The sequence below is a fragment of the Cyprinodon tularosa genome, unplaced genomic scaffold, assembly GCF_016077235.1.
Source record: "Cyprinodon tularosa strain WSP-4 unplaced genomic scaffold, ASM1607723v1 ctg1099, whole genome shotgun sequence".
NCBI classification, from domain to species: domain Eukaryota; kingdom Metazoa; phylum Chordata; class Actinopteri; order Cyprinodontiformes; family Cyprinodontidae; genus Cyprinodon; species Cyprinodon tularosa.
In genome coordinates this window covers 73,055-145,143 of record NW_024037892.1, presented here as the reverse complement: position 1 = coordinate 145,143, position 72,089 = coordinate 73,055, and the positions used below count along the sequence as shown (strand labels likewise).

General features: G+C 40.2%; 1 protein-coding gene across 2 annotated transcripts; it reads left to right on the top strand.

The window, feature by feature from the left end:
* The first annotated feature begins 14,624 nt into the window (after positions 1 to 14,624).
* On the top strand, positions 14,625 to 48,997 carry LOC119789464 (cyclin-dependent kinase 19-like). 2 transcript variants are annotated; one of them, XM_038294347.1, is made up of 11 exons: positions 14,625 to 14,738; positions 15,691 to 15,831; positions 33,582 to 33,639; positions 37,415 to 37,546; positions 38,192 to 38,335; positions 38,465 to 38,534; positions 38,611 to 38,683; positions 39,020 to 39,117; positions 41,430 to 41,508; positions 43,802 to 44,038; positions 47,942 to 48,997. In XM_038294347.1, exons 2-11 carry the CDS (start codon positions 15,736 to 15,738, stop codon positions 48,065 to 48,067), a joined length of 1,113 nt encoding a protein of 370 aa, XP_038150275.1. In that variant the 5' UTR covers positions 14,625 to 14,738; positions 15,691 to 15,735; the 3' UTR covers positions 48,068 to 48,997. The 2 variants fall into 2 exon arrangements, with proteins under 2 accessions (XP_038150275.1, XP_038150284.1); XM_038294356.1 differs by lacking the exons at positions 14,625 to 14,738; positions 15,691 to 15,831 and adding an exon at positions 27,491 to 27,595.
* The last annotated feature ends 23,092 nt before the right edge of the window (positions 48,998 to 72,089 follow it).

The window sequence follows — 72,089 nt, the reverse complement described above, 5'->3', positions numbered from 1 at the left end:
TTTTTCGGGATTTTATTGCAAACTATGGATTTTTAATGATTTTTTTTTGTTTTGAGTTGATGACATAATCTAAGCCCCGCCCCTTCAGGGAAGAAAGTCACTTTTTTCACTTGGGAGGGTCCCTTTCAGTCATTTTAAACACCAGCACCTTGAAACTTTGTCAGATGATAGAAAACATGTTGGTCTAACTTCGTTTAAAGCACAAAGTTTTTGAGTTAAATGGCGTTGCCATGGTGACCTGGCAAAGTCAGGCATTTCGCCGTGACCATACTTTTGGCTCTCATCTCCTCATAGATCCTTCAATCTGCACCAAAGTCACTAGGATGGAACTTGGTCCAAGCCCACATAAGAATCTAGGCCAATAATTGCTGGGCGTGGCTTACTTTCTCTACAGCGCCCCCTAGAATGTCTAAAACGAACAGCCCCAAGCCATGCAATGACTTAGGATTATAAACGTTGGGACACTTGTTAAACACACCAGGACCTACAAAAAAGCCTCTTGGAGCCATGGTCCAAACCCAACAGGAAGTCGGCCATTTTGGATTAAACATACTTTTTTCCGTTTTTAAGTCATGACGTATCTCAGTGAAGGGCTATTTGTTTTTTTTATAAGACAGAGACTTCAGATTCCCTTTGCATGGACTATACTTCATAGCAGATTAAAAGTTATCAAAATTATTATTCTACATGGAAGCATGAGGGTTTGGCTAAGCATCAAACTGTTAACTCCAGTCATACAAAGCCATCATTTTATAATCTCAATATGGAAGGTCAACTTAGTACCAATAGGAGGAGGAGAAGTAACAGAAGGAGGGGAAGGATGATCAGGATGAGAAACAGTTGAACCAGGGGGAGGATGAAGAGGATGAGGAGAAGTGGCAGCAGGGTGATGAAGAGGATTTGGAGAAGCAGCAGAAGGCCGGGGAAGAAGAGAAACAGCAGCAGCCGGGGGAGAAGGATATGCAATGAGAGCAGCACTAGGAGAAGGAACACGAGAAGCAGCATTAGCAGGAGGATGAGGAAGATGAGGAGAAGCTACGAAGAAGGAGGATGGGAAACAGTGGCAGAAGCAGAAGGAGAAAGGGGAAGAGGATGAAGAGAACAGCAGGAGGGTGATGAAGAGGATCAGGAGAAGCAGCAGCAGGCATAGGCTGAAGAGCAGGAGCATAGGCTGGGAAGGAGCGTGGAGGTGGAGGTCGCTTGGTTCCCGCGATCGCAACATACCAGGCGGTGCGAGCTGCGAGGGCCGCCCAATGCCACTTGTGGCTTTAATTATTATTATTATTATTCTTTTGGCACTTCGAACGCATTTTACGGGGACTTCGCATATTCAAAAACTCAGGAAAACGTGGCAGTAAATTGTCCCCCGCGTGAAATAGCCGTTCTATAATGGAATCCAAAATGGCCGACCCCAAATTACGCCACAGCGCCACCTAACGTGAGTTGGGGGAAACTGTAAGTCCCAGAGATCTGAACTTTGGCACACAGGTAGATCTCCTCAAATCATGAAAAAAAGTCTCTTGGAGGTATGCCCTAAAATGCACAGGAAGTCGGCCATTTTGGGTCAAAGTGCGATTTTTGGCCATTTTTCATTTTCGCTCATGTCGAACTTTAACGAACTCCTCCTAGGGATAATGAGCTATCGGCTTCAAACTCGGTCATTATGCAGTTAAGGCATTGGAGATTAAAAGTTATCAAAGGTTTTCGTTTTTGAGCATGTTTAAGGGGTCCCCAGGGGCCCCAAAGTTAGGCTACTTTTGAAGAATTTCAAAGTTGAATAACTTTTACAAAAAAAATTCAAATCAAACCAAGTTTGGCAGTAAGGAGCCCCTTTGGGTGCTTGACCATACTGGATGGTCAAATGATGACATCATCTAAGCCCCGCCCCCTAAGGGAAGAAAGTAACTTTTTTCACTTGGGAGGGTCCCTTTCACTCATTTTAAACACCAGCACCTTGAAACTTTGTCAGATGATAGAAAACATGTTGGTCTAACTTCGTTTAAAGCACAAAGATTTTGAGTTAAATGGTGTTGCCATGGTGACCTGGCAAAGTCAGGCGTTTTGCCGTGACCATACTTTTGGCTCTCATCTCCTCATAGATCCTTCAATCTGCACCAAAGTCACTAGGATGGAACTTGATCCAAGCCCACACAAGAATCTAGGCCAATAATCGATGGGCGTGGCTTACTTTCTATACAGCGCCCCCTAGAAAAACTAAAACGACCAGCCCCAAGCCATGCAATGACTTAGGATTATGAAAGTTGGCACACCTGTTAAACACCCCAGGACCTACAAAAAAGCCTCTTGGACCCATGGTCTAAACCCCACAGGAAGTCGGCCATTTTGGATTGAAGTTCAAATTTTCACCGTAATTTTGCATTTTATAGCCTCTATATTTGAACGAACTCCTCCTACAGCTTTTGAGTCACAGGCTTCAAACTAACTCCAACTTGACTTGAGGCATTGGGGATTAAAAGTTATCAAAGGAATTTTTCTACATCAAAGCATGTGGGCGTGGCCAGGCGTCAAACTTGGTCATTAGACAGGGAAACAAAGGGTAAGCCCCGTGCCATGTTATGACTGAGAGTTCTGAAACTTGGACCACTTATGTAACCCCTCAGGACCTACAAAAAAGTCTCTTGGGGCCATGGTCCAAATCACACAGGAAGTCGGCCATTTTGAATCAAAACAATCACTTTGCTTTTTTACCTTTGTGACCTATTTGAGCGAACTCCTCCTAGAGCTTTTGAGTTACAGACTTTATATTCACTGTATAATGAGTTGAGACATTGGGGATCAAAAGTTATCAAAGGAATTTTTCTACATCAAAGCATGTGGGCGTGGCCAAGCGCCAAAATTGATCATTAGGCCGTGAAACAAAGGGTAAGCCCCGTGCCATGTTATGACTGAGAGTTCTGAAACTTGGACCACTTATGTAACCCCTCAGGACCTACAAAAAAGTCTCTTGGGGCCATGGTCCAAATCACACAGGAAGTCGGCCATTTTGAATCAAAGAAATCCCTTTGCTTTTTTACCTTTGTGACCTATTTGAGCGAACTCCTCCTAGAGCTTTTGAGTTACAGACTTTATATTCACTGTATAATGACTTGAGACATTGGGGATCAAAAGTTATCAAAGGAATTTTTCTACATCAAAGCATGTGGGCGTGGCCAAGCGCCAAACTTGGTCACTAGGCAGTGAAACAAAGGGTAAGCCCCATGTTATGTTATGACTGAGAGATGTGAAACTTGGACCACCTATGTAACCCCTTAGGACCTACAAAAAAGCCTCTTGGGGCCATGGTCCAAACCCCACAGGAAGTCAGCCATTTTGAATCAAAACAATCACTTTGCTTTTTTACCTTCGTTACCTGTTTGAGCGAACTCCTCCTAGACCGTTTGAGTTACAGAGTTCAAACTTACTCCACCTTGAGCTGAGGTACGGGGGATCAAAAGTTATCAAAGGAATTTTTCTACATCAAAGCATGTGGGCGTGGCCAAGCGTCAAATGTGGTCCCTTTGCTATGAAACACAATGCAAACCCCAGGCCATTTTTTTAATGAGAGTTATGAAATTTGGTACACATATGTAACCCATCTGGACCTAAAAAAGTTATATTGGAGCCATGGTCTAAACCCCACAGGAAGTCCGCCATTTTGAATCAAAGCCATCATTAGCTTTTTCATCTTTATATTGTATGTTAGCTAACTCCTCCTTGAGCGATTGGGCTGCAAACTTCTAACTTGCTGAGCCTAGACTTAAGACATAAGGGATCAAAAGTTATCAAAAGATTTTTGCTGTGACAAACCATGTGGGCATGGCCAAGCATCAAAATTAGACTTCTCGCCATTAGAGTATGACTAAACTGCCTCAGGCCCTGCTTTTATTAAGGATTATTAAATCTGTATAACGCAACAGGATGCTCAAAAAAGTCAATTAAAGCCATGGTCCACACCCAACAAGAAGTCAGCCATTTTGGATCAAAGTTACCATTTTCTTTTTTTAAGTCATGACATATCTGAGTGAAGGGCTCTTGGTTTTTTTTTAGTTAGAGACTTCAAATTAACTTTACATGGACTATAGTCATAGCAGTTTAAAAGTTATCAAAATTATTATTCTACATGGAAGCATGTGGGCGTGGCTAAGCATCAAACTGTTAACTCCAGTCATACAAAGCCATGCTTTTAGGAGGAGGAGAAGGATGATGAGGATGAGAAACAAACAGCAGTAGGAGACACAGTGAGAGCAGCAGCAGGAAGAGGAATATGAAGAGAAGGAGCACAGGGGGAGGAGGATGATTAGGATGATAATAAGAAGAAGTAGAAGGAAGGGGAGGATTTAGAAAAGCAGCAGAAGGAGGGGAAGGATGAAGATAGGCAGGAGCAACAGGAGGATGAGGAGAATGAGCAACACAAGGAGGAGGAGGGTGGTAAGGAAGAGAAACAGCAGAAGGAGAATGGGGGAGGATGAAAAGAAGCAGGATAAGGAGGATGAAGAGGATCAGGAGAAGCAGCAGCAGGCAGGGGATGAAGAGAAACAGCAGCAGCAGGATGAGGAGAAGGAGATGCAGCAAGAGCAGCAGCAGGATGAGGAGAAGGAGATACAGCAAGAGCAACAGCAGGAGGAGGAGAAGGAGACGCAGCAAGATAAGCAGCGGCAGGAGGATGATGAGGAGAAGCTGCATTAGCAGGAGGATGAGTAAGAGGAGGAGAGGCTGCAGGTGGAGGAGAAACAGTGGCAGCAGCAGAATAAGAAGGAGGGGGAGGATAAAGAGAAGCAGCAGCAGGTATAGGCTGAAGAGCAGGAGCACAGGCTGGGAAGGAGCATGGAGGTGGAGGTCGCTTGGTTCCAGCGATCGCAACATACCAGGCGGTGCGAGCTGCGAGGGCCGCACAATGCCACTTGTGGCTTTAATTAGGCCCGAGCAGCATAGCGCTGCGAAGGCCTATTGTATTTCGAAAGTTTCTTATTATTATTATTATTATTATTATTATTATTCTTTTGGCACTTCGAACGCATTTTACGGGGACTTCGCATATTCAAAAACTCAGGAAAACGTGGCAGTAAATTGTCCCCCGCGTGAAATAGCCGTTCTATAATGGAATCCAAAATGGCCGACCCCAAATTACGCCACAGCGCCACCTAACGTGAGTTGGGGGAAACTGTAAGTCCCAGAGATCTGAACTTTGGCACACAGGTAGATCTCCTCAAATCATGAAAAAAAGTCTCTTGGAGGTATGCCCTAAAATGCACAGGAAGTCGGCCATTTTGGGTCAAAGTGCGATTTTTGGCCATTTTTCATTTTCGCTCATGTCGAACTTTAACGAACTCCTCCTAGGGATAATGAGCTATCGGCTTCAAACTCGGTCATTATGCAGTTAAGGCATTGGAGATTAAAAGTTATCAAAGGTTTTCGTTTTTGAGCATGTTTAAGGGGTCCCCAGGGGCCCCAAAGTTAGGCTACTTTTGAAGAATTTCAAAGTTGAATAACTTTTACAAAAAAAATTCAAATCAAACCAAGTTTGGCAGTAAGGAGCCCCTTTGGGTGCTTGACCATACTGGATGGTCAAATGATGACATCATCTAAGCCCCGCCCCCTAAGGGAAGAAAGTAACTTTTTTCACTTGGGAGGGTCCCTTTCACTCATTTTAAACACCAGCACCTTGAAACTTTGTCAGATGATAGAAAACATGTTGGTCTAACTTCGTTTAAAGCACAAAGATTTTGAGTTAAATGGTGTTGCCATGGTGACCTGGCAAAGTCAGGCGTTTTGCCGTGACCATACTTTTGGCTCTCATCTCCTCATAGATCCTTCAATCTGCACCAAAGTCACTAGGATGGAACTTGATCCAAGCCCACACAAGAATCTAGGCCAATAATCGATGGGCGTGGCTTACTTTCTATACAGCGCCCCCTAGAAAAACTAAAACGACCAGCCCCAAGCCATGCAATGACTTAGGATTATGAAAGTTGGCACACCTGTTAAACACCCCAGGACCTACAAAAAAGCCTCTTGGACCCATGGTCTAAACCCCACAGGAAGTCGGCCATTTTGGATTGAAGTTCAAATTTTCACCGTAATTTTGCATTTTATAGCCTCTATATTTGAACGAACTCCTCCTACAGCTTTTGAGTCACAGGCTTCAAACTAACTCCAACTTGACTTGAGGCATTGGGGATTAAAAGTTATCAAAGGAATTTTTCTACATCAAAGCATGTGGGCGTGGCCAGGCGTCAAACTTGGTCATTAGACAGGGAAACAAAGGGTAAGCCCCGTGCCATGTTATGACTGAGAGTTCTGAAACTTGGACCACTTATGTAACCCCTCAGGACCTACAAAAAAGTCTCTTGGGGCCATGGTCCAAATCACACAGGAAGTCGGCCATTTTGAATCAAAACAATCACTTTGCTTTTTTACCTTTGTGACCTATTTGAGCGAACTCCTCCTAGAGCTTTTGAGTTACAGACTTTATATTCACTGTATAATGAGTTGAGACATTGGGGATCAAAAGTTATCAAAGGAATTTTTCTACATCAAAGCATGTGGGCGTGGCCAAGCGCCAAAATTTATCATTAGGCCGTGAAACAAAGGGTAAGCCCCGTGCCATGTTATGACTGAGAGTTCTGAAACTTGGACCACTTATGTAACCCCTCAGGACCTACAAAAAAGTCTCCTGGGGCCATGGTCCAAATCACACAGGAAGTCGGCCATTTTGAATCAAAGAAATCCCTTTGCTTTTTTACCTTTGTGACCTATTTGAGCGAACTCCTCCTAGAGCTTTTGAGTTACAGACTTTATATTCACTGTATAATGACTTGAGACATTGGGGATCAAAAGTTATCAAAGGAATTTTTCTACATCAAAGCATGTGGGCGTGGCCAAGCGCCAAACTTGGTCACTAGGCAGTGAAACAAAGGGTAAGCCCCATGTTATGTTATGACTGAGAGATGTGAAACTTGGACCACCTATGTAACCCCTTAGGACCTACAAAAAAGCCTCTTGGGGCCATGGTCCAAACCCCACAGGAAGTCAGCCATTTTGAATCAAAACAATCACTTTGCTTTTTTACCTTCGTTACCTGTTTGAGCGAACTCCTCCTAGACCGTTTGAGTTACAGAGTTCAAACTTACTCCACCTTGAGCTGAGGTACGGGGGATCAAAAGTTATCAAAGGAATTTTTCTACATCAAAGCATGTGGGCGTGGCCAAGCGTCAAATGTGGTCCCTTTGCTATGAAACACAATGCAAACCCCAGGCCATTTTTTTAATGAGAGTTATGAAATTTGGTACACATATGTAACCCATCTGGACCTAAAAAAGTTATATTGGAGCCATGGTCTAAACCCCACAGGAAGTCCGCCATTTTGAATCAAAGCCATCATTAGCTTTTTCATCTTTATATTGTATGTTAGCTAACTCCTCCTTGAGCGATTGGGCTGCAAACTTCTAACTTGCTGAGCCTAGACTTAAGACATAAGGGATCAAAAGTTATCAAAAGATTTTTGCTGTGACAAACCATGTGGGCATGGCCAAGCATCAAAATTAGACTTCTCGCCATTAGAGTATGACTAAACTGCCTCAGGCCCTGCTTTTATTAAGGATTATTAAATCTGTATAACGCAACAGGATGCTCAAAAAAGTCAATTAAAGCCATGGTCCACACCCAACAAGAAGTCAGCCATTTTGGATCAAAGTTACCATTTTCTTTTTTTAAGTCATGACATATCTGAGTGAAGGGCTCTTGGTTTTTTTTTAGTTAGAGACTTCAAATTAACTTTACATGGACTATAGTCATAGCAGTTTAAAAGTTATCAAAATTATTATTCTACATGGAAGCATGTGGGCGTGGCTAAGCATCAAACTGTTAACTCCAGTCATACAAAGCCATGCTTTTAGGAGGAGGAGAAGGATGATGAGGATGAGAAACAAACAGCAGTAGGAGACACAGTGAGAGCAGCAGCAGGAAGAGGAATATGAAGAGAAGGAGCACAGGGGGAGGAGGATGATTAGGATGATAATAAGGAGAAGTAGAAGGAAGGGGAGGATTTAGAAAAGCAGCAGAAGGAGGGGAAGGATGAAGATAGGCAGGAGCAACAGGAGGATGAGGAGAATGAGCAACACAAGGAGGAGGAGGGTGGTAAGGAAGAGAAACAGCAGAAGGAGAATGGGGGAGGATGAAAAGAAGCAGGATAAGGAGGATGAAGAGGATCAGGAGAAGCAGCAGCAGGCAGGGGATGAAGAGAAACAGCAGCAGCAGGATGAGGAGAAGGAGATGCAGCAAGAGCAGCAGCAGGATGAGGAGAAGGAGATACAGCAAGAGCAACAGCAGGAGGAGGAGAAGGAGACGCAGCAAGATAAGCAGCGGCAGGAGGATGATGAGGAGAAGCTGCATTAGCAGGAGGATGAGTAAGAGGAGGAGAGGCTGCAGGTGGAGGAGAAACAGTGGCAGCAGCAGAATAAGAAGGAGGGGGAGGATAAAGAGAAGCAGCAGCAGGTATAGGCTGAAGAGCAGGAGCACAGGCTGGGAAGGAGCATGGAGGTGGAGGTCGCTTGGTTCCAGCGATCGCAACATACCAGGCGGTGCGAGCTGCGAGGGCCGCACAATGCCACTTGTGGCTTTAATTATTATTATTATTATTCTTTTGGCACTTCGAACGCATTTTACGGGGACTTCGCATATTCAAAAACTCAGGAAAACGTGGCAGTAAATTGTCCCCCGCGTGAAATAGCCGTTCTATAATGGAATCCAAAATGGCCGACCCCAAATTACGCCACAGCGCCACCTAACGTGAGTTGGGGGAAACTGTAAGTCCCAGAGATCTGAACTTTGGCACACAGGTAGATCTCCTCAAATCATGAAAAAAAGTCTCTTGGAGGTATGCCCTAAAATGCACAGGAAGTCGGCCATTTTGGGTCAAAGTGCGATTTTTGGCCATTTTTCATTTTCGCTCATGTCGAACTTTAACGAACTCCTCCTAGGGATAATGAGCTATCGGCTTCAAACTCGGTCATTATGCAGTTAAGGCATTGGAGATTAAAAGTTATCAAAGGTTTTCGTTTTTGAGCATGTTTAAGGGGTCCCCAGGGGCCCCAAAGTTAGGCTACTTTTGAAGAATTTCAAAGTTGAATAACTTTTACAAAAAAAATTCAAATCAAACCAAGTTTGGCAGTAAGGAGCCCCTTTGGGTGCTTGACCATACTGGATGGTCAAATGATGACATCATCTAAGCCCCGCCCCCTAAGGGAAGAAAGTAACTTTTTTCACTTGGGAGGGTCCCTTTCACTCATTTTAAACACCAGCACCTTGAAACTTTGTCAGATGATAGAAAACATGTTGGTCTAACTTCGTTTAAAGCACAAAGATTTTGAGTTAAATGGTGTTGCCATGGTGACCTGGCAAAGTCAGGCGTTTTGCCGTGACCATACTTTTGGCTCTCATCTCCTCATAGATCCTTCAATCTGCACCAAAGTCACTAGGATGGAACTTGATCCAAGCCCACACAAGAATCTAGGCCAATAATCGATGGGCGTGGCTTACTTTCTATACAGCGCCCCCTAGAAAAACTAAAACGACCAGCCCCAAGCCATGCAATGACTTAGGATTATGAAAGTTGGCACACCTGTTAAACACCCCAGGACCTACAAAAAAGCCTCTTGGACCCATGGTCTAAACCCCACAGGAAGTCGGCCATTTTGGATTGAAGTTCAAATTTTCACCGTAATTTTGCATTTTATAGCCTCTATATTTGAACGAACTCCTCCTACAGCTTTTGAGTCACAGGCTTCAAACTAACTCCAACTTGACTTGAGGCATTGGGGATTAAAAGTTATCAAAGGAATTTTTCTACATCAAAGCATGTGGGCGTGGCCAGGCGTCAAACTTGGTCATTAGACAGGGAAACAAAGGGTAAGCCCCGTGCCATGTTATGACTGAGAGTTCTGAAACTTGGACCACTTATGTAACCCCTCAGGACCTACAAAAAAGTCTCTTGGGGCCATGGTCCAAATCACACAGGAAGTCGGCCATTTTGAATCAAAACAATCACTTTGCTTTTTTACCTTTGTGACCTATTTGAGCGAACTCCTCCTAGAGCTTTTGAGTTACAGACTTTATATTCACTGTATAATGAGTTGAGACATTGGGGATCAAAAGTTATCAAAGGAATTTTTCTACATCAAAGCATGTGGGCGTGGCCAAGCGCCAAAATTGATCATTAGGCCGTGAAACAAAGGGTAAGCCCCGTGCCATGTTATGACTGAGAGTTCTGAAACTTGGACCACTTATGTAACCCCTCAGGACCTACAAAAAAGTCTCTTGGGGCCATGGTCCAAATCACACAGGAAGTCGGCCATTTTGAATCAAAGAAATCCCTTTGCTTTTTTACCTTTGTGACCTATTTGAGCGAACTCCTCCTAGAGCTTTTGAGTTACAGACTTTATATTCACTGTATAATGACTTGAGACATTGGGGATCAAAAGTTATCAAAGGAATTTTTCTACATCAAAGCATGTGGGCGTGGCCAAGCGCCAAACTTGGTCACTAGGCAGTGAAACAAAGGGTAAGCCCCATGTTATGTTATGACTGAGAGATGTGAAACTTGGACCACCTATGTAACCCCTTAGGACCTACAAAAAAGCCTCTTGGGGCCATGGTCCAAACCCCACAGGAAGTCAGCCATTTTGAATCAAAACAATCACTTTGCTTTTTTACCTTCGTTACCTGTTTGAGCGAACTCCTCCTAGACCGTTTGAGTTACAGAGTTCAAACTTACTCCACCTTGAGCTGAGGTACGGGGGATCAAAAGTTATCAAAGGAATTTTTCTACATCAAAGCATGTGGGCGTGGCCAAGCGTCAAATGTGGTCCCTTTGCTATGAAACACAATGCAAACCCCAGGCCATTTTTTTAATGAGAGTTATGAAATTTGGTACACATATGTAACCCATCTGGACCTAAAAAAGTTATATTGGAGCCATGGTCTAAACCCCACAGGAAGTCCGCCATTTTGAATCAAAGCCATCATTAGCTTTTTCATCTTTATATTGTATGTTAGCTAACTCCTCCTTGAGCGATTGGGCTGCAAACTTCTAACTTGCTGAGCCTAGACTTAAGACATAAGGGATCAAAAGTTATCAAAAGATTTTTGCTGTGACAAACCATGTGGGCATGGCCAAGCATCAAAATTAGACTTCTCGCCATTAGAGTATGACTAAACTGCCTCAGGCCCTGCTTTTATTAAGGATTATTAAATCTGTATAACGCAACAGGATGCTCAAAAAAGTCAATTAAAGCCATGGTCCACACCCAACAAGAAGTCAGCCATTTTGGATCAAAGTTACCATTTTCTTTTTTTAAGTCATGACATATCTGAGTGAAGGGCTCTTGGTTTTTTTTTAGTTAGAGACTTCAAATTAACTTTACATGGACTATAGTCATAGCAGTTTAAAAGTTATCAAAATTATTATTCTACATGGAAGCATGTGGGCGTGGCTAAGCATCAAACTGTTAACTCCAGTCATACAAAGCCATGCTTTTAGGAGGAGGAGAAGGATGATGAGGATGAGAAACAAACAGCAGTAGGAGACACAGTGAGAGCAGCAGCAGGAAGAGGAATATGAAGAGAAGGAGCACAGGGGGAGGAGGATGATTAGGATGATAATAAGAAGAAGTAGAAGGAAGGGGAGGATTTAGAAAAGCAGCAGAAGGAGGGGAAGGATGAAGATAGGCAGGAGCAACAGGAGGATGAGGAGAATGAGCAACACAAGGAGGAGGAGGGTGGTAAGGAAGAGAAACAGCAGAAGGAGAATGGGGGAGGATGAAAAGAAGCAGGATAAGGAGGATGAAGAGGATCAGGAGAAGCAGCAGCAGGCAGGGGATGAAGAGAAACAGCAGCAGCAGGATGAGGAGAAGGAGATGCAGCAAGAGCAGCAGCAGGATGAGGAGAAGGAGATGCAGCAAGAGCAACAGCAGGAGGAGGAGAAGGAGACGCAGCAAGATAAGCAGCGGCAGGAGGATGATGAGGAGAAGCTGCATTAGCAGGAGGATGAGTAAGAGGAGGAGAGGCTGCAGGTGGAGGAGAAACAGTGGCAGCAGCAGAATAAGAAGGAGGGGGAGGATAAAGAGAAGCAGCAGCAGGTATAGGCTGAAGAGCAGGAGCACAGGCTGGGAAGGAGCATGGAGGTGGAGGTCGCTTGGTTCCAGCGATCGCAACATACCAGGCGGTGCGAGCTGCGAGGGCCGCACAATGCCACTTGTGGCTTTAATTTTGATTAGATTTTTTTTGCAGTGCATTGTTTGCATCCAATATGTCCTTAGCAATAAATGAGTTCTTTGTGTTGTCATCCCTCTGGGATGAGGACCAGAATGTTCACGTTTTGGACAAAGAAGATAGGTGGTTTGAGAGGGGCATGAAGGATAGTCATCTATGTAAGAAAGAATAAACAAACCTTAAACAGAGGGGGTGGACCCAGGTTTCAGCTTTTTGAAAACCTACAGCTCAGCCATTGAGTTGATTCCTTCCTGCTATCTCCACAACCCCCCGTTACAGGGGAGGAGAAGACTTTGTCTATTCAGCCAGACCAACAATTCCCTTTAATGACCCCCCTTTCAGAGACCTAGACAGGTATGGGTCTTTGCAGGCTAACAACAGAAGCCAAATGACACCCATTCCAAAGGGGTGGACCCGTTCCTCCATTTCTATTTGCATGTTTTCTAAACAAAAACAAGGCTTTGTTTTGGTCCACTCTATAAAACCTGGAACTCTTTGGCTTTGAAAATATGCAAATTGAACCGATATAATTCAATGCAATTCTGACATTTTGAACTGGAAAAGCTTCTTAGATGGGAAGTGAAACGTCTTCAAACTTGGAACGAAGTAAAATGGATTGTTTTTTAACTATTTTTGGAATGACTATGACCTGGATGATTGAGAATCTTCACCAGCACATCCCTCTCGGATTATTTTTCACTCCAGCAGTTAAATATCAGGGTGTTCATTCTTTGCTCTGTGATCTTAGAGTAAAGTTAACAGCTATGAGTTTCACTCCTCCCAGCACGTAAGTGGTGCATTCATTCGCTTTCATTCCAACCATTCGCCAATACTAACTTTAGTTAGCCTTAGCAAACATTTATCTTACTTATCAAGATAGAAAGCAGCTATCTCTGCATGGCTTCTGGACTCCTTTCCTCTCTTAAGCCGCCACCAATGCTCAAAGGCTTCACCCTCGTTGTGCTTCTTTCTTTGTTTTTGGCTTTGATCTGAGAAACTGAAATAAAGAAAATGAGCCATTTTTCAGCTTTATCACAGAGCTGCTAAAATCTATGAAAACCTGACCGAGACATGAGTCTCCAATCCTGTTGGTGCAGAATCCCTTCATGTTGGCAATTGCATCGTAACCAGAAGGAAAGGTCAAAGTTCTGACAATGGATTTTTTCCTGAAAATCACGCTAGACATTCTGTTAATGTGTTATTTTTGTAAAAAATGTATTATTCAGCTGAAAAAGATGCAACTATATGATGTTTTTAGGTTTCTGCTAAAAAGAATGTTGCATTTTACCGTAACATTTTGAAACAAAGCTGTCCTTTCACATTATGTTACAATTACTAAAGGTTCTTGAACTTTACGTAATAGTTTACCAAAAACAAGTCATTGTGTATTAGTAGAAATATATTTGTAAACGGGTGCATATCACACCTTTAGACTTGTAAAATGTTACCTGTTTTTAAACTGGGAAATGCATATTAAGGGTAACTTAATAAAATCTGGGCACCAGCAGTTTTTGTTATGGGAAAGAGTTTAAATCCTGAAGGTAAAAACTGAAGCCAGAGCAAAAGTTCTCAGGCACAGGGTCTGTAGTTAGAGAAGAAGCAGACAGTATGTCTGCATGATGTGAAAGAACAGGTGCAAGTTAGGATTGTGGGGATTATTGTTTGTTCTGCTGCTTGGGCTTGTTATTAACTCACGCTTAAACGGAGGAAGCAGTGAATGGAACACAGTGTTTCACAGTTTTTACTCTGCTTTACTTCTGAGGTTTAATATTTCAATCCTCTCATCTAGTCTCAGAAGAGAGACACATTGAAGAACAGAAGTTATTGCATAAAAACATGTCAGAAGTCACTGGCCACATTAAACTGAATCGATTTATACCTTTATTTTCCAAAAAAGTAAGAAAACAATCCACTGGACTTTGTTTCCAAGTTTGAAGATGTTTCATATCCCATCTAGGAAGCTTTTTCAATTCAAAATGTCAGAAATAGAGTTAAGTTTGAAGCTTTAAAGGTTCAATTTGCATGTTCAATTCTATAAAGCCTTAAACTCAACGCTATTCCTGACATTTTGAATTGGAAAAGCTTCCTTCAAACTTGGAAACAAAGTCCAGTGGATTGTTTTTTTTAACTTTTTTGCAATGATTATGACCTGGATGACTGAGAATCTTCACCAGCATTTTTTACCTTTACTTTCCACGGGTTAAATGGTTCACTTCTGGTAAATTAAAAGATGTCAAATTTCTAAGTAAATCCATTGTCTTCACACAAGTAGATATTTGAACAAATATGTAAATAATTATACTTTCGAAGAGTAATAATTATCCTGCGGATTCTTCACATACTTCTGCTGTGTCTTCCAGCTGTTACGAGAACTGAAGCACCCGAACGTGATCGCGCTTCAGAAAGTGTTCCTGTCCCACAGCGACAGGAAGGTGTGGCTCCTCTTCGACTACGCTGAGCATGATCTCTGGGTGAGTCTTTCTTCACTGCTGCTACATCATGCAACAGTAGGAATCTCAGCCAAACCTGTTTCTACGGGAACAGTAACTGGACTATATAAAGTATGTCCATATGGTAAATGGCCTGTTTTATATAGCACTTTTTCAAGTCAGGAGACTTCACCAAAGTGCTTTACACTAAAATTATTCACACAATCATGATGGGGAGCTACATTGTAGCCTCAACTGTTATGGGGCTCACTGACAGAAGTAAAGCTGCTGTACACTGGTGCCACCGGGCCCTCTGACCACCATCAGTAGGCAATGTGGGAAGGTGTCCTGTCCAAGGACACAACGACACCTGAGCCAGAGCCAGGGCTTGACTGACAACCCTCCGATTGCAGGGCAAACTCTTGCACCCGACACCACTGTCGCGCCCAGATGGTTCATACTAAAAGGAAAAGGTGACAGAAGTGATGGGTCAAGATCTCTTAAAACATTTTCTTTGTTACCCTTTCCTTGTGTTACTCTGTTTTTGTCTGTAAGGTCCCATCCACACAAAGACAAGCTTAGGCTTAATGACGAAAGTACTACAGCAAACCAATGTATCATCAAGACGAAGCTGGCATTTTGGGGGTTTGTAGGCGAAACTTTATCTGAGATGCTTGCTTTGTTTGGCCCAGGCACATGTTTACCTTTAGACAGGCACACATGATCCACACTGAAAGAATGAGAACATAATGGTACCCATGTCCAATTCTCGCCTGGCTTGTTTGCGTCACTAACGGATCTGGCATAATTTGACAGCATTTTCAGGTATATTTATTATATTTCATGTGGTGGCAAATATTGACTGAGCTGGCTTTGAACTCAAAGAGGTGTTTTTTGTCTTCATGTAGATGTTGCCTATATTAGCCTTGAATCATCCAAACATGGACGGAGGTGGAGGTTAGGTTCCACCATTGAACCTTTGCTTGTTTTGCAGCACATCATTAAGTTCCACCGTGCCTCCAAAGCCAACAAGAAACCCATGCAGCTACCCAGAGGGATGGTGAAATCTCTTTTGTATCAGATTCTGGATGGGATCCATTACCTCCATGCCAATTGGGTGCTTCACAGGGACCTGGTAAGTAACTATACTCACTTCTTTTACTGGAACATGCCAGCCACAGGATGCACTTCGTCAGTGAGCTGTTTCGAAAAGTGGCAACGCAACAGAGATGTCTTTACTTCTCATGGCATCATAAATAAAAGCAAATACCTGTGCAGAGTCAGAAGACATTTACATAGCTGGCACCAAAGCCCACCCAATGCATGGCTACAGCAATGCTAGGCTAAAGGTTCTTTGTAAACTCTATATCTTTCCTTCAAGCCGGGCATAGACTGTATGATTTTTTGCCCTTTTCTGGACGATTTTCCAGTCATGCAAGAATTTTTTCAATCTGGCCGAGTTTCAGTCTGATCGTGTGTCGTGTACAGGAGGTAACGAGGGGTGATCAGCCTCTCAAGACCACCTTCCGATCAGGAATCGTAAGGTCGGGAAAAAAATCAAACATGTTTGAAATTTAGTCGGCCGTCTAGAGGTGGTCGTGGACAAATCCCGCTGTTGAAGCAGAGCTAAGAGCATCTACACTGAAAAAAAAATAGAGGTTGACAGAACTTAAATTTTCTAGGCAACGTGATGCATTTGGTTTTTTGAGTTTTCTTTACTTAAATTCACTGTGGTTGAGTTTACAAAGATTTTTGAGTTCTGCCAACTTAGGTTTTTGGAGTGTTACATAGAAATTTTGAGTTCTACCAACTTAGGTTTTTGAGTTTCACCTTTAAGTTCTGAGTTCTATCAACTTTGTTTTATGAGTTTGACATATAGATTTTGAGTTCTACAAACTCAGATTTTGTAGTGTTATCTGCAAGTTGAGTTCTATCAACTCAGTTTTTTTAGTCCAACCAATCGTCTTCACTACCAATCATTCAACACACAAAAAATTATGTTAATACAACATTTTTATTGCTTCAAGTCAAACATTGTATCAATAGATACAGTATAAAACCATGTTCAACAACATAATCTTAACTGCACAGAGCAAAGTAACCTGACACTGGACCAGAATGTTCTAGATTCGTAAGAGGGACTGATGATGATGGAAAAAACAGTAAGACACCGATTTAGTAAGAGGAAAACACACAGGTAATTTTTTGTGAAGTAAGTGTATTAACGTATAATGAAAAAATAACAGTTTTACATATTTGGACGGCCTTCAGTTTGATTTTTTCAATTGTAGTCTCTTTAAATTGGGTGCACCCTTTAAAAAAAATAAAATGAAATAAAATGTCTTGTTTCCCAACGGAAAAAGAAAAAGGTTTCCCCTTTTTATCTCTGAGTTTTTCTTTTTAGTCCTACCACTCCGACAGGACGATGAATGCAAGAAAAGAAAGTCCTCTTCAGTCCAAATCCTCTTCTTCAGTCCAAATCCAGATGTTCGCACGGTTGGCTCGCCATCTCCATTTAAGGAGAGAATCCAGAATCCAGGGTATCCAAAAACCCTGCCTGCATAGCACAACAGGGCTTAGTTAAATCCATTCACTTCTTGTTCTTAACTGTACAGTTTATATCTCTCCAAGTATGATAAATTTCAGTGTGTAATGTAACTTTTCTAACTCATTACGAATTAACTGCTGCATTACAGGGTTAACATATAAAATGTTAATGTCACTGTTTTTCTTTTAAAGCAAATAAAATCATGAAAGCAAAAAATCCACATGTAAATAATTATAAAACCACTTACAGTTAAACAGTAAATATCCACATCGGATTAAGAAAGTAAAATAATGTAGTCTTGTAATATTCTGTGCCTGAGTGCAACAACACTGCACTACATAAAACAGTTTAGAAATTTCATAAGTTATTACACTCAACTTAATGTCTCTTTTCATTTGTACAATGAAAATAACAGGCACTCTTTTCTCTAGCATAAACACTCATCCACACATGCGCGACATAAACACACACGCGCACTATAAACACGCACGTGCGCGGCTTTTCCTTTCATCAGAACGTGAAAAACATGTGAACTCATGCTTCAACTCGGTGGCAATACACCACAAGGGAATGCTAACTCACAGAGCTAACCACTAACTGTCTGTACTTTGCAGCACTCACCGGGAAAAGAAAAGATTCAGAAAACTGGTAAGGTCCCAGGGTCGTTCCTCCGTGGTTCTCCAGATGCATAAAAGGACAATGTCCGCTAGTCTTCTCAAACGCGAGGGAAAAAGGCTGTGCACTTGAAGAAAGGGATAGGAAACCCCGTACCGTAGTGGGCGTGTCCATGAACATAAGCAGTGCGCATGCCCATGAGTTTACAGTTGAGGGAACTCAAAAAATGTTGTATAGGCGATTTAAAACTCCTTGTTAAACCAACTTCTGAGAATTTGAGTTGGGCAAACATGTATTTATTTGTTAGATGTCAAATTTATATTTCTGAGTTGGATTACAATACAATTGTGTGTTAGAACAACAATTGCCATTTACTTTTTTAACAGTGTATGAGCAGATTTACCAGAACCTCGAGCACCGCGCATGTGCAAACAAGGGAGTTCTTCTTCTTCTTCCAGATTGACGAGTCCGAACAGCGCCATCTCTTGGCACTGAGTCTGACGGGTGGTTTTTGGACATACCTTGTGAGCAGGTAGATTGCATCACAGCATCAGGCCGCACAGTGTGAGAACAAACATGAGCTGTGAACTTTTAAACCTTGTCGTACAGTTTAAGCTATAGCTGCATGCAACGATTGACAATATTGCACAGTGTATGCCGGCCTTCACTCATAAGGTCTTCAACTTACTTTTGTCTAGTTTATCCTTCCAACTTTCACCAAAAAAACTAGAACATAGAAAGAGTGAAAAAATAAATAATCTCTTTTGTCAGCTGTTTCCCCCTAGGCCTTAAAAACAGAGATTTATGAAAGGGACCTCTGTTTAAAAAAAAACCCAAAAACATGGACTTGCTGCTACTGCAGAACTATAGGCCCATCTCAAACCTTCCTATCAGTTTCACCAGTTACACACCTTCTTAACAATGACGAGTCACAGATTTTTTTTTAAATGCATGTAGAGGGAAGTATCTGTGTTGATGCTGACAAGACTGAGTTACTCAGCAGCTCTGTGAGGATAGCTGGGCTAATTTAGCCCAGAACTTTTTGACCAATAAGGTTGAGGGGTTTCTGTGTCTCAGATGACATGAAATCAATGGAAAGGGCAAAAAAACCCAAAGTGCATCAACGTAAAACAAATCACTGCTGCTCACCATCAATTAGGTTGGTGCTACAGGTTAGAGTCAGGCAGTTCCTTTGAAAGCTGATTACTCTTTGAAGTCATTCACAGATTGAACCAATAGAAAAACAATCCTCCCCGATACTGGCCAAGATGGTAGAGCAGTCAGAATGACGTTGGTTCGTTTCCTCTTTCCTCTAGTCACGTCAATGTGCCCCTGGGCAAGGCACTTAACCTGAATGTGGCTCTAGCGTTGAGCGCTGTGAGTGGCCATTATGAACAAAAGAGGGTCGTATACATTTAGTGCATTTATTGATGCAGCTAAACTCCTCCCTATAGATACTTTTAATTTTTACTTATTGCACAGAAGCCATGTTTAATCTTTAAAAAAATGCCTTTTAATGCCAACATGGTGGCTGTTATAAATGTTTGTTTAATTACCTCACAGGGTTAATATTATTCTATCCATAGTAGAAAATCAGTTAACTGAATAAAGATAAAATCTATTAGCTCTGTTAGCCTAAAGCAGCACAGCTCTGGTTCTGGATGAAACGCTAACAGTGAGGGCTGGTCCACTTTGTCTTCATGAATCAATGCAAACAGCAGAGCTGCGTGTTTGCTGTGGCGCAGGTGTTGTTTAGTCTCAGCTTGTCCTATTATTATAAATCAGGTGGTGATAAGGAGCCGGCTTGTTGTGTGTGAGGAGCAGGACATCCTGATTCCAACCATCTAATCTGGCTGCAGCACAACACAGGTTCCTGTGAGATTCTCTGCACCTTTCATTCCCACACCACATCCTTTGTTGCTGCTGGTAATTGGAGGTAGTATTCTCCAACAGAAACCAGATTGTTGCATAACTGTCGATTAGTTTGACTTGATAAACAAATCCTATTGGATGGTGTTCAGGGGTGTAGACGTGTTTCCAGCTGGCATGATGCTATGAAACCGTTAGCTCACAACAGTGACACGTTTTGGAGAGTATAGGTGGGAAAAGTAAATACCGATGATTTCCCATAAACAGAGAAGAGATTATAGGAACCAAAAAAGACTTATTAGTTTAGAATAGTCCCTCCCAAATGCTGGGGTTTCTCCCCGAAGGCTTCGTTTCAGTAATCCAACTAAATAACATTACTGATCATAAGAAAAACGCTGGTAAGATTATATTAAAACCATACGGAAAGTACTGGCATGTAAATTAAACCAGTATATTGGATTGCTTTACCTATATATTGAGCCTTGATTTGTTTTTAGAATTAACTGGAACGAAATTTATTGGAGATGTTAAACTTTTTTAAGAAATAAAAATACAGAAAAATTAAGTGTGCAAAATCATTCAGCGCCCTTTTGTTGAGACTTTATAGCGTCACCTTTTGATGCAATTACAGCGTTCAGTCGTTCCGGTTATGATATGGTTATCAGTTTTGCACATCAAGAGACTGAAATTTTTACCCATTCTTCCTGCAAAACAGCTAGAGCTCAGTGAGGCTGGATGGAGAGCAGCAGTTTTTAGTTCTTTCCACAGATTCTGGATTAGATTCAGGTCTGGACTTTGACTAGGCCATTCTAACACCTGGATATGTTTACAGTATGTGTGAACCACTCCATTGCAGATTCTGCTTCATGTTTTGGATCTCCGTCCCAGTCTCAGGTCTTTTTTCAGACTCCATCAGGTTTTCTTCCAGAATGCTCCTGTATTTAGCTCCATCCATCCTCCTCTCAATTTTAACTATCTTCCCTGTCCCTGCTGAAGAAAAGCAGGCCCAAACAATGATGTTGCCACCTCCGTGTCTGACAGTGGGGTCGGTGTGTTCAGGGTGATGAGTTGTGTTGCTTTTACGCCAAACATAACATTTTCTTCGACCTGTTTGCTGTGTCTCCCAGGTTGCTTGTGGCTAACTTAAAACAAGACATGTAATGGATACCTTTCAGAAGTGTCTTTCTTCCATAAAGGCCAGATCTGTGCCTTAAACGACTGATTGTTGTCCTATGGACAGAGTCTCCCACCCCAGCTGTAGATGTCTGCAGTTGATCCAGAGTGATCATGGTTCCTCTTGGTTGCATCTCTGATCAGTCTTCTCCTTGTTTGAGCAGAAAGTTTAGAGGGACGGCCAGGTCTCTTTAGATCCACATTGGTTTGATACTCCTTCTATCTTAGTGCTCCTGGAGTTTTTAAAGCTTAGGAAACTTTAAAAAAAAAATCCAAATCCAGCTTTAAACTTCTCCACAACAGTATCTGGGACCTGTCTTGTGTGTTCCTTGTTCTTCACGATGCTCTCTGCATTTAAGCAGACCTCTGAGACGATCACAGAGCAGGTTCATTTATACAGAGACTTAATTACACTCAGCTGGATTCTATTAATCATCCTCAGTCATTTAGGTCAACATTGGATCATTCAGAGATCCTCACTGAATTTCTAGAGAGAGTTTGCTGCACTAAAAGTAGAATAGAATAGAGAATAGAATGGAAAATCCCTTTATAGTCCCTACAATTGGGGAAATTCTGGTGCAAAAGTAAAGGGGCTGATCCATTTTGCTCACCTCACTCTTCAGTTCTTATTTGTTAAAAAAAACTTTGAAATATCCAATATTGTTCCACTTCATGATTGTGTCCCACTTGTTGATGATTCTTCACAAAATATTACAATTTTATTTCTTTATGTTTGAGGCCTGAAATGTGGCAAAAGGTCAATTCAAAGGGGATGAATACTTTCTCAAGGCACTGTAAATGGTTATAAAATACACTCTCACCCCCAAACAACCACAAGTGTTATGTTTTCTTTAGCTGTCTTTATGTACATACCATAATTACACACTATATAAACAAAGCCAAGTGGCAGACAGATGCATAAAAAAATGGGGGCGTATCTAAACAATTGTTTGTCCAATCAGGGAGCTTCGCAGCTCTTTGGAAAGGTTACGCTCTACAGAATCCAGTAATATGCACCAATTTGAGATGGACAGAATTAGCTATGTACAGGCACAGTTTCTAACTATGGTCTTACTGTAGTACCGTAATGCAGAGAGAAGAGGATTTTAGCTGATAATAAACAGTTTGATATACCCCACAAACTGACCTTTATTCGGATAATAGTATCATCTGATGAGAAAAGTAGCCAAGCTAGGACAGATTTTATGCGCTTTGCTTGTTTCTTCTGGTGTTTTTGGAGGAAGGTTTTGAGCGGGCAGCTGCAAATAATCCGTTTTGCTAATGAGTTTGACTTTGGCGGTGTTGCTGGCTTTCATTAGCGATGCATTATGCAGAACTGCTACGTGTTTGGTTGAAACCAGGGCCTACAGAAACATGGTCATAAATTTCATTTTGGCTATCTGAGCGTTTTTTGGCACAGTTTTGGTTCTGTGGTCAGTAGATATTAGATTGCAGCAGATAGTCTTGTAGAAGAGGAGCTGGTGTTCTGTCAGATCAGCATACACACAATCAATACGCATAAACAAGACATCTCATTTGCATTTATCCCTTTAGTTTCGTATGAAAAATAGACTTTAAACTACCCCAACGGGCGTGTGTCCCTTTAGTCTTGGACAAAAAAAACCAAACAATTAAAGGTGAGATCGACACATGCTGAAAAAAAACACCAAAAAGTAAGTAATTAAATAATTTTTTTGTACATGACTAAAGAAATACATGCCTGCTGAGGTAGTTTAAAGATTATTTTTCATACAAAAATAAAAGGATAAACTAAAGGGATAAACAGGTATTGACTATGGGTATGGTGGTCTGATCAGGTATGCTCATCTGACAGAACAGCTGACATGGGATAAATGTGTCAGTCTCAGAGTTAGTGAGCTTTAAGCTTGTTATTGTTGCAAAAGAGCTCCAGCCCCCTTGAAAGGGTTCACTCTGGGTCAAGGGGTTGAGTCGAGTTTTCCAAAATCTCAATCTGTTTGGCTGAATCTCTGTTCATGGCCGACGTGTTTCTTTCAGGTTTAATTAAATGAGCTACTTCAGATCTTGAAATAGAACGGATGTTTTTGAAGAACTGGAGAACAGCCTCTCTGTGACCTTGGCACAAAGTAGCTAATAAAATATGCTCACTATCGTTTTCCTCGATACAAAAACACAGAGACAGAGAAATTCAGAGAAAACATAACGTTTCAAGGTTTTCAGGGATTTTTTTTTTAACGACCCCTTTTATTCTAAAGTCCAAGTCAGCATTTCATTCAGAGGTAAATGGTTCAACTACGGTCTAAAGGAGGAGGTAGTGTGAAAACACATCCATCATGTTTCCCTAAGTGTTTCTTTTTGTTTGTGTTTATGGACCAGGCCAATGAATATAGAGTGAAAGTAGTTCAGTTATTGTTGCCATCAAAGAACATGTTTTGGAAATGGAAACTGAAGAAAAAAAATACAACCCAGAAATAAAACGTAACTTTTTTTTTTCAAATTTAAATTTTCTTTATTTTATTTATAAAAAAATATATAGATATTTTATATTTATTAAATCCATTTTTTTGCATAAATGTTTTGTTATATATATATATATATATATATATATATATATATATATATATATATATATATATATATATATATATATATTTATAGATGTTATTGCATTCTTTTAAAATTAAGTTTTACAAATCACATTCTCTTTACTTTTGGCCGATACAACCACTCACTCTAAACATGCACATTGCGTAATACGTTGCAGTTGCTAATGTCCAACAGACCAACAGAACGGGGTCTGCACTCCTCATTCCAGAGGAAAGCCTGCCCTAGAAGTGAAGAGATTGTGATCCAAAAGGGCATTGTGGAAAGAATACAAAAAAATCTGAAAAAGAAGTTTAAAACATGAAAATGAATTTGAGAAAAAATTGAAAAGAAAAAATAGAACAGAAACATCGCTCTCAAAACCTCTTATTTTATTAAAATGTTTTCAAAGTTTCCAGACTGCATTTTTTTTCTGAATTTCTTAAACGTCTTCTTTCCCAATAAATGGATGGAATTCACTACATAAAGAACAATGGGGCCACATTGCTCCATCTTTTTCCCCTTCAAAATAAAAGCCTCTTCCTGAATCTTCTTTAATGACCTTTGGTTTGTGACCAACTGATGCACACCTAGTTGGTTGAATAAATAGACTAAAAGAAAAGTCAGTGACAGATGCAAATATCTAGAGTACCAGCAAGTTAAAGAGGAATTGAATGGAACACAAGAACCCTGAGAAATGTTAACAGCTAGTAGGTGACGCCTGCAAAGTCTAGAGACCACCTTAGAATTTTCCAGCTGAATCAGATTTCCTTTCATGCTAACTAATAATTAACTGTTTTATCATGAGCTATTAAATGCGATGTATTGAAATGAAATATTTAAGGTATAAATATGTCCTGAGTGTCCCCATCCAAGCAGCTCCCTATCTGGGCAGCTGGCTCACAGATCTAAGGCCGTTACATAAGCAGGAGAAGCAACGATCAGACACATCAGCTCCTTGGCAAACAAATCTATCACTTTAGATTAAAATAACCCAACTTGAGCATTTTTTTCCCTTCATCCTGTGTGTGACTTTACACTGTAAACTCCCACAGCCCATCTGTATGTCCGCGTCCATCTCTGCTCGCTCTACGTCAGCCATCCTTGGACAGACCAGTGGGTTCTTTCTGCTGTAAATTAAATGATGCAAACAGAGCAGATTTTTGAGGAGGACATTAATTTGGGATTGTTGGCGTCCCTGATATGATGTCAGATGGTCAAATCAGAGTTTGTCGTCTCGTAATTCCCAGCAAGCTGATATTGTGAGTTCAAACAGCTGAGCTTTCTGTCGATTAGTTGGGTTCAGAGGTCAGAAGGTTGAAGTGAACAGTTCAGGCCTCTGATTGTGGGTCTGTCTCCGTCAGACCCTCAATCAGATCTTATGTAAGCCTCAGTAATCCTTGATGATTGTCACATTTTCTAACCCTCTGTCAATCAGGGAACATGTGAAGTTTGCTCTGATGAGAGGAGACGTCTCATGGATTCTTTTGCATCCAGTCGTCTTGGTTATAATGAAACTGAATGAAAGGAAAGAAGCGTATCCGGTAATGAAACACATTTTATAAAGCCTTCAATCCTTTCTCAATCAGCCGTTCTTATTGCTGTTTTCATATATATATATATATATATATATAGTTTTATCATTCCTGCCACTATGGGTCCAGTACTTTGTTTTGCTGGTTGTGATCGGTTGTTTCCATCCAGACTAATGCAGAGGTCTGTGTTTGATTGGCCCAGGGGCAGATTTAGGAAATTTGGGGCCCTAGGCAAAGACAGGCAGGGGGCCCTCTGAACTGAGAAGACAACAAATAAAACAGACTCATTATACAGATAGAGAAATGTTAATAGAATAGACATACATTATTTGTTCCGAAACAACGTTCAAGAGCGCCTCTCACAATTTCAAAAGAAACTTCTTATTGCAGGCATGAATGAAGAGATGCTGAGTTTGGAAGCAGAGAACAAACACAGTTCATAAAACCCAGTTTTGTATGATCCTAGTTATCCCTGTTACAAAAATACACAACAAAAAGAAAATGTTTCACTATAAACTGCTCATCTGCTGGATGCTGATGGGGATTTTTTTTAAATATGTCATATTAAATTAAGTGTTCACTTTTGAATGTTTTGCTCCTATGAAGTTAATAATAAGGAGGAACAATGGAGGCTGTAGGCTTTGCGCAGGCGGAGTGGAGCAGAGCGGTGACGGAGGATGTGGGATTTTGGGGTTAGAATAGGTGTATTTCCCCTCATTAGAGCAGACCAATAAGGTGATCTGGCAATGGAATCAGTATTTTTACTCTAAACATAAGATAATTAGAGATCATGTATTTGAAATAAGACAAATTTTATTTTCTTATTTTAAAGGTAAATCATCTTTCTTTCATTTTCTTACTTCCCTTCTCAAAAAAGGCATGTGATTGGTATTTTAGTCATTGATTTAAACTGTTTCCTGATATATGAGCTCCCAAAAATTGAATGATTGTCATGGTGGGATTAAAATTACAGCTTGATTAAAACTTTCAGTTTTATGGATGTTTCCCGGCTTTGTAAGATACAGTAGGTGTAATTTAGTTGAATAGCAAGTATTGACCTGATCAGAACCAGTCAGTGAACTGTTTTTACAGATGGGAAGCGTTGAAGCTTTTGTTTCCAAATAAACAGCAGGCCTCTGTTTTCACTGTAGACAGGTTGTTGTGATGCTGCCACATCAGCTGAAGGTTAAGGGGATCCTCCACGTGACTCTGTGCTCAGAGTTCTGCTCTGATACCGGTCCTTGTTTGGTACCGGTCCGGTTGTTTTAGCGGCACATGGGCAGCGAGCATGCGGCCCTCACAGTGGGGAATGTTGGCCAAACCCCCACTCTGTCTCAGAGTCAGCTGCACCAAACCTGTGACCAGCAGCACATGTGCTGCCATGCTGGTCGATAGCTATTGGAAGCCTTCCCAGTATGCAGCTCCCAGTTCTCTGAGATCTTCTAACTGGTTCGCTGTGGCATCTTTAGAAAACAAGATGGAGGAAACAAAGGGAGTTCAAGTAGAGGTAGTTGCTTGAAGGTTTAGATGTATATTCCTGCAGCTAACTAGTTAAGGTAATGCAGACAGCATCAGACTCTTCCATTTTGATGTTGGCAGCTTCCCATTAGCGAAGCAGTGGGACCAACAGGGAACGGGGAGCATCCCTCAAACCGCTCTGTGCTTCCGAGGCATGAGATACAACGAGCTGCAGCAGCAGGAAATGGAAGGCAGTGCTGCAGCGCGCCTGGAGCCGCGCGCCCCTCCAACACCGCACTGTGGAAAAACACAAACAGAGGAACAGGATGGCATTCCAGCGTATTGATATCCAGACGGCCATCGCTGCTTATCAATGTGTTTTTGTCTCTCATGGCAGCTGAGACAAACTGTGTTTTCTAAACGAGCTATAATGTGTTGGACGTCCTGTGAGTTAGATGGAAAGCTTTACAAACCCAAACCTGCTGGTGTTTTGATTCTCCCACAGCAGCACTGTGGTTGTTTTTGCTCTCTGAAGGTCACGCCACCCTTATCGGCGCACCAACACTTCCGTCTTCACGCAACTATTTTCTGAGGAGCCAGATAAACCCTGAGGAATCGCCCTCGGTGCTGTTATTCTAAGCTTTCATTGCCAGGCCTTCCTGCCATTGTAGCCGCAGTCTATTTGTCCTCTTTAGCTATTATTGTTGGCCATTATGATTGTCCCTCTTGCAGGTGCTCGCCTCTTTCTTAGTTCTCTTTCAGTGACTGTGAGAAGAAGAAAAATGGGGGGGAAACGAGGAGTGGCTGTTGGTGCCTGTTAGACAATACCCTGGAGGTCTGAGAGAGAAATCCTCTGTAGAGAGTGCTGCTGCTGCAGCTCCCTGCGTGTCCGTAGGGAGAGCTTCCTCCATGGCTGCAGCAGCAGGGCTGTTACATAAGCTTCTGTTTGTTCTGCTGTGCAGCAGTGCACCGCTGCACGGTGCCCATCCCCCCGCCTTCTTTCTTTCTGCCCACTCCTCCAACCTCACTGGAGGGTGCTTGGCGTGCCTCAGGGGTTATGTAAGAGCCTACAGTCGGTCCGGAGCCGACCACCCAACGCTGACGGCCCTTCTAAGGTGTTGGCATTACAGGCAGCCCAGGTAAAAGTCGTTTGCTGTACAGAAATGGTCTAAAATCACCTGGATGAGCAGAGGCAGGAAGTGTCAACGAGACCAGATGCATCTGTGAGAGGAGGAAGAGTCTACTGTAGTCAGTAATCTGAAGCCTTTTCTGCTCTAATTTTTATGGATATAAAATGAATTACAGCCTAAAATGGTTTTGTTTTCATTGCAACTGAACCAATGTTTTATTCACGCTTGGTCAGAGTTTCTACATGCACCTAATGAAAAATAAATAAAAGTTTCCTGTACAAATATAACAGCAAAGAGAGACTCTGACAGGTAAAACCTGCTAAACCCAGCTGGACCTTAACTGGAACCGTGTACTTTGAGCAGAGAGGATCGATACTGAACTTTCCATCACAAAGATTAAATGGAAGTTAGGCTTGAAAAGGTTAAAAGAACCTTATATAGGTATGGTGGAGGATCTATGATGCTACGGGCCTGCATCTCTTCTGAAAGCACTTAGAAATCATACCTGCTATCATGAACCTTTCGATATAAAAGAGGATTTTAAACATAAACATGGTGGACATTGTTGGGCAAATTATCCACACAGATCAGCATTCCTTAGATCATCACCTGGATAGAGTAATCCTCATGTTTCCTTTTAGTCTTCCTGGGATTCCTCTCATTGAAGACCCTTATCTGGACCCACAAAACTCCCGGCACTAAACCTGCTACACTATTTGAGATGCATCAATCAGATACTCGGATCGGATTATCTGCTCCCATATTAATTATAAAGCAGGATGGGGTATCGGAGGGATGATGATGATGATCCAGTCATTTCTATTTCTATTGATGATTGCCTCAGTGATTACATCATCGAACAGAGCAGCACAGCAGCTACTAATGATTTATAACCATGTTAATTTGTTACAGTTTTTTAGCAATGTTGATGTCACGCATGATGCCTTTTACTCACATGGAGAGATACAAGTTTCACTCATTGATTCAGTATCGGATCAGTATTAGCCAATACGCTCAGCGTACGGATTGTATCGATTGGATAAAATACAAAATGGGATTGATACATCTCTATACATCCTCATACTGTATAAACATTTTTATGGAGTTTACTCTTAAATCTTAAACCTGTTAAACAACATTAATCCCAATAAAAAGAGTTCGTTTTGTAAATATATTTAACTTAGACAACTTTTATTTGAAATTCATTTTGTACAGATTTCATGACATTTCCATTTCTTAAAGTGAAGCAGTGATCAGCTGTAAACAGTGTGGGAGAAAAAGAAATTGTGCAAAAGAAAAAGCATTTATATGGAAGTTCAGAGCATTAAATATATACGGTGCATAATTTTCGTTTGGTTAAACAGTTCAGCAGTCTGATGGCGGTGGGGAAGAAGCTATTGCAGAATCTGCTGGTCCTGCATTGAATGCTGTGAAGCCTCTTCCCAGAGGGCAGCAGGGAGAACAGTCCATGGTGGGGGTCTGTTATTGATGATGTTACGGGCCTCGGGACATGCAGCGCTGGGATGAAATGTCAGATGATTCTCTGCTGTTCTCACCACTCTTCTCACGTTCTACCAGTCTGAGATGCTGCAGCCTCCACACCACACAGTGAGACAGCTGCTCTCTGATCATTCTGAGTCTTTTTGTGCTGACTTTGTCATAATAACTCCTTTGTTTTATCACTGGGAACATGAAATAGTGAAAGGTTTGGGCATCAGTGGCTCAACATGTTCATCCAGAGCACTGTTTTGCTTCTGTGCAAAGATGCAGCAACAGAAGGACGTTACATGAGCACTGTTGCCAACTAGTAGTAAACAGTCGAACTATTTATGTTTCAAAAACAATTGAATCTAGAGTAGTGCAGAGCAAAATTATCAACTTTATGGGGGAAATATATAGTATATAAGCGATTGTTTCATAAATTCTGACAGGTCCAAAATGTATAAGTATTTTCTTCTGGTTACCATGCCAACATCAACCTGCCTGGCTGTGTGTTTCCTGGACGGGGCCGCCTGGAGCTGGTTGCCTTTTGTATCTCTGCTTCTTTTTCTATCTCTACTTCTGTCTCCTTGAACCCCAGTCGGCCTCAGCAGATGGCTGCTCACACTGAGTCTGGTTCTGCTGGAGGTTTCTTCCTGTGCAAAGGGAGTTTTTCCTCTCCACTTTCACTACAAGTATGCTCAGTGTGAGGGATTGCTGAAGAGTCAATGAGTCGATCCAATCAACTGGTTTTCCTTAGATAGAAAACTTTGAATCAATCTGACTGGATGATCTGGTGAACTGGAAAGTGCCTTGAGATGACATGTGTTGTGAATTGGTGCTATAGAAATAAACTGAATTGAACTGAATTAAGGTGAACAGTGTAACATTCATAGCAAGAGCAGTTAACTACACGGCCTTTTGGTTTTTGATGTAGGTGTTTGCGCCACTTTCTACGCTTTATGAGCTCCTGTTTCTCAGTTGTGTAAATAAGCTTCTGGCTCCTAGTTGACCTATTTGTGAAGACAAAGATGTGGAAGTTTCTGTGAAAGGAGGCCACGACCGTCTGGACTGAGCTTCTGTGTCCCAGCAGGGACAGAGAAGGTTTTCCCTCAGCTCCTGATCCATTTCTGAAACCAACTATCTGGAAATGATGACGCTCTCTGTGTACATGCAGAAGGGAATCTCAGCTTTGGTTCCTATTTTTAGTCACCTGATTTTTTACTTGTAGTTTGTTTAAACGGACGGCCGATGATTATGTGTTTATTTTTGCACCTCACAGTTCTTCAACAGACATGGAGAAAAACAACGACGTTCCCTGAATTTTAAAGAGCTGAGCTAGAACTTGTCAACTCTCCTCAGAGATGCTCCTCTTTGTGTTTTCTTTTTTGATCACAGGAGGTCATGTTGGGAGACGTGAATAATAGGCCTACTTATTAGTGCGGTCTCCATGGCAACAAAGCATGTTAGCTGGGCAGGTCGGTGTCTGGCTAGTCAGGGAGGTTCATGTAGGTGCAAGGCATCCTGGGAGTCAGAACAGATGCAGACAGTGAGTCTTTCTGCACGAGAGGACAGCTGAGAACATTAAAATCATAGAGCTGAGGGTGATCTGTCTGCATTATTTTCTATTTAAGAATTTTTTGTGATCTCTGATTGCCTGTGAGGCCATCTTTGCTATGAGCTGACTGATGAAATGTAGAATTAGACCTTTAGAAAGTTACTGTTAAGAATGAAATAGTGTTTACCTTAATTTTCCTCAATTAGAAACTGAGACGTCACTGATCATTCGGGTTATAACCTATTATTAGGGTTTGACAAACAACAACTTGATGTTTCCTTAAATTCAACAAACATTTTGTTTTTAATGGTATGATGTTTGTTTTGTCTGATTTCAAGAACCTCACTTTACAAAACTCACTTCAATTCAGTTTATTTCTATAGTGCCAAATCACAACAGGTCAACTCAAGGCACGTTACGACCGGATCATACAGTCAGATTGATTCAAAGTTTTCTAAGGGAAACCACCTGCTTGAATCAATGCGTTGACTTGATAGCAATCCCCCACACTAAGCGTGCATGTAGCGACAGTGCAGAGTAAAACCCCATTTTAATAGGAAGAAACCTCCATTAGAACCAGGCTCAGTGTGAGCGGCCATCTGCTGAGGACGACTGGGGTTCAAGGAGACAGAAGCAGAGATACAAAAAGCAAATGTAAAAGGCGGCCCCGTCCAGGAAACACACAGCCAGGCAGACGAGCTCTGAGCCAGCTCCCATGTCAGAGGATGAAGAGAGCACATCCAGTTAGTCACAGTCAGAGAAACAGGACTACACTGAAAAACAGGCCAATCTCCAGCATCTAGAAACAAAGGTGTTGATGGCAGCAGCACAGCTGATATTTCTCTCCAGGATGGAGTCACAGCCAAACAGGAACAGACTAGATGAAGCTACTATGAGAAAAAGCAGAGAGAGCAGAACGTTAGAGATTGAACTAACAGATTCTGCAGACTGGGAGAATAGAGATAGAATGAAGCAGAATGATGAAATGGGGTCCCTATGTCCTCCAGAAGTCTAAGCCTATAGTAGCACAAATGCAGAACATAGCTAAGGATAACCTAAAGCCGTGCATAGACTGCGATTTTTTTTGGCCTTTTCGGGCTGACTTTCCAGTCGTGCAAAAAATTTTCGATCGGCCCGACTTTCAGCCTGATGGTGCGTGGTGTAGTGAACAGCCTCTCACGACCACCTCCCGGTCAGGAATCGTGTGGTCGGGAGAAAATAAAAACATGTCTTAAGGTGGTCGTGGGCAAATCGTTCAGTGGGCAAACAAGGATTCTTCTTCTTTTTCCTCTTAGATAAAAACACAGAAGCATGGCGGGGGTGTGAATGAAATGGAGTTCTTTCTGTAAAATTGATAGAACATAGTAGCCACGTTTGCTCAGCCATGTCTTTGTCCAAATATGTCGTCGCCTTTTCTTATTAGGGCTTCCAGCACAAAATTGCCAAGGCAGCATGTTTCACTCTAGTGAGCTTCATATTCCTATTCTACTCGTTTAGACGTGCAGTGTGTACAGGTAGATCGCATCAGAGCTCCGGGGCACAAAGTGTAAGAACATATATTGTGAGCTGTGAACTTTTAAACCTAACGGTTGCATTGTACAGTGTGAAATGTAGCTGCGTGCAACGATTGAACAAAATCGCACAGTGTACGCCCGGCTGAAGTATGTTGGATGAGGTATAAGAAAGGTAACACCAAGCAGAAATAAATAAATGAGAGACACCATACTGCATTGTTTTCTTTACAGTATACACCAAAATGAGGTTTGGTCAAATGTTCTAATCTTTATTGTTAAGCTTTTTAATACTAAACTTCAGGCAGTTGAAGTTTTGAATTCATAACTTAATTTCACTGCTGTGTTTAGACATGTTTAAATACTATTCTTTGTTCTTTTAGGCATTTTTTTTTTTTGCTTGATTTATTTTAAATTACAGATAATAAAACCAAACAGATGATTTTTACTGAAGTATCAATAACTATTAAAAAAAAGAAAATCGAAGAAAGTATCTAGAAAAACTAATTATGGAAAAATCATAGTTATAAATGCTAGAATCTTAGAGAAGGTAGACCTTACTTTAACTAGAACAGTTCAAATTTTATGCCATAATTTCCAAATCAAGCTTTTATGTTGGTAGAAGAGGTTAAAATGATGATGGATCCACTCGGCTGGAACCTGATCAGTATTTCTAGTATCTCCTGAAGTTGGATAAAAGGTCAATTCAAGGAAACTTCTCAAAATGGCAAAAGACCCAAACGACTGAAGTCCATCTGTCTGTTGGTAAGGGCGTGGATTACAGCAGAAAGGCATCTCTAAAACATATTTTCTCTTTTTAAGTTCCTTCATACAGTTTTAAAGCTTCCTCTGATATCTTGATAACTCATCTCTTCATCTTCTTTCCTCTAAAACAGCTTTCAAACTAAGGATTTTCTGTTAGCATGAGCTGTTCGCTCCAGATATGATGCATTCAGTGTTCAGGGAAAAAGGTTTGACTTTTCAGTTTCCAACCAACCAGCCACTAGTTTGAGCTAATATGGATTAAAAGAAAAACGTCAAAATCTGATCATTGGCTTGTTATTGTGTCTCTGATTCCACCATCTGATTTTTTTTAAAAATCTTTTGGTATAACTTCAAAATGTAACTTTAGTCACGTCTGAAACCTTCTGTCTTCGAAGCAACAAAAACAATGGACTCCCTGAGATTCATTTTTTGTGTGTTTAGTTTCTAATCAAAGCTTAGAGGAGCACAGGTGTGTGGTTGTGAGTTTAACCTCCTTCCCTGTCAGTGTTCGGGGCCTCCCTCGTTAAACGGTCTGAATGACACGGTCATGCCGGGTTACTGGCCGGAGGAAGCAGCCCCAGCATGGCTCCACCCCCTCCCATCTCACCCTGCCTTCTGCAACCAGCTTCTTCACCAACCCATCTCCACTGTGCTTATAGTGTGCTCTCCTTGTCCTCCACAGAAACCAGCCAACATCCTGGTGATGGGAGAAGGCCCCGAGCGAGGACGAGTTAAAATTGGTAACAGTCATCAAGCTGCCACTTTTTTTACATCTGTTTAAAGTATAATGGAAAGATGCTGCACTTGAAAAAATCGAAATCTAGATAAGTCATTTTTTCTTAAAATAAGTGCATTTTTCTTGAATTGAGGACTTAAGTGAGACCATTTGCCATTGGAACAGGACTTTTCACATTTAAAATAAGAAAAAAACAATTGCATCATCTTATTTCAAGTGCATATTATCTAATTTTCTTATTTTAAGAGTAAAAATCATTCTATTGGCAGATCATCTTATTTACCTCCTCAAATTAAGGGTAAATACACTTAATTTAACATTTAGACTTATTTCTAGATGGTTTTTGACCTGTGATGTCATCAGCAGTGTGTCAGGCGTACAGTAGATGCTCTGCGGCGCTTCACCTCTCCCCTTGAGAGGTTGCCAGGGAGCTGAGATCGGCGTTACATAAGCCATCTGTCCTGGGGCTGTTGAAGGGTATTGCTGCAGAGCTGGAATCTATTTTTAAGCCCTCCCACTAATAGTACTAGGGTGCTGTTCCAGTGAAGCCAGACTCTTTGACACTGCTGTCAGGGAGGATGGACACTCTGACCCCTGCTTAAAGGGGCGGAGCCTCAATCGGCAGTCAGCAGATATGACCCTGTTCTTTATTAGTGTGGATCTCTGTTTTCATATGATGCCAAAAGTAATTACTTTGGCTTTTAGATGATCAGAAACCTGGGACGAGGTCTTAATGTCAGTTATTGCAGATTTAATTTCTCTTAAAAAAGTGCATTGTCTTATTTCAATTGCAAATTATCTAATCATATTATTTTAAGATTTAAAATACTTATTCTATTTGAAAATCATCTCATTTACCTATTCAAATTCAGGGTTAATACATTTAATTTAAGAGATTTTTACTTATTTTTATATTTCTAGATCATTTTTGCAGTGTGTAAAGTAATTTTTCTGCTAATGGCACACAGCAAAAACGGTTTAAAAATAAGTTAACATTTCTTAAATTAAATATATTTTAAATATATTTATATTATATATTATATATTATATATTTAAATATATATAAATATAATTTTAGTAGGAAAATCAGATCATTTGGAAATGGAATGAGATTTTTTATTCTTAAAATTGGATAACTAGATAATGTGCACTTTAAATGAGACCAGGCAGTTGTTTTTTCTTATTTTGAATGGTCTTGTTCCATTGGTAAAGTGTGTCTCATTTATCTCCTTGCCGCATTTAAAAACCTTCCCCTTTAATTACAGTAACAGCAGCGGCTTTAAACCAGCAACATTTTATAGAATCTGATACTCTGCTCTCTAAACTTAAAGAGGCAGTAATGAAGAAGCAGCGTTGTCATTGTCAAGAAACCAAAGCACTTTGTTTGGCAGCATCTCTTCAAGTGTTAAAACCAAACATTTAAGCAACACTCAGCCTTTAAAGGAAAAGTCCAGGAAGCAGGAATAACCAATGGATCATTATGTATACCTAAAACTAATATGTTTGCGCTGATTTAATGAATTTGGCGTTAATCATAAAAAAAAAAAAATATTATTATTTTCACTGATCACTGAGTCTGGGAGCGGCCATTTTGCCCAAATATAGTAACCCCTCCCTCCTGCCATCTTCCAGCACTGACATCACGGTGCGGTAAGCCTAGCGCCATTCTCCCCGCTTTACAAGCAAAATCAATGGGAACTACTAGACACATCTGCAATCAACAACAATTATTGAAGATTTTCAGAGGACTTCACCATTGAAATTCACCAGAGCTATAGTAAAACTGACAATGCCACGTGCATGGCAGCTGGATGTTGGAATATATCGGGTAAAAGTGGAAAAAAGAGTTATTTCACCTTTCTGATTCCTGATCCTCCACGGACGGGTTGGTCGTTGGATTGCCAACTTGAAGAGGGAGGATTTACCATCGAACTTCTGGCCAGAGAAAAAACCCGTAATATGTAGCCAACATTTGGAAGAAGAATGTTTTCAAGATGACTTGGATAATAGCGCGTTGTGACAAACACCAGATACAGCACTGGGACTTGATCAACAGCCGTTACGCACCGTAACGTCACAAACCAGTAGGTGGCAGTAGTGTTCTTTGACAAACATGGATGCTTCCAGTAAAGCACATTCACATGAAAATTACTCTGAATTAAAAACACCGATCATTTATTAAACAGTATGGAATCATTTCATTTTAATGTACTATCAGAAGTTTAAATTCTGAATGTAACCGGACTTTTCCTTTAAACACCAAAGGTTCAGACTTATGAGCATAAATACTGACAACTCCCTCAGTCATGTTAAAGATTACTACCTTGGTTTTATGAACTCACTTTAAATTACTGTATCTTAGTCATGTTTATTTTTCTATGATGGAGTATTATTTCGAGAATACAGTCGTACCATTACAAGAATAAAGTCGTAAAATTACGAGAATAAAGTTGCCACGAGAATAGTCATAAAATTACAAGAATAAAGTCATAACATTCTTATTACGAGAATAACGTCGTAAAATTATGAGAATAAAGTTGTCGCATTACGAGAATAAAGTCGTAAAATTACAACAATAAAGTCGTAATATTAGGAGAAAAATCACGAGATAGTCATAAAATTACGATAATATAGTTATATTAAAAGAATAAAGTCCTACATTTACGAGAAACAAGTTGTATTTTATGACAATTCTAAGAAGAAGCACTGTCTTCCCTGCATTGAGGAATATGGAGCATCATGTGAAGTTATACTTTGGCTCTGGTTTGAAAAAAAAAAACGAAATCTTTTAGCACCAGCATCAAATTGGCCAGTAGGGCAAAGTGGAATCAGGCTGCTGATTGGCCGTCATCTGCTGGTCGGAGCTCGAAACTTTCTTTCTGAAACTGGTTGTTGTATGATGACTTCATTCTCTTAATATTACGCCTTTATTCTCGTAACATTACGACTTTATTCTCGTAATGTTACAGCTTTATTCTCGTAATGTTACGACTTTATTCTTATCATTTTACAACTTTATTCTCGTAATGTTACGACTTTATTCTTATCATTTTACAACTTTATTCTCGTAATGTTACGACTTTATTCTCGTAATGTTACGGCTTTATTCTTATCATTTTACGACTTTTTTCTAATCATTTTACGACTTTATTCTAATCATTTTACAACTTTATTCTCGTAATGTTACGACTTTATGCTCGTAATTTTACGACTTTATTCTCCTAATGTTACGACTTTATTCTCGTAATGTTACGACTTTATTCTCGTAATTTTACGACTTTATTCTCCTAATGTTACGACTTTATTCTCCTAATGTTACGACTTTATTCTCCTAATGTTACGACTTAATTCCCGTAATATAACACTTTATTGTAATAATTTCACTACTTTGTTCTCAGAATATGACAACTTTATTCTCGAAATATAAAAAATAGAACTCTAGCCTGGCCCTAATAGTCCGTCATAGTTTTTCAGATTTCACATCTGAAAATTAATAAAGCCCAAAACAAAGAAGTTGTTTTTTCAGGCTGATTAAAGGCCATTAGCCAGTTTTTCAGTGTACCTCTCCCTTATATGGTCTGTTATTCAACATTTTAAGGAGATGTCTATAAACCTAGAAGCTAATCTGATGGAGAGAGAGGTCGCAGGGAACATCTGCACTGTTTAACAATCTCAGTAGATCACATGACACGACCTTTGACCCTGACAGCATCCTTCACTGCGCTCCTCGTCCTCAGATAAGCTCTTTGTTTGCTGAGCATCGTGTCTTTTCTCTGCAGCTGATATGGGATTCGCCAGACTCTTCAACTCTCCCCTGAAGCCGCTGGCGGACCTCGACCCTGTGGTGGTGACGTTCTGGTACCGGGCCCCCGAGCTGCTCCTTGGGGCCCGACACTACACCAAAGCTATCGGTGAGTCTGACTGAGCTGACGTGAAGCAGCCGTGAGGTTTGAATCGGTGTCTGCTTGTCTATTTGAGGCTTAAACAGGGGTGGTACTGACGGGTGGACAGGGGGAGCCCACTGCCCCCCTTTGCAACCTAGAGAGAGAAGCTGGGAGGAGAAAAAACTGTTGCATCTCATCAATAAATCAAATTTTACACATTTTAGTTTTTTCTTTTTTATAATTTGGTAATTATTCACTGTGTGAAAGTAAACTCTAACATTTTTAGAAAAATCTTCAGCAAGAAGTTGCTTCAAACTTAATCAGGAGCTTGGATGGGTGTTGTTAATTTGGATATTATCGCCACCTACTGGAAAAAATCAGAAGTTAAAAAAAGTATCAAGACTAGGAAAGACTGTTTCAGGGGTTTGGACTTAAACAATTACGGATAAAGAAACCTTCAATTCAACAGCAACACAGTCAGAACAAAACACCAGTCACTGTCCCAGATTCTCTGATACCTTTTAAGACCTTTTATTATTAAATTTAGCTTTACATGTGACGTCTAATTAAAGGAAAGGAAGTTTGTATACTGAATGTGACAGGACTTTTCCTTTAAAAGGCCCAAGCAAGAAAGTATTTTTTTTTTTAAAACAGTGTTTTTGTTTGTATCAGATATCTGGGCAATTGGTTGCATCTTTGCGGAGCTGCTCACATCAGAGCCCATCTTCCACTGTCGCCAAGAGGACATCAAGACCAGTAACCCCTTCCACCATGACCAGCTGGACAGAATATTCAGCGTGATGGGTTTCCCTGCAGGTCTGCACATAAATCACATTGTCCTCACTGCTGCTTTATCTTTCAGTAGCTTTGGATTGAATTGCTCTGATAATAAATTCTGACCCTAGAAGATAGAATATCAGTGTTTGCTCTGTGTCTCATCTGTAGATAAAGACTGGGAGGACATCAGAAAGATGCCAGAGTATCCCACGCTGCAGAAGGACTTCAGGAGGACAACGTGAGTGAAACCTCAGAAGATCAAGAACCTTATCAGCAAAGTTTCAGATATGGAACCTTTGTTTTTGTCCTCACAGGTATGCAAACAGCAGCTTAATCAAGTACATGGAGAAGCATAAAGTGAAGCCAGACAGCAAAGTGTTCCTCTTGGTAAGAACACGTCCTGCGGTTTAGAGGAAACTAGCAAACAGAATCCTTCAGCCAACTGTGACCCAGCCTAAAGAAAGCTCTTCATCAGTTTTAAAAACTATTTATTATGGATTTTCTCTGATCCAAACTTGTATGATAATCAGTTTTACATAAACCTATGAATCTAATCCGATCAACTTAAATCTATTCATAAGTGAAGCTAAATATTTGTAGTTGTTTTTAACTGAAGATGGTTTAGATGTAGTGACTGTGATGGATTATTCCAGAGTGTCGCCACTTTCTGGTGCTTTCACTGTCACCCGGGGATGTAGGAACATTTTGTCCTTTTGCCCCCAGCTCCAAAAACTCCTCACCATGGACCCCACCAAACGGATCACCTCAGAGCAGGCGCTGCAGGACCCCTACTTCCTGGAGGAGCCTTTACCAACAACAGAGTGAGTCGTTCAAAACCTATTTAACTTTATTTAAATGTAAAAAATGACAAAAAATGACAAAAAAACAATAATAAACATTTTTTGATTTATTTTGAAACTCATTTAAAAAAAATAAAAATAGTTCATTTAAACTGACAAAAAACCCAATAATAAACATTTTTTTGGTTTATTTTGAAACTCATTTCATAAAAATAAAAGAACATTTTAATTATAATCTCACTACTAAATAAAAAGTGTTAAAAAAATGGAAAAAGAGCAAATAAATAAATTTTTTATTTCGTTTTGGGCTTTAATAAAAGAATAAAATCAGTTTAGTAATAAAGCCAATAACATTTTTTATTTGGGTGAATATGTCCCATCAAACTGTAATCTACTTCAGAACAATGTACTGCAAAATGTCCTGATGCAGCTCATCAGCATAAAGAAATAATCCAAGAGGAAGGAGATTATTTTGCAGCTTAGATAATTTATCAGACTTGGTAGGAACAACAGTAGTGGAACAATCTGTGATTGTTTTTTTGCTCTTATCATAAGGTTTGTCTGATCAGAGCAGAACGGAAAGCGTAGGAGAATAGGGGCAGCATCACTCTGAACCGGCAAGGCCTCTGTACTCAGAGCTTTTGCAGTTCAGGGTTTTAAATGATTCTCACACTGGATAAATTAATTAGTCATTTTATACTTCCTTTTTTTTTTACAATAAACCCATTAACACTTATAAAACGTTACATGTTTATTAGTAATTTGAGGCAGCCAGTTCATGTCTTAACATTTATTAATCCGCCTGCTTATTAGCAGTTTGTCACAGATGGTTACTGCTCTGATTTCTCATGCTACCATAGGGCCCTGTCACACTTTGCTGATTTAGCCAGCGTATACCAGATGTCCCAGAATCTCCTAAAACTCTGGCATACGCTAACATTTCTATGTATTTTTTCAATTTTGGGGGTTTTCATAATGAGCCCAGAACTTATGTAGAATGACAGCCTAACTTGTGCATAATGCACAGCAGCGTAATGCCCATGACATGATGCTTGTGCATCTGTCATGGGCATGAAAGGGAAAAAACATCCATCAGTCAATCCACATTTTTCTTGATGGATTGATGGATGAATGAAACTTAAATTGTGTCCATACTAGGGAGACATGATATATTCCTGTTGGCATCAGAATCGGCTGCTATTCATCCTTTTTTTTGTTATACATTAATGTCTAGCTACCTATAAATATAAATATCAGTGTATTTTGGTTCTTTTGTGGTCTCCACAATAGGAAAGCATTGAATAAATATATGTTTGAGCTCATTGTTGGAAAATACAAACCCTGTTGAAACCCTGTTGCAGTATTAACCTAGCTGCTGGTTACCATCCATCCCCAAAAAAGAATAAATGAACAGGAAAAGAAAGAAAGAAGGTTTTCAGTCGCAGGAGATCATCATCATCATGCCTGCTAGAAGGTTTGCTGGTGGTGGGCGTGAACTTATTACGCTCACCTTCTGGCTCACCCTATGATGGGGATGAAGTCTGGAGGAGAACTGACGGTTTCCTCCTGTGAACCGAAACGCTGCCAATACACCATTATACAGTAGCTGGAAGTTAGAAACACGTTCAATGCTCACCTGGAAAACATCAAACACATTGATATGCGTTGGAGAGAGGTCTTGATAAGTTACGCAGAAGTTATGCATAAGTTACTCATAGGTTTTGATTAAGCTAGACGGCGCATCTTATGAGTAACTGACACTTAACGTATGTCAACCATCAGATAACTGATCTGGAACTTACGCTGGCATACATCAGGAAATTTTTAACATGCTCAGAATTTCCTGATGTCCTCGCCGTATGTTGGCATGTGCCAGCGTGTTTCAGCATACTAAGTAATAAGTTATTAGCACAGTAAAGTACCCATAACTTATCCAACATATGCCAACGTTTTGGCCAGATTTTCCGTACGTCAGGCATACGCCGTCTAAATCATCAAAGTGTGGAAGGGGATTATACCACAGAAGGTTCCTTACTGAAGAGCTTGCTGTGATGCTCCTGGGTTTGTTTATTGGCTCTATAAAACTACCATTTCTCCAGACCCCATTTAAAAAAAATGATTCACTCAGTATCTTTTATTTTCATATTTAATTTTGTAGAAAAAAAAGAGTGCTCTTCAATTTCCCTCTAATTTTAAGAGATCATTTCAGTTTGAATAAAAGAATCAACAAAAAAAAAAAACACTGATAGATTGCACCGTCCCTCCATTACATTAACTCTGCATGTTGGTGCAGCTTGCTTCATGCTTCATGGTTTGATCTGCCTTTTCTGCAGCGTGTTTGCTGGCTGTCAGATCCCCTACCCAAAGAGGGAGTTTCTGAATGAGGATGAACCTGAGGAGAAAACGGACAAGGTACCGATCCACACAGATCCACGGCTGTTATGTCATTACAGAGAATCATGGGAGGTGTTCATCATATAGCCTGGCCACTACCGACACCTGGAGTATAAACTGGAGACTTCTTCTATTCCACCTGGTTTTTATTTTTTCAGTTCAACGCTTTTATTGAACTTTAGGGGGAAAGGAGCAGCCAGACATTTTAAAACATTTCTGTTTCTACTTCCATTTATAGAATAAAAATGTCTCAATTTAAGAAACATAAATCTTTGACAAAGTTTAACTTTGGAAACTGGACCACAAATCTACAATAAAGTGAAAAAGATTCAAAGTCCAGATCCTCAAACTGACAGACATGCAGTGAGTGGATTATAAACGCAGTGATCCTGCAACAGAAAGGACTGAACATTTTTACAAAATCCAACCGTTAATGTTGAGAGATAAAAAACACTCTCTCTTTAAGGCGTAACATATATCAGTTATTCAGTAATCTGTTAATAATCCTTGCTAATTAACAGATTGTTTATAGCTGTGGTCCAATGAGGACATGTTAAAATTCCTAAAAACATTCCTGCACTTTACTGACCTCTGATTGGTCTGTTATGATGCTTCGCTGTAGCCTATTGAACGCGTAGCTTCATTCTTCTCCTCAAACTTTCAGAAAAGAGTAAATTAAGCCTATGAAAATGTCCGACTTCTACTTTGTTTTAACCTACTTCAGACTTTTCTTTTTGCTTTTTTTGCCAGCTGATTCCAGATCAATGAAGCTTTGTTGAAATTTGCAGGCTTCAATGGTTTAATCCATTTACAGCAGGATCAATGCTTTTAAAGTAGCAGATGTGTGTGGATGCCTGCCGTAACAGCACGGTTTTACCTCTATAGATTAATTCAATTCAGTATATATATATATATATATATATATACATATATATTGCACCAATTCACAACACGTCATCTCAAGGCACTTTCCAGTTCACCGGATCATCCAGTCAGATTGATTTAAAGTTTTCTATCTAAGGAAAACCAGTTGATTGCATCGACTCATTGACTGGAAGGCAATCCCTCACACTAAGCATGCTTGTAGCGACAGTGGAGAGGAAAAACTCCCTTTTAACAGGAAGAAACCTCCAGCAGATGGCTCTCGGCCATCAGCCGAGGCCGACTGCAGTTTAAGGAGACATAAGTAGAGATATAAAAAGCAGCTGTAAAAGGCAGCCCCGTCCAGGAAACACACAGCCAGGCAGACGATCTCCGAGCCAGCTCCCATGTCAGAGGATGAAGAGAGCACATCCAGCAAGTCACAGTCAGAGAAACAGGACTACACTGAAAAACAGGCTGATCTCCAACATCTATAAACAAAGGTGTTGATGGCAGCAGCACAGCTGATATTTCTCACCAGGGTGGAGTCACAGCCAAACAGGAACAGACCAGATGAAGCTACTATGAGAAAAAGCAGAGAGAGCAGAACGTTAGAGATTGAACTAACAGATTCTGCAGAGTGGGAGAATAGAGATAGAATGAAGCAGAATGATGAAATGGGGGGGTCCCTATGTCCTCCAGCAGTCTAAGCCTATAGCAGCATAACTATAGAGATAGCTCAGGATAACCTGAGCCACTCTAACTATAAACTTTATCAAAAAGGAAAGTTTTAAGCCTAGCCTTAAAAGTAGACAGGGTGTCTGCCTCACGGACTAAAACTGGTAGTTGGTTCCACAGGAGAGGAGCCTGATAACTAAAAGATCTGCCTCCCATTCTACTTTTAGAAATTCTAGGAACCACTAGTAAACCTGCAGATTGAGAGCGAAGTGCTCTGTTAGGAACATAAGGAACAATCAGATCTCTGATATAAGATGGAGCTTGGCCATTTAAGGCTTTATATGTGAGAAGGAGGATTTTGTTATGATACATATTCTGCTGTAGCAGGATGGGTGGGTAGAAATCTGCAGCCTGTAATAATCTGCAGTCCCTCTTCTTCCCTTTCAGTTATTTTTACGGCGTAATAAATCACTGCATGGATTTAGCTGTGACTTTGCCAAAGGCAGCTGTGCTCTGTGCATGCGGCAGGAGGTTGCAGCTGAAGAGGCACCTTCCATCCAAGCTGACCGCTGCATGTCGTCTGAAGGGGAGATAGTTTTATGAAGCATCATATTCAGCAGACTAGAAAACAGACGCAGGTCTGGTGCAGCGCTTCGCTCAGAGGCAAAAAAAAGAGAAATGATTTGAAGCATGATGAACAAAAAGATAAAAACAGATTAATGTTAAGCAGGAAAGCCTTTCTCACCTCTACCCCTCTCCTCCTTTACTGCAGAACCAGACCCAGCAGCACCAGCAGACGATAGGCCAGAACCAGACCCAGACCCAGCAGCAGGCGGCGGCCCAGCAGGCCCCCTCCCAGCAGAGCTCGGCTCAAACCAACGGAGCCACGGGGGCCAACACAGGAGGAGGAATGCAGCACGGTCAGGATCAGGGCCCACCCAACAAGAAACCTCGGATCGGGCCCTCTGGAGCCTCCTCAGGAACCGGAGTGTTACAGTCAGAGTATCAGGTGTGTTTTAGCCCAGGTGCAACAAAAAAACAGAGACTCATTGATCCTACCTATTCTCTGCTGAGTGAACGCACCGTTTGCCGTTTTTAAATCATTGAGGCGTTTAAACATGAAGTTCAGCGACACTTTTAGGGAAAACCGTCATCTGTCCCTTCAGGCTGAACATCAGCAGAGGTTCTGGTTAGTCTCTGCTTCATGAGCCGATCATGAAGGCCAGGAGCAGAACCAGCAGCCTCCAGAGAGGCAGACACTGACGCAGCAGACGGCAGCAGCTGATAAGATCCGTCCTGCTGACGGAGCCACTGTTTTCAGCCTGTTGTATCGCTGGCCTCACCCTCCTCTCTGTCAGTGAGAAGATGATAAGAGCAACAGCTCCTGTCATAAACAGCCGCTGATGGGGGCAAAGTGTTGGAGTTTCATCAGTCCTCCTGGGTCAAACAGAAGGGAAATAAAAGTCTTTAGCTTCTCTGGAATTCATTTAATCAAACTCACCATAAGGATGAGCAGATGTTAACATGGCAGCCTTCACCAAGCTCTCCCCGTTTGCAGAGACAGCAGGACAGCAGCAGAGCAGCGTCTCTGTTTTTAGCATCTGGTTCTCATTGCACCTCTAATTTCTAATTCCTCACAAATACCTTCTGCCTCCTTCCCTTGACCTCAGGAGGGTTCCTACTAACAGAATAAAAACACCAGACATGTTAGAAGGTCTGGAGGAGCTGCAGAGTTCCACCTCCCAGCCGATAGGACCATATGGGGCTATACTTCTTGATTGGTATAATCCCAACGTACCGATGACGTCCTGTTTGGCATCGACCATGACGATGAAACAGCAATCCAGTCAGATCAGACCAGACGTTTTTTTAGACTTTAAGCATTTAAAAAATACTGAACAGAACATCCCCAGCAAGCAAGTAGGTGGTGGCAGCATCATGATGTGGAGATGCTTCTCTTCAGCAATTATAAGGCCCCTGTCCCACCTTGCCGATTTAGCCAGCATATGCCCGACGTCCCAGAATCTCCTAAAACTCTAACATGCGCTTTTTTCTATTTTGGGCGTATAAGTAGAGCATTTATAAAGAGCCCAGAGCGTCATGCCCATGAAATGATGAGCAAGCATCAGTTAAAGCTGCTCCCCTCAGGAGCAGCAATGCGCCTGGAGGCGCCCAATCTGCATAAAAAGATGCCTTTGATCGCAGTATTAACCCAGCTGCTGTTTACCACCCGCTCACAAAAGAAAGAATAAAAAACAAAAATAAATAAAAAGTAAAAAGAAAGAAGGTTTGCAGTCACAGCAGATTGAGCGTCATGTCTGCTAGGAAGTGTGTTGGTGGTGGTCGTGAACACAGGGGGGATCCATCACCCTCACCTTCTCCCTCACCCTATGATGGCGATGAAGGAGAAGTGACGGTTTCCTCCTGTGAACCTCCTTTATACCAAAAACGCTTCCAATACACCATTATACAGTAGCTGGAAGTTAGAAACACAGAAGTTCTTAATGAGTTACGCAGAAGTTACACATAGGTTTTGGATAAGCCAGACGCCACGACTTATGAGTAACTTATACTTACCGTATGTCAACCATCAGATAACTGACCTGGAACTTATGGCCCCATGTATGGCATACGCTGGCATATGGCAGGAAATTCTGAGCACGGTCAAAATTTCTCGATGTACTCGCCGTATTTCGATGTGTGCTAGCGTGTTTCAGTGTACTCATAACTTATACAAAACGTACCGATAACGTATGCCAGCATTTTTGCCAGATTTTTTGTACGTCAGCCATACACTGGTCTAAATAGTCAAGCTGTGACAGGAGCTTAAGCGACTGGTTAGAGTTTACAGAAGGGTTGATGGGGGTAAAGGGTGATATAACAAGGAATCTGACCTTGTTTTCTATTGGCTGACATCTAAATCAACAGTCCAGACAGTAGCCACAGCATGTGGAAACACTTTGTAGGGATAAGATAAGGACAAACATACGAGTGTTTAAGTCCAGCCCATCTTCTCTATTTAGTTGTTAGAATAGTGAGAGAAGGTTGTGACTTTGCAAAACACATATTAGTTTCCAGCAGTGTGTGGCTACCCTGGCTGTGAGGAAGCTTTGTGCTCAGTCTCCACATCTGCATATAGATCCACGTTTTTGGCTGTGATTTATAAGAATTGCAAATTAAGTAAATTAGCAGGTAGCTACATGGCAGAGGGAGTGTAACATGATCAATTCAGGGTGGAATATATTTATGGATTATCATGAGGAACAATTTCCTTTAAAGAGAAGCAATCTATTTAAGAACAAGCTCCTAGGAAGGCTGGCAGCTTTTTTAAAAACTATTTTCAGGCTAAGATCATAGAAGAGGTTGATAAAGCAAAATATATGAGAGATACGATGAATTTAAACCAGGCTTTCAGCCCGTTGATTGCAGGGATAGGCTTCGGCAAATGGAGATTTCATTCGACAGCATTAAACCAGAGAAATATCCTATAACTATCTTTCAACCTGTAATACTATCCCCCATGATCAACACAGCAGGGCCCAGCAAGCTTTAAACTAGAGGGCATCTCACCTGAACTGGGCCTTAGAAACAGGTCGAACACCTCCGCCCCATTTCTCTTTATAAGGCAACTGAGCCGGTTCAGGTATATGATATTAATACGTTTCTATTGGAAACTTTAGAAGTGACTGGGGGAAAAAAAATGACAGGAATGCTGATCTCAGACAAGCAGAAAAGGAAAGTCAGTCTGTCCTTTGACTTCACCATTAAAAATAGGACTTTTTATTTACCTTATACTCCATCCATCCATTTTCCGTCACACTTATCCCAAGTGGGGTAGCAATGGGTGCTGGTGCCTACCTCCAACTGTCTGTGGGCGAGAGGCGGTGGCATCCCTGGACAGGTCGCCAGTCCATCGCAGGAGAACACAGAGACAAACTGTCACAGTTGGGTTGAAGTTTTGAGGACCCAAATGCAGAGTAGATAAGGTACTGACAGGCAACTAAGGCAGGAATCCAAAACTCCAACATAACAAATACAGAAAAAAACAGAACCTTGGAGATATCAGGGAAAACATACATGAGGAGCCAGGAAAAGATGAACCTGCACTGAGGAACTGCACAGGAGAGTTTATATGGGAGACAGAACAAAAACAGGACTAATGAGCTGATTGGGAGCAGGTGTGAAGAGAAGACTCTAAGGAGCTGGGGAAAATGAGACCAACACAAGAGGGCAACAGAAAAACCTAAGAACTCAACTATATCCAGAAAGCACCACGAAATAGGAATTAAACCAATAAAACTAGAAAACAAAGAAAAACATGGATCAAAGTGAAACTGAAAACTCCAAGACCGTGACACAATTAGGACAAACAACCATTCACACAAACACTCACACCTAAGGAGAATTTAGAGAAGCTGTTTAACAGTCATGTTTTTGGACTGTAGGAGGAAGCTGGAGTACCCGGAGAGAACCCACGCATGCTCAGGGAGAACATGCAAACTCCATGCAGAAAGACCCCGGGCCAGGAATCAAACCCAGAAAATTCTTGCTGCAAGGCAGCAGTTCTACTGCTCCACTGTTCAGCCCTATTTGCCTTATAATCTGAGGTTAAATTTAAAAGAATATGTGTCCGAACAGACATCCCTGCAGAACATCATTGCTTAGGAATTGAGAAAGCTTCCTGGAGAGGTGGCGAAACGTCTTCAAAACTTTGAAAACCAAGTCCAGTAGATATTTTTTGAATTTTTACAGGAAGACAAATCTCACTTACAAAAACTGCACCTCCTTATGTTTTTTTTTCAAATAAAATATCAAACGGACCAAAAGCTTTAAACTCAGAGTTTAACGTTTCTGTATACAGGAGGGGATTTAAAGAAGTTAACTCTGTTTTTATTCTTCTGTTTGTCTCCAGCACTCCAGCTCCAGGCTTGGTTACCAAAGCAACGTCCAAGGCTCCACTCAGTCTCAGAGTACCATGGGATACTCCTCATCATCCCAGCAGAGCTCCCAGTACTCCCACCAGACGCACCGCTACTAAGAGTCCAACGAGCCGCCCGCCCCTCTCCCCTTCCCCCGCCGCCTCTCCAACCAGCAGAGGACACACGTCCTCGTCTTTAACCGACACCCAGCAGCCTTCCTCGTACAGGTCGGGCATCATTCCAACTTGGCCTTCCTCCATCAGAAGCTGCTCCCACCTTTCTGAAGGCAAAACGGAAGCTAAAGAAACAGAGGTTCTGCCTTGCGGGGCTGGTGATCACGGCGAAGCGCAGACTGACAGTCAAGGCACTTAATAATGCAGCTGTGTTCCCATGTGTACATTACGGAGCACCTTTTGCTATTTCAGTTTTTCGCTCGTTCTCTAGAGGTTTAAAGTTTACCTTGATAGTTGATGTCATTCTAAACATTGTTACATATAAGAGCAGCGAAAAAGAGGAGGAAAAGCCCTTCACCCTTATCTGTGTCGTTTAATCAGAAGGAAAGGAGCAAAGGTTGGAGTTAACCCGTTTACCCCGCCCTTTTAAAGGCCACAATGACCCAGAGAGGGGGGGGGCAGCTTTTCAGCTGATGTCAGTGCAGGGAAATGCAGTTTATTGGAAGCTTTGTAATATAGACTTTGTATATGTAGATCTATTCATCTCAGTCTGGAAACAAGTAGAGCAGTCGCCTTTATATGGAGCTACCCTCTGGATACTCTGATGGCTTTATGGAGAGGAGCGGCTTGTTCTCCTGATGATGACGGCGGTTTCCGGAGGCCGGATGGTCTCCGTGGAAATATCTGGTCACAGACCATCAGAACTTTGAAGGCCTTCTCTTTTTTTTATTTGTATTTAAACACAGTTGTAACGTGCGCATTGCATACAGGGCAGCTAAACTCCCCTGCCTCCCCCCCACCTCCCTTCCTCCCCCCCTCCAGCATATGCTTCTTGAACCTGTTACTGCCGGATGTCAGATTTAGTGGTTTTATTGCTGTGTGCGTGTGAGTATGAGTGCATGTATGAAGTTTTTATTTTTTCAAACCAACCAGAGTTGCACTGAGCGTTGAACCCGTCTACAAAGAGCTGGAACAAACGTTGGGTGAGTGTTTGTCACCTGGACTTTTGCCTTCTTCTCCTCGGGCCTCATTTGCCAAAATATGACAGATGATTGTTCTCATTTGGCCACTTTTATAGATAAGAATAACAAAATCCTCTTAAATAAGGGGCTGATTAGATACTTTACCTACAGAATAAGTGCTTTCACCATTAAAATAGGATAATTAGCTATTATGCACTTAAAATGAGCTAATGAAGTTATTTTCACTTATTTAAAAGACAGATATTATGTAATTAGAAAATTGCCTCACTTACCTGCTCAAATCAATGAAAGATACAACTGTTTAAACACAAAATGACACACTAAAATTTCCGTGTTTCCACTGCATTATGTTTTATCTTATAAACCCTGAAGTGTACACACACTCATTATTATTATACCATAGTATTTTTAGAGCCATTATTTTTGATACATTCAGTGAATTTACAAAACCGGAAAAATAATAAGTTATAGAAGGATTTAGAGACAAAATCCCACATATATCCCCAGTAGCATTTGGTTTGTTAGCAAGTGGTGAAGAAGCTACCTGCTTTGTTTATTGTATTTCATAAATCTGATGAGTTTGTTTTCTTCCAGGATTGGTAGAGCTTATATAAGGGTTGCATTTCCATGCACAGAAGTTCCTTAAGTTCATTACCTATACATTTTCAACAGGTCAGAGGTCAAGGCATTTCCAGACTGATGTTAGCCTTCTTTTTTAGTTCAAAAACCAGCTTTGCTGTGCGATACAGAATGTAGTCCATTTACCCATGTGTGTGAATTCATTTTGTTTCATTGATGTGAGCAAACAAATGGAAAAAAATGCAATCCAGAATGAAACTTAACTTTGCCAGTTTCATTTTTTCTTAATTTTTTAACAAACAAGGTTTATTTTATTTTCAGTATCTTTGTTTATATCTTTCAGTATAAACAAATTCTAGAATAATTACTGTAATTATTACATTACTGTAATTATTACCCCGCCCAGTGTCATTCAGGAGAGGGTATAACCCAAAGTAAAAATAGAGTAAAATAAAAAGAAATAATAGAAGAATAATAAATAAAGAGGATAGATTAATAAAGAATAAAGAAAAAAAAAAAGGGGGAGGTTAAGGTTAAAGTTTATTTTTAACGAGTAATTCATCAAGCATTTAATTTCTCTACAAAGTTTAGAAATGGTTGCAAAGTTAAATAAAATTTGGATATACACTGGAAAAAATCGTAATCTGGATCCTTTTTTTTCTTTTTCTTTTTGCGGCACTAGTGGCTCACTTTTTCGACAGCTAACCGCTGCGCCACCAAAAAAAGTTTTTTTTTTTTCTTCAAATAAGTGTATTTGTTCTTGGATTGAGGAGGTAAAAGACACATTTCGTCAATAGTACAAGACAATTTACATTTAAAATAAGAAAAAAACAATTGCATTGTCTTATTTCAACTACATTCTATCTAATTATCCTTTTTTAAGAGTAAAAATCCTCATTCCATTGGCTAACTATCTCATGACCTTCTCAAATTAAGGATAAATACACTTAATTTAAGACATTTCTACTTATTTTTAGATCGTTTTTCCAGTGTAGATCCTCGTTTTAATGACTGCATAACCTCTTTAATCCAATGAGCATAAGTAGGAGGGGACGCCTCCTTCCATTTGAACAGTAATAGTAAGGAAGCCACATAGTGGCATGTAGATGTGCTCCAGCTGGAACGACACCAAAGATTGCAGTCAGGGGAGAAGGTTCTAGTGGGTATTGGAGGATAGTGGCTAGAGCATCAAATATAGATTTCCAGAAATGGGTGAGTTTCAGGGAGGCCCAGAACATATGATTAGAGGCTGGCAGCTTCCTGTTTACATCTATCACAGGCTGAGTCTAGTTCAGGATAAATCTTAGCCTATTTTTATTTAGAGAAGTGACAGTTTCACTTTTTCTGATTGAGTTTTTTAATAAATTGCATCAGAAAATCACTGATTGCTTTTTAAAGATTCTTATTAGTTCTGGGGGCGGGCTTTCTTCTGGAGCGAGGGGTGAAGACGCATTTCTACTGGTCTGCATGGTCATTAGTATACGCGTTTTTACTGGTCAGAGGATGTGATCTGTAAAACTCAATTTGAGGAATAAAAGATAAAAAGTTTGAAAAAATAAAATCTCTAAAAGAAAAACATAAAATAATTTTTTTTAAATAAATTTTTATTTCTGGATTGCTTTTTTGTTCATATTTACATTTCCTAAAAGTGCTCTAGCAACAGTGGAACAAAAATGACTCCAAAGGTCCACGATGACCTTTTAATTCGATCAGTTACCATCAATTCTATTAGATCTTCTAATTGTTTCTCTCCCACTTTATGAGAAACATTTAATCGAATGTTCTATGGGATGTTTGTGTATGTACATATTTGACTCAGCCTATATAAGTCGCACTGCGTAGAAAATAGATTATAAATTCATTTATTTTCTGCATTAAATTCTTATTTCTGCACAGGTCAAACAAACGAGTTAAAAAAATACATCATAATGACATCATTGGAGATTATGAGTATGAGTAAACCTCTGAGTATCAACATTGTTTTGTATGAATGAATTAGTTTCAGTCCATCTTCAACAAAAACAACTTTTATCTAAGAACAAGGAGTGGACTCTAGTGTGTAAACCTACTTCCTTGGCGTTACATAGAAACTGGCTAAGCTGCCATGTGGAAGAACCACATTTATCCCATGGCGGTTTTTCTTTTTCCTAAGGGGTAGATGTAGATAAACCGCCAGACTAACACTAAATTATTTGAGCCGTGGTAAAGAAAGAGAGTTCTGAAGTTTGATACATCAGGAACTAACCTGGTCTGTACAGCTCTTTTAACCAGGAACATGCAACCTAAGAGGAACGAGCATAAAAAACGGCTTTCTGCTATTCTTTATTAAACACTAATTCCACACGCAGTTTGTGTAGAATAGCTATTACTAAGGATCTCACCTAAGGTCACACTTCTAGTTTTCAATCTGACTGAGGTCTGGAACATTCCCCTCTGACATTTGACCTAAGAGTCATTTGGCATAAAGAGAAGCCCAAACCATCATACCTCCACCTTCGTGCTTGACCTTTAGTATGAGATGCTGTTGTATATTATGACAAACCAGCTCAGTTTGCTCCTGATGATACGGACACTGCTGCAAAAAATCATCTGTTTTGTTTTAATGTCATTTAGCTATTGTTTTAGCTCCCTACCATATCGTCTTTAGCATAAAATATGTTATCAGAGGTCTTCAGAATCAAATGGGGAGCTGTTTAGCTGGTCTCTAAGCTTTGCATGGGCTCCCGAGAAGATTAAGGCTTTCCTAATGTCCTTATCCTGAGAATTTAACAAGGGTGTGTTTATATTTTCCCTTGTTTCTACATAAATGATGGTAAAGCAGAAATTTGATGCATACATATATGCAGTTGGAGAATGTATTGCAAATTAGGAGGATTCAGTTTTCTGGAGTATCTTTGTGACTGGCTTCATTCGTTGTCTCTGCATTTTAGAGGGTTTATAACGTCGTAGCCTTCGGCCGCAGTGAGAACCTCATCCTCCGTACAGGTTGAGCTGTAAACGCTTTATATTAGCTAACTACTTTAAACTAGTGGAACACATTAAGGTCTTGATTTAATCCAACATCACTGTCTGTGTTTTTGCACTGCTGTAGTGTAATTCTCTTACTGACTGAAAATGAGAAATGATGAGGGACGTGTTCATTTCCTTTGTCTTTATTGGTCCTCTCGGTTACATGATGAGCTGTAGTCCAGACTGCACCTGCAGGCGTGTTTGTCTGCCTGCAAATCAGCCTAAAACCATAAAAAAAACTAAACATTTACTGCCAGGTAGGTAGCCTGCAACATAGAAAACACTGACACCTGGTGGCTGAAAGCAGAACTGAACCCCAGGGTTTTCATTAAAGATGTTGCAGTGGAGCAGAATAATGTTTCCAGGCTGATTCGGTTGGTGGAGGTTTGAATTTCAGCAAACAGTTGACAGATTCTTGCGATTTGCTGTAAAAGTTTTACTGAGGAATGAACAGAAAACCAAACAAATCAATGTTATTATGAAATAAATAGAACTATTAGCCTCCACTTAGATCAGATCTGTGTTTTGCATTATAGGAAGCATAGACTGGTCGCCGTTTAGCATCCGACTGTCTTCCTCGGCTCTTTGAGCTGTTTTGGCTGAGATTTCTAAGCTTCTAAACAGAAACTGGAAGTTATTTGGTTGTTCCTTATTCCTCCATAAAGAGTGTGTTGTTTTGTATGCTGTGTATGTTTTTTATATTGTGGGCAGTCGGGTCTCGGGGGGGCTAAGGGAGGCGGGGGGTGTGTTGAGGTAGGGTTGGGTCGTACATGACACCGGGAATCCAAACCAGCAGCTACATTTGAAGGTTTTCCTCCTCCCTTCAGCACACACGTGTGTGGGGAGCTTCAGCAAAGACACCTGAAGACGCTTTGCTGTACATTTCTCTCTCTGGAACAAACGAGGTGTCACAAGTATTATGGCAGCGCCAGGCACGAGTGAGGGACAGGTTACCGTCAAACTACTCCTATGCAAAGAAACCCCAGACTAAAGCTTTCACCCGTGCTTAGGTTCTGCAGATCCTTCATTCCTGTTGTGACTCCTGCACGCAATCAGCGCTCCCCTTGTCACTTCCTTTTAATATGTACCATAAATGATCTATGTAAAGAAATGCACATATATGGATATTATACAATCATATTTATTGTTTTTAATACATCTACATGTAATGTATTTTTTTTATTATCTCTGCCTTAATTATGACAGCTGTAGAAATGGGTCTAACATCAGTGTTTGTTTATCACTGCAAACATGTGGATATGGGCCTCATATGGCAGGAGACCATGAAATACAGTCCTTGCAAAAGCTTTATACGCATTTAAAATGTTATTACTCACCCGAACCCCAATGTGTGTTACTATAAGGAAGAGAAGGAAACTGAGATATGATGAAGTTATTTGATGCGTAACGATCCGCCGTAGCTCTGGCTCCATGTTTAGTGGTTCTGCCCAGATGCACTGCAAAAAAAAAATCCAGATTAAGTCAACATTTCTTAAATTAAGTGGATTTAACCTTAATTTGAGCAGGTAAATGAGATGATCTGCCAATAGAATTATTGTTTTTACGCTTAAAATAGTATAATAATATACACTTGAAGTAAAACAATGCAATTCTCTTTTTCTTATTTTAAATGTAAATTGTCTTGTTCCATTGGTAAAGTGTCTCACTTACCTCCTAAATTCAAGAAAAATGCACTTATTTTAGATAAAAGTGACTTAAGATGAAAATGTTTTGCAGTATGGAAGGGGAACCTCCACAGGCTCATCTCTCACTGCAAAAACCATCTACAAATAAGGAAAATTATCTTAAGTGTTATTTACTGTTAATTTGAGTAGGTAAATAAAATGATTGGCCAATGGAATGAGGTGTTCTACTCTTAGATAATATGCACTTGATGTAAATCTAAATGTAAATTGTCTTGTTCCATTGGCAAAGTCTCACTTACCTCAATTCTGGCGATAAAATTTACTTATTTTAAGAAAAAATGACTTATTTTTTGCACTGCTCTCCAGAACCCTTTATTAAGGTCCCTCAGCTTCACCATGGAAGCAAAATATCCTCCCACCAACGCCTCCCCACACCATAACCACCTTTATTTCTAAAGCACTTACAATGACTGAAAAGGAAAATAAAGGCACGTTTATTTATGTTGGATATTTTAGGGGCAAGTAGGTTTACAGTTGGTCCACCTTCAGAAAAGCTCTGAGATATTTTTAGTAATGTTTCAAACTTTAAAATGGTCCAGAGGTATGGAAACTTTTGCAAGGTGCTGCATATGGGTCCCATATCCAGCCACACATATAGAATAAGCAGCAGCATCCTTACAGGATGCAGTCAGCCGTCTGTGCAGTGAGAAGGGGGCGGCTGGGATCACTCTCCCACCCTAACCTGTCTGTACAGTACCTGATGATGATGATGAGCTTTTGTTCAGTGTGGACGGTGCCTTTGGTTTCTCCTCCGTCCCATCTCAGTTTGTCTTTTCTACATCTTTTTTTTGAAGCCGTGTTTAACTTCACCTTGTGGCGTCTCTCCTGTCGGAGGCTGAGAACGCGACGTTAATGCCACACATTACCGAAGCGCAGTTACCTTTCTGTTCTTAGAAGCTGTACATAAACATATTTTACGACTTCCTCGTTGAGATACTAATAAAATAACTGTCTTCTAATGCACTGTTGATACCTGCATAGTGGTAAATTAAAGAAAGTATTTACTGTTCTTTATTGTCTGGCTTTGGACACTAAAGTTCCTGGCAGTGCACACTATTAAAGTCTGGTGCACCTGTAGGCCACTCTTCTTCTCTTTTCGCTGTCTTTTAATAGTGTTGCATGTGCCTGACCCTTCTTTTCCCACATTAGCACTTATTGTCCCACAGTTTGTACAGAAGGACAGATTCTCCATCCGCACAGATCAGATCCTGCCGTGCCCAGCGTTTATCAGAGCTTTTTATTTTTATTAGTGGTGTGTTGCACATGTGGCACAACTAACAGAAAAAAACCCAACGAAAATATCTTCATTTGTTTGTTTTATTGCCAGTTGTCCCTAAAAGTATGGAGTGAACTTTGTTCCAATATTGTTCCAGAACACATTTTGTAAATGGAAACAGAAACAATGCAGTCTCGAAATGAAATTTAGAAAAACTTTACTTTTTTTAGGCTTTGAGAGTAACTTTGCTGCTCCCTAAAATTTATATATCTTTTTTATTTATTTTTCAAATAACTTTTTTTAATGCTTTTTTTTTTTAAAGCATAAAAGTATGCTTTATTTCAAATGTTATTTAAAAAAATATTCAACAGATTTTTTTTTAAGGTCCAGTTTTACAAAATATATTCTTTTCTAAATTGTGTTTCACTGATCCCATTATCTTTACCTCAGAAAACTGCAAAGTTACCCTCAAAAACCTTTTGGATTAAAACATATTTTAATGTTTCTGTACTGGATACATTTTTTTTTCTTCAAATTTTCATGTATAAAATTTATATTTTTTTGCTTTTTTTAATCAAATTTCCATTTACAAACTTTTCTCCTTTTCTTGCTGCAATAATGAAACAAAAGTAGCTCCATATAAAAGCTCTCATTGAGCTGCAGCAGGAACCATCAGGCTTTGCGGGTCGGAGCGTCTGTCCACTAATTGGTGAGAATTATTGTGTGAGTGGGCGTGTACGTGTGCACTTGACTTTGGAACCTACATACGGCCTAAATGTGTTGTCTTTTCATTGCGTTTATAGATGAAGGCAGCAATAGCTCAGCGCAGGAAAATCAGATGTTTATTTAGCTGCTTTTAGCAAACCTGTCCAAATGTCATTGTACAGATGACTGTTAAATGAGACAAAAAAGTAATGTATATTTATTTTATATCCTCTATAATAAAAACCTCTTTTGTCTGAGTTGTTGTCTTTTTTAAGCCTTGTTTGTAAAAATCGTAGTGTCTCATTTGGCCACTTGATGGCGCCCCTGTGTAGCTGAGCTCTATGAGGAGAACCAGGGGGGTTTCTTTCATTTTCAGGGTAAAAATTGCTGTTTGGTGTCTGACGTTTTGGCTGTACTGTCTGTGGAGCTCAACCAGTGAGAGGATGAAACCTTTGAGTCACGATGCGTTCACCTGCTGGAGGTAGATGGGTCCACTGGGGTCATGAAGTGACAATTATTAGGCCTAAGCACACTGCAACTGTAATGTGATTGGCCAAAACTAAGCTAAGGACAAAGGTTCAGTCATTTGGTTTGATGCTTACAGGTCATCAACATGCTTTTAATGTTTCCAACTTGAAAATTTGTCTTTATCCTTTTCTTCTATATTAATCTAAGAACAAAAACAGATCCTCCAACATTCCTGGATTCTTGACAGAATTGATCCAAAGGTTTATTATTCTTGTATAATATGATGAAAGGGTCTGTTCCTTTTGATGCATTAGGGTCCTTTACTGTTGATTGTTCACATTGGACCTAAAGTGGGCCTCAACATCTCAGCCAAAAATAATTGTTCATGTGTATGAAACAACCAGCAGGTCTTTTTTTTTTTTTTTTTCAGTATTTCACTCAGTTTTCTGATAGCAAGCTCTGCACTGGTGGCAAATCCCGTATTTTTTTTAAGCAAAGAAACCTTTTTGACTTCAAATCATTAGATTTCACTCTAATCTGCAATAATGTAAAAATTATTTAAACGGTTGGATAAAATAATGTCAGTCTAACAGTTTGCCTATCAGTGGGCCCACCTCAGTCAGCTGTTTAAAAAGAAAACATGGGTTTCTTTATTTATTTTTTCTTAATTGCTCCAAGTGAAAGCTTTAAAATAATAAAAAAGGAAAAACCTAGTTTTGCATACATATTTTGTCTTAGAGCAAACTAAACACACTTTGCACATCTTTTACGCATTACTGACTCAGTGGAAAAGACAAACCCATCATGTCGGGTATGAAGCAGATAAATGATAAAGCAAATTGGATCTTGCATGATTTCCCATCGGTAGCCGCTGCCTACAGAGCGATGCTAATATGGTTGATTAATGCTCTATCTTGGGCGAATGTTGAGCATATTTCATATCCAGAAGGCCAACAGTGGATTCAGAACCTGTATTTCACCAGGTTCACTTTAATCATGTGAAAACATAAATGTGTCACAATTTTTGGAATATTTGCTATTCCAAATGGCAGCCCTGCTGGTACACTGGTCTTAAAAACATGTGGAACAAATATGACTGTCGTCTGCTGGGCCCCTGGCAGCGCAGAGCAGGACAGAAAGAGACTGAACAAACTGGTGAGAAAAGCCGATTCTGTCCTAGGCTGCACTCTGGACTCATCCATCATGGACGACACCTTCCACCCTCTGCAGCAGACTGTAGAGGAGCTGAGCAGCTCCTTTAGTTAAAGACTTTTACACCCTGTTTGTAAAAAGGAGAGCTATCACAGGTCATTTATCTACTGTGAGATCAATAAAGTCTATCTTATCTTATCTTATGCTTTTACCATTGAAGTGATTTATTATTGTTAATATGCAGATTTAAAGAAACTCCTGGGTTTTAAAAATGATTATAATGATAAGACTGATAACAGGTTGGCAGTCTGGAAAAAAGGCTCAAGCTTTACCTTTACACAGCTACCAATAGTTTTCTATTGGTAGCTTATAACTGGAGGTTTAGTTCAGCTCTGTAACAGGCTGCAAGTGAAGGTTATTAACTTTATGAAAGGTATTCTAAAAGAGTAAGAAAAAACCATTCAATGGACTTTGTTTCCAAGTTTGAAGACGTTTTGCTTCCAATCAGGATGGCTTTTTCAGTTTCATTGTCAGAAATAGCCTAGCGTTGTTTTATAGAGTAGACCAACAAAGCCTTCTTTTTGTTTAGAAAATCTTCAAATAGAAACGGACGAACGGGTCCATCCTTTGTAATGGGGGTCATTCGGCTTCTTTTGTTAGCCTGCAATGCTCCATACCTGTCTATGTCTATGAAAGGGGGGTCATTAAAGGGAATTATTGGACTGGCTGAACATGCAAGGTTTCCGTTCCCCTGTAAGTGGGTGGGGGTTGCAATGATAGCGGGAAGGAATATGCTGATGAAGGTTGTCAGGCATTCAGGTCATAGTCATTCCAAAAATACTTTAAAGAATCCACTGGACTTGGTTTCCAAGTTTGAAGGTTTCTGTACTGTATAAAGCAATGCTAGTCTATTTCAGACATTGGAATTGAAAAAACTTCCTGGATGGGAAGCGAAACGCCTTCAAACTTGGAAACCAAGTCCAGTGGATTGTTTTAAATTTTGGAATAGTGGGAGGGAATTAACTCAGTCGCTGAATTGTAGGTTTTTGAAAGCTGAAATCTGAGTCCACCCCCTTAGACTTAGACTTTATTGTCATTTTGTACACAGAGTGTTTAGAAAAAGAAATTTTGTTCAGTACAGCTCTCAAGACATTTCCATTTTTAAAGTGCAGCAGTGATAACATGTAAACATAAGACTGGTATATGATTTGCAGTTTCCAACATTCAGGTTGGTTTTTTTTTATAAACCCCATTTTATTCAACATTCAGCAGTCTAAAGGCAGTGGGGAAGAAGCTGTTCTGGAATGGATGTTAATGGCTCGGGACACGCAGCGCTGGGATGAAATGTCTTTAATGGAGGGAAGAGGAGCCCCAATGATCTTCTCTGCTGTTCTCACCACTCTCCTCACCTTCTTCCAATCTGAGGCGCTGCAGCCTCTCTGATTAAGGTTGGTTTTTATTTCTTAACATAGAGGGCTTCCTTCACTCCCCTCTCAAACCACCTGTCTTCTCTGTTCATAAGGCATAGATGTACTGCAGAGTGTTCTCCTGAGGAGGGCGCTCTTCTGTGTTGGGCCATGTGTCTGTGGAGAGGTTGTTTGGTTTCTCCAATATAAAAATCAGAGCATTAAATACTGCATTGAACTGCAGACACCTTTTACCTTTTAATAAAGGCCTAGTGGTTCTTTACTATTTTTACCAGGACCACCGGATGGTCAGGGTGTTTTCCATTTGGGTATAAATCAAAAGCATAAAAACAAGGTGATAGTTTATTCTTCAATATACTAAGTGAGCCACACTTTGGACTCTGCAGGTAGTAGAGCTTCTATGTGATCCTATCTCAATATACCTGAAGCTAAAAGTACATTATCTACCTTTCTAAACTTAGTAAACCTGTAAGTAGAGCTGTGTTTACGCTACGCTGTGAGGAAATAAACAGGCAGATGGCATCCAGGGTCAAATCAATCATCAGTTTTTTGTAGTGGAAACAAGCTAAAACACAGAATCTCTAATCAGACGGTCGAGGCACCGAGCTTTAGCTCAGAGGTTCCCAAATATTTCAGCTGGACCCCAAAAATATCAAGCTAGCAGATGGGACACCCCCTAAAAAACAAAGAACTACTTATATAAATATAATTATATGATTTTTCAAACAAATGTATTTTTATTGACATTTGATTATTGATTGCGTATTTGTAATTATTTAATGGAGAATTTAATCGTTTAACGTTGCATTTTAAAATGTGATATTTGAATCATGTATTACATAAATATATTTTAGATTTACTTCTTCTATTTAGCACAGAGTTAAAACAATAAAAAAAATTTCAGAACATGATAAAGATCATAAAAAAGTGCCAAAAAAGAAAAAAAGAAACCCTAAGGGCCTTATAGAGAGTCCTTTAATCATATAATTAGGTTAGTTATCGTTTAATCTGGCAATAAACAGGTCAGCATATCAGTCTATTAAGAACTTAAAGGAATAGTACAACCAAAACATGATTAGCCTTCATTTTCTACTCACCCCCATGCTGAACAACACTCTGGAGTACTTTTTTGATATCTCAAATGCATCTGGAGATCTGGGAGGCTTCTTGCTGTCTGCTGACATTCAAATAATGGAGGTCTATGGCGCCCGAGACAGAAAGGTCCATAAAAGTCCACAAAAAACGTGTCAATATTCCTCCATACTGCTCGTCCAATGTATTCCAAGTGTCCTGAGTGGGTAGCATCCAGAATTTACTCGAAACGAAGTCATTTAGAATGTTTTTAGAGCATAAACAGTAGTGTATAGGATTTCCTGAAAGCGCGCACATGCGCGTTCACGACGCTACGGAAGCCGGCAGACCAAACCAGATGAAAGTGCGCATTCAGCGTCTGCTCTGCCAATAATGCAAGCGTAGAAGAAGAAATGTGCTGTTTACCTGTGCAAAGAAAGAAACAACGAAAGAAAAATGTCTGAGGACTTCAGTGTTGAGGAACAGCATGAGTTCTTTGCCGAGCTGAATGCGCACTTTCATCTGGTTTGGTCTGCCGCGGTTTCCGTAGCGTCGTGAACACGCTTTTAGGAAATAAATGATGATTGTAACTTCATGGGAGGGCTTGTCAGGCACAGTTGGTGATTAGATAAGTTGTTAAACTCTGTTTGAATAAAATTGGCAAGAGGTCAAAGAAATGAGGAGGAAGCTGATTGGAGAGTTTAGCTCCTCTGAAGGGAAAACTAGATAGAGACAAAGATGGCGGTAGAAGTTGGTTGGCTGCTGCGGGCTTGACCTTGACCTTGATCTCTCCTCCTACCTTGGTTGGGGGGGTAGATTTCCGGGTTGGCCCTTCCTGGCCACCTTTGCTTTTGGGATCCATTTGGGCATCTGGGATTTTGGATCCCCTGGCCCCTGCCTCGCTGCTCTGGAGGGGCGGGTCTTTGGCTCTTCACAACCGCTATTGAGCATTTATCCTTTGGATAAACTTTACATGCACAAGTGCACGCTCACTAACAACTACAGGTGCTTGGTTCCAGGTACTTAGAGATCCACTTCCACACAGAAAGCCCATATCCTTACCTTCAGTTTCCACAGTATACATGTCAGATTAAATAATACTACTTATACTTCAGCGATAGTATTAAGGTGCTACTTCATTGTATCTCTTTTACTATATCCGTTGTGCTTTTAGTAACATTTCTGATTAACTATTATATTTGTTTGTGTGAAACCGACAGAAAACCTTCTGTTAACATGCTTTTAAATCACAGGCACTGATGGCTAACAGTGATCAGCTGTCAGCCATCCTGGTGTGTCTCCCTCATTAGGGCCTGCAGGAATGAAGACACTAAACATTGCAGACAAGCTACAACCTGGCAATGCCCTCACCACTTCTGGCAATGCTTCGCATCGATGGATGAGCCTCCAGTCTTACTGCCACCCCCTAAAAATTTATCGCTGACATGTAGAGAGCTCAGCAGAATGTGCTTATAAAATAGATCCTGTGTCCTACTTAAAGTGCTGCAGCAGCAACACCAGCGCTCTGCACACCGACTTGAACTTGCAGCTGCGTGAGTGAGAGTTTAATGTAAAGTGAGGACCTTTAATATGGTTCTCTCTTCTTAGGAGGGCCAGAGGTTAGGTTATGTTAGGGATGGAGTTAAATATTTACCGGCAATGATCAGTATTAGGTTATAGAAAGTGTTAAAGATGAGTGGAAGTCAATGCAAGGTCCTGAGTAAGTAATCAGAGCATGGATGTGTATCTATTGAAGGGGACGATTGATTCACAGCTCTAGGAAAGAAACTGTTCCTGAGTTTTATTTGTTCTGGATTTAATAAACCAGAATCGTTTGTTAAAAGAGGGACAAACAGTGATCTGGATCTGTGCCACCATGTGTGACTCTTTACCCATAATCCCCTGAGCTACGTCCTTCCGCTCCTGCTGCTTGGATTCCCTCCAGTTCTATGTGTTTAATGGGTTTAAAAACGACTGAGTGTCATTAAAGCTTGAGGCTGATTTTGCAACCTCGCATCAGGTATGAAAATTGGATTTGAAAAAAGCCACAGTATTTATTTAGAACAGAATTTTATTGCAGGTAATATGGAGAAGTGTTTCATGTTTCATCATGTTTGAGAATTTCTGCATTTCTCCCATAACAAGTTCCAGGGAACTTGGAACAGAAAGCTTCTGGGACGTTTTTAGTTTATCGATAATTACCTGAGCTCAGCTGCATGGTTTGATGACTGGGATGAGTTTGGATTGAACTTAACAGACATGGAAACTATCTGGTTGGATTAAATGGACCCTTTTAAAGTGTCCAGAGATAACATTTGGTTTAAGTTGGTAATGTTCTTCTATGGTACCCAGAGGGGGATTTACCATTAGGCAATACTAGGCAGCTGCCTCGGGCCCCAAGTTCCTGGGGGCCCCATAAAACTCTGTTTCCATGTATGGCTATTACAGCTATTACTTATTTGCGCACATCAATTATGTTTTAGATAAAATTCTTTCACTAAAATGCCATCAGAACACTTATAATATTAAGTGTTTCTCAGCCTTTCAGTGTCCACCATATTGGATCAGTCTATTTGCTGCACATGTTCAGAAAGGTCCAAACAGACAGCAGCAGTGTTGCCAACTTAGCGCTTTAGTCGCAATATTTAGCAACTTTTCAGACCCCTCTAGCAACTTTTATATCTAAAAAGCGCCTAGCGCCAAATCTAGCGACTTTTTTCTGCTACTGGAGACTTTGGCGCCAACATCTAAAAGCAGCGAACTCTGCTCTCCAGAGCGAGTAGATTGGTAACCCCGCCTCCTGCTCTCCTCTATCTTGTCTGCTGTCATGATTCCTGCAGCTATTATTTCATCCAAATGAAAAATGGAGAACAGAGAAGCAGATCATGGCTTGTCTACAGTGAAAAGAAGGACTGGGTTATTTACTTTGGCCTTTTTGGAAACACAGGAAGGAGCAATCAGCTAAGTGAGCTTAGGGCTTGGAAAAAATCTTTCATACCTTTAGAGACAGCATGAAAAGTCAGCTGAGTACAAAACATAGAGAGGAAACCAAGAAGAAAAGGGACAAAACCTAGAACAGATAATGGATGTCTATTCTATTAACATTTCTCTATCTGTAGAATGGGTCTGTTTTATGTGTTGTCTTCTCAATTCAGAGGGGCCCCCTGCCTGTCTTTGCCTAGGGCCCCAAATTTCCTAAATCCGCCCCTGATGGTACCAGATATTGTTGTTTTTAATCATTATAAGCAGTTAGCTTTATAAGTCAGTGTACGTGTTTGGTGTAAGTTTGGATCCAGTGGTTCCTTTTCTGCTTTTTAGATAACATTGGAGAACAAACAGCAGTTCTACAAATGAGAGGATCTGTGGATGTGTTTGGTCAATTATAAACATCAATAAAAATCTGAAACACAGCTTAGCAGATGTTAATGATTTTATTAATGGATGTTTGGATTTGATGAAACAGAGAATCAAAGTAGAGCTCTGGTCAAGTAGAGGTCATTTAATATTTTACCACAAGTATAGAAAATGTTCTATGGTTTCATTTTCCCCACAGTGCTCACATTTACCTGTTTTATGATTAAGTATTTTCAAAGTAAAGAATAAAACCGTTTATGTATAAGTGTCATTATTATTATTTTCCAGTTTTCATATTTCCTGCTGTCTCTCTGATCCTATCAGTCCATCTCCTTCTCACCCCGCCTTCTGTTTTCTGCTTTTCTTCTGTCTCTTTCTGATTGACGATTGTCTTTCTCTATTATTTAATAATGTGAAGTTTAATGTCCTTCCTCTAGTGCGGCTGATTGGCTAAACCATTTTAATTAGGTCAGGGATGGAAAACGGAGTGGGTGCCTAGTGGTTAAAGCATTGAGCTTGGAGTCCAGAGGTTCTGAGTTTGAGCCCCACTCCCACAGGCTGCTACTCTGGCTCTCTGAGCAAAGACCCTGATTGCTCCCCGGGCACCGCACAATGGCAGCCCAACGCTTCCCAAGGGGATGGATTAAATGCTGAAAGTGAATTTCTTTGCGCTGTACTTGTGATGGGGTGATGACAATAAAAGATGGGGGAAAGAATACCTAATGACATTTACTAGTATAAACATGCTAACTACTGGTTTGTGAACAAATGTAAGCCTTTTCTGCAGCTTGTGGAAATTGCCACTGAAAACAGAGGATAAGGTTTTAACTTTAGAGTTATCTGATATGAGGGATGGTGGTTCGGATGAGGAAAACCACAGAGAAGCTTCATAGATGCTGAGAAGGACACACAGGGTCTGATATGAGAGAGAATGATGCAGAGATGAAGAAACGATCAGCTTCAGGTAACCTTAAAGACAGCAGCTACACGGCCAACAAATCTAGAGTTTCAAATATAAAGAGGTGATTATAAAAATGCTGGTGAAGATTCTCAGTCATCCAGGTCATAGTCATTCCAATAAATCCATCCACTGGACTTTGTTTCCGAGTTTGAAGATGTTTCAGTTTTTTAGCGTTGAGCTTGAGGTTTTTAAACAGTAGCCTTCTAAACTAAAACAAGGCTTTGTTGGTTCACTCTATAAAACCCGAACTCAACGCTATTCCTGACATTTTGAATTGAAAAAGCTTCCTGGATGGGAAGCGAAACGTCTTCAAACTTGGAAACAAAGTCCAGTGGATTGTTTTTAAATTTTGAGGGTTATTATAAATAAATTGGTTGATTTGTTTAGTTTTTTTGCTGCATTTATTTCAACAAGGTGCTTCTTTTAAGGCCAATATTTCCTTTTTTCCTTTTAAAACGGATCAGAAGGTTTTTTTTCTGCTTAACACAAAGAAACCAAGTAATTTTTACTTAAACTCAAATTTTGCTGAAGTAATTTTCATATTTTATTTGAGTTGCATTTTGCAGCGGTTGCTTTACTTTAGTCATTTTTTAATCCAAGTTACTGAACTTTTACTGGAATGATTTTGTCTTTTTTCAGTCTTTCCACCTCTGCAAAGCACCAAGTACCGTAAAGGAGTGAACTATTGCTGTGACGCGTGAAACACCATATCAAACTGTAACTTCAACATTCTTTGAAAGTGTAAGAATTTAGGATTTTTAAAAAAATAAAAAAAAAATAAAAAAATCTAGATAAGTAATTTTTTCTTCAAATAATTGTATTTGTTCTTGGATTGAGGAGGTAAAAGACACATTTTGCCAACGGAACCAGACAATTTACATTTAGAATAAGAAAACACACGTGCATTGTCTTATTTCAAATGCATTTTATCTAAATATCTTTTTTTAAGAGTAAAACTACTCATTCCGGTTGCACACTAACTCATTTACCCTTCATTTAAGAAATATATGCTTATTTGTAGATTGTTTTTCCAGTGCATTCTTCTCGGTCCAGTTTAAAACCTCTTTCTCAAATTAGTCTCTACACTGCAAAAATAATCTAGTAATAAGTAAAATATGTCTTAAATTAAGTGTATTTAACTTTATTTTGAGTAGGTGATTAAGATGATTTGCCAATGGAAGGAGTATTTTTACTCTTAAAATAAAATAATTTGATAATATGCACTTGAAATAAGACAATGCAATTGTTTTTCTTCTTATTTTAAATGTAAATTGTCTTGTTCCATTGGCAAAGTGTCTCACTTGCCTCCTCAATTCAAGAAAAAAATGCTCTTAATGTGCTTATTTTATTTTAAAAAATGACTTATTTATTTTTCTATTTTCATCTGTAGATGAAATAATCCCTGCAGATTACAGACATAAATCTTACCCGCCTATTTCAAATGTTAAATTGTTTAGGTTTAAAAGGTTTTTCTAAGTGTGAGCAATACTTCAGCGATTGTTTGTGATCGTGAGTGAACTCTGAGGGTTGAAATGATTAGAGCCTCAGCATCAGTCTCTTCTATCTGCTGCACTAATCCAGAGTCAGTTTGACCTTCAGGGAAGCAGATTGATGTCTGGAGCTTCGCCATCACACCAGTCACTCCCAGTCTGCTTCCAGAGGACGGTCCGCCCACGACTTATTGCTCACACTCCGCAGACTTTGACATTTCTGTCGGTAATAAACTCTCCGCTCTGCTCTAAGCTCACCAGAAACTTTATGGTTGTGGATTTATTTAGTCATTGAGGTTGTTTTTTGCTATTGTTTTCTTTTTATAGGTCGAATTTCCTGATTTTCAATTAGTTATTTTGTGTAGAATACATCACAATCTGTATGGTAACTCCTGGGTATATCAGGCTATTTAAATTCAAAGAAGTTGTAATATAAAATAATCTTTGCATACTGAAGAATAAATAATCTCTATATAGACTCCTGCCAATGATACCATTAGTATTAATCAGAGGTACAAATAAAAACAAGAAACAAATGATCTAATTGAAAAAAAGAAGTTTCTAAAAGAGAAAAGCAATGAATATTCAGAGTGTTATTAGTTAAATGTTAATCCAAAGTGTTGTTAGGGAATGCCACTCTCTCTGAAACTCAATGTTTCTCTTCAGGTTTTTAAAACCTTAAGTTCAAACATCTGACTTGAGGTTGGAAAAGCTTTGATAAAAAGGAGGAAAATTATTTTTGAAAAAATATCTTTTGAGATTAAGGAAGGTTCAAACACCAGAAAAAAAACCCCAAAAACTTCATAAAAACTGATAAAGACCTGAGCTTTGTCTCTCAGTCCATCCAGACCCTCTGGGTCGGCCTCTAAAAGCTCCCAGAAGTCCCCCTCTGGTCACACAAACACGTCCAAATCTGATCTTGTTTAGCGTCAGTTACCATGGCCAGACACACCTGGATTAATCAGTTCATCCAGTGATGAAAGACAGGAAACTAAAGAGCTGCCTTAAACGTATAAAGGACAATATTGTATTTCCGGGTGGATCATCTAACTAAGTGGTCCTCCTAACTGTCAATCATTCTGGGGATATGTTTACCGTACATAAGGTTGTCATACGTTCTCGTCCTGTTAGCTATCTTTTTCCGCGCATGCGCACTTTCAGGCATATATCTGTGGTGAGCTACAGTCTCAATCAATCAATGAAGCCCACCTTTCTCACGTAGTTCTTTGAAAATGGCTGAGGGTCATATGAGAAAAAGTTTCTATGAAGTGTATGAGAAGAAGAGAAAGGCCTCAGAAGAGACAGATATATCCCAAGATGCTTTGCGCGTTGAGCTCTCCTCGCAAAGCATTAAGCAGCCTGCTGTCGCCATAGGCTGTCGCTACCCGACAGCTAATAACTGTGCGGCGCAGGCACCGCACAGTGGAGGCGGAGTTACGTGACCAACGGAGCAAAAATCACTGATCATCTGTCCGAACAGTAAGTTCACTATATAGTCCCCACACTATATAGTGATGGAGGGATTTAGGGGTTAGAGCTGACATTTGGACACAATAGGCTTGTATGAGCTATGAGAACAGAAACCTTTAAACAGAGCGTGACGAGGAGAAATGGGTTCCTGCACGCTCTCGCACACGTTCAATAGGCGTTCCCTCTCGAGAGCGGGTACAGGGTCATTGCATGTGCTTTTTTGTATTTAAATTGAGGAGTGTGGGTCTTTTTTGTTGTGAAAATTGTGAAAATCCTCCAGTATACAGTACCTTTGAGTACAGGAAGTGGTGGAGCTGGTCCTGAAGCCCATTGAGCTTGAAGAGAAGTCAATTCTAAGATAGCTGAATTTGTAAAATCCATTCTGAAAAAGAAAAATACAACACTTATATTTAGAAATATAACATCTTTAAATACATTTAAAAAAATCAAAACTTAAAGTTAAAAATAAAATTGAATAACAAATTAAATCTAAGAAATCAAAGTTTTTCTCTAAAACTTTTTTGATCAAGAAGTTTTCAAAGGTTCAGCCCTGGATTACATTTATATCAAGTTTCCATTTATAAAATGCTTTCTTTGCTTGCAAAAATTTAAGAACAAAATTCACTCCACAGAGTTCTGCAGTTTTAACTCTTTTTCTCAGTTTTCTTTCTTTCTGTGGACCAGACTTTATGGCTCACATTTAACTCCATACAGTTAACATATTAAGCATGTTTACTTCATTTCCAAAGGCAGCTAGATCATTTAGATTAATCTATTTTTATTTTGCTGCTTTTTTTTTTTTTACTTATTTACCTCCTTTCCAAATCCCCACACCAGTCTGATTGGTGGCTTAGATGCAGTTAAATCTGTTTGCTAGACATAAATAAATATAATAAAGACATCAGAGTCCAAGAGGCATAATTTCTCCCTAAATTATTCCGCCTCCAAGAACTAAAACAAAGAAAGAGATTGAAGCTATAGTGGAGGGTTTTTGTGAATTTTTAAAAAGACCCACCCCCTCCACTTAAAAAAAAAAAAAATTATTCACATGCACGACCCTCTATCCGTTCCTGAGAGCGAACGCCTATTAAATGTGTGTGACAAAAATGCACAATTTCTCCTTGTGCACGCTCTGTTTAAAGTCGTAGGGAAATCATATTTAAATTTTAAATCATTCTGGCTTAAACATGTCTATAAATGTACTCTTTATCAGACAAAATGTGCCAAAATTTAGAAAATTTCTATTTATTATGTATTTCATTATCTTCTGCAGGCCAGTTAGTTATACATCAGCCTGAACAGTTAAAATCAGCCAATCATATATCAACGGTCATCTGTCAATCAATTTTCTTCAGTCATAGCATCTTGATATTATGCGTCGCAGCAAATATACGCAACAGTTGAAATCAGAACCATTTCCTTTCCCATTGAGTTCCGTCCCAGTGTTCACGGGGATGGACGTCTGTGTCTTCAGCAGGCGTAGAGCTAACAGAACTGGCAGCGTTGCGAGGCAAGGGCTCAAACATGTACGGCTGTAAGCCTTCTACACCAAACCAAGCTTCTGCCGCCCTGGCGTCCTCTTCCACAACATCTTCGTCCCCGCTTTCCTCCTCTAAATAAAAAATGGATGACGGAGGAGACTCATCTACAACCTCCGACACTAAACTCTCCTCCTCTTGCATGTTTCCTCTGTCCATAGCGTTCCTTGACAGTGTCGTTTCTAAGTCACCAATTTAGAGCTACTTGGTCCCAATGGAATTTACCATTGGGAATCTGCTAGCACTAGGTTGCTAACTGGTTAGCAAGACGCTTCCTGCAAACCGGCCACAAAGAAACTTGCTTGCGAACCTTCCACCACAACAATCCCGCCGCCTTGATAATCGACCAATCACATTCACTTTATTCACTTGTGTAAAATCATGCCCCACTCAGGAGAATTTGGAAATGCAACGGTTGGAACAGCCGTTTCCCTATGACTTTAAAAGTTGCTGTTTGCATCACTCATACAAGCTTACTTTCCAAAAAAAAGATGTGCAATTTTTCCAGTTTGTCAAACTCACCACCGTAAGTGAAAATGTGGACGACCAGAATGACTGACAATTAGGAGGACCACTTATTTAGATGATCCATTTAGAAAAAGAACATCCTCCACTATTCCTCACTCAGACTGAACACCTGCCAATCTGAGCTTTCTGTGGGTAATCTCCCTTTTTTCCCTTCACTCCTCACCTTTTCTATCTGGTGCTGGAGCAGAATCCATTTTAGTGCAGACGTCGATCCTGACCCAAAAAATAACTCTTCAATAAAGTGTTTAAATGTTTGTTTGCCTTTCTATGGCACATCTTTAAATCATGACTCAAAGCAGATCCACAACACTCTTTGGAACATGTCAGTTATGCAGCTCTCATTGAGCCATCCCACGCAGTTCAGTGAAGGAAACCTTTAATCATGTAATTAAATTACCAAACAATTAGCAGTTTGTTCCACTAGACTTTTTTTCCCAAATTTTTTTCTTGACAAGTCATGCCTTTGTAACAGTGGTTACTCATCCAGCTGGGTTTGTGCACCGTGATGTAAAAAGATTGTATACAGAGATCTGCAGGAATCCACATTTATAGATCCAGTGGGTTAAATGCTGAGTTTTAAAGGCGAAATAAAATGTAAAATGTGCGGTGCAATGGTGCAGGAATGTCTGGGACAGAAGACCGTGGAAAGTTTACATTCTCAGAGTACGGTCATCACTCACAGTAGATAGTTCAGAGGTTTCCCCCTAGTATTCGTTATTAGTCTGGGTAAATGCTTTCCAAGTAATACCATGAATGCTTGACTGCAGTGTCAGAGCTAGTTTCCTCTTAAATGTCTGCTTGGTGACTTTCCTGTTTTTATTTGCATTCCCTTGAGTCTACTTTTGATAGTTTGTCCCTGAATGTAAATCAAAATAAAAAGATGCATTCTAGTAATAAAACGTTTTTTGACACATTTGTTTATTTTATTTTATTTTTTTTCCTCCATGTCCTGTCTAGGACTGTGGCAATACGAATAATTGTCTTGATGCCCAAACATATTTTGCTTTAACAAGTGGAGCAGTACGGCTATCGCCATAGTGTTCCGCTTGATTAATACATATAAAGAACTTTATTATAATTCATGCAGGGAGTATTACAGATTATATGGACACTGCAATGTAATTAGAACAGGAAAGGAAAAACAAGAAAAATGACAGAAATTTAAAGAAAGAGGAGATAAAAGGGAGACAATGATAAAAAATATGAAACATGAAAAACTAAAATACTAAAATATTGTTATATTTATATTTTCGAATTTTAGTTTTTCATATTTCTGTCGTTCACATCCTCTTCACTTCCAGCCCAATACAAACTCTCGCTCTTAACCAATAAAAATGTTGTTGCTAACGTCCAGCAGACCAATAGAAACGCGAAGGTTTGGGTGATGATAAACCGTAATAACAACACAAAATATCCAAATGAACCACAGTCAGGGGCGGATTTAGGAAATTTGGGGCCCTAGACAAAGACAGGCAAGGGGCCCCTCTGAATTGAGAAGACAACTCATAAAACAGACCCATTATCCAGATAGAGAAATGTTAATAGAATAGACATCCATTGTCTGTTCTAGGTTGTGTCCCTCTCTTCTTGTCCCTTTTCTTCTTGTTTTCCTCTCTATGTTTTGTACTCAGCTGACTTTTCATGCTGTCTCTAAAGGAATGAAAGATTTTTTCCAAGCACTAAGCTCACTTAGCTGATTGCTCCTTCCTGTGTTTCCAAAAAGGCCAAAGTAAATAACCCAGTCCTTCTTTTCACTGTAGACAAGCCATGATCTGCTTCTCTGTTCTCCATTTTTCATTTGGATGAAATAATAGCTGCATGAATCATGAAAGCAGACAAGATAGAGGAGAGCAGGAGGCGGGGTTACCAACCTACTTGCTCTGGAGAGCAGAGTTCGCTGCTTTTAGATGTTGGCGGCAAAGTCTCCAGTAGCAGAAAAAAGTTGCTAGATTTGGTGGCAGGCATTTTTTTGAACTCAAAGTGCTAAAGGGGTCTGAAAAGTCGCTAAATATAACAACTATATGGTGGACACTGAAGGGGGGGCTGAGACACACTTAATATTATAAGCGTTCTTATGGTATTTTAGAGAAAGGATTTTCATCAAAAACATTATTAATGTGCACAAATAAGGAATAGATGTATTAACCATACATATAAACAAAGTTTTATGGGGCTCCCAGGAACTTGGGGTCCTAAGCAACTGCCTTGTATTCCCTAATGGTAAATCCGCCCCCTGACCACAGTGAAGCTGATGGTTGTAAGGAGGAAAACAAACAAACAAACCAAAAAAAAACAGGGTAGGAATACTTTT

What these genes read in the sequence shown, in the direction of transcription:
- LOC119789464 (XM_038294347.1), top strand. Translation starts at nt 15,736, where the DNA reads ATGCAGCTACCCAGAGGGATGGTGAAATCTCTTTTGTATCAGATTCTG. An exon ending in CTGAGGAGAAAACGGACAAG is followed by an intron (nt 41,509 to 43,801) that starts GTACCGATCCAC and finishes CCTTTACTGCAG; the next exon opens with AACCAGACCCAGCAGCACCA. An exon ending in TGTTACAGTCAGAGTATCAG is followed by an intron (nt 44,039 to 47,941) that starts GTGTGTTTTAGC and finishes GTTTGTCTCCAG; the next exon opens with CACTCCAGCTCCAGGCTTGG.